We start from the raw sequence: 72,089 nt of genomic DNA on the forward strand, positions 1-72,089 counted from the left end.
CAGAATGTGTGATGGGGTGACATCTAACATTTCCAGTAATAATAATACTTCTACCAAAATACGGAATTAATTTAGAGAATTTACCTGTAACATGACTTGCAACCCCAAAATCAACCTACCAAATACCCTTCTTCTTAAAACTTAACCCAAAAAGCGCAGCCAAAAGTTCCTTGTATGGGCCACTTTGTCCCTTGTTCTATCCTAGGTCACTATACTGAGCTTTACCTTGAGTTTCAGGATTGTACCTTGGGTATCCTTGAACCAACACTTTGCCTTTACATGGCCCTTTTCTTGCAAATATAGCATGTTGGAATATTATTATAATTACCTCTATCTACAAATCAGGTTATATTTAGAGTAGGAAGAATTTCACGTCCTCCTTGATAAATGCCCCTGCCTTTGCCACATCCGCCTCCACGGTTCTGAAATGTTCCTGTAACTAACACTTCATGTGAATTTGCCTCACCTTTCCTTGTATCAGGCATTCCCTTTAATAATATCTCATAACTAAGAAACTTGACCTTCAAATCATCAAAATTGAGAATAGTCTCACTGTACTACAAGGTCATGGACAACACATGAAACTCAGATCCCAAACCAGCTAGAGCTTGTTGAATTTTGTCTTTCTCAGAGACTTCACATCCAACCAATGCTACCTGATCTGTGATAGTTTTAATTTTATTGAAATACTCCAAGCACTACAAGAAAATACGTTGTTAGCGACGGAAAGATTCCGTCGCTACCTAGTGACAGATTAGCGAGCGACAAATATTCGTCGCTATAATTAATGAATCTTATGAAAATAGCGACGGAAGATAGTCCGTCGCCTAGTCCGTCGCTAATTAGCGACAGACTATTTTGTCGTTACGATCGCACCATTTACCGACGACGTTAGCGACGGAATCTAGTCCGTCGCTATTTAGCGACGGATGTGGCGACAGAATATAATCCGCCGCTATTTTCGTAAATTTGATTTTACGTTGGCTTAGCGACAGAATTAATCCATCGCTAACTTTCGAATAACCCTAATCCCAGGCAGTTTTTCCTTTTTTTCTTTCGCTGCTCCTGCCGTTCGCCGCTCCCGCCGTTCGCCGTTCACCGGTCCCGCTCCTGTCGTTCGCCGGTCCCACCATCCGCCGGTCCCACCGTCCGCCGGTCCCAACGTTCGCCGTCCGGAAAAAGGTAAAGGACGCCCGACGCCCCCATGCCGTTTCCGACAGGGGGTTAACGCCCTTCCGGTTCCGGCAGAGGGTTAACCCCCTCCTGATTCACGCAGGGGGTTAACCCCTTGCCGTTTCCGACAGGGGGTTAACCCCCATTTTCACGCAGAGGGTTAACCCCCTGCCGTTTCCGGCAGGGGGGTAACCCTCATTTTCACGTAGGGGGTTAACCCCCTGCCGTTTGGCCGACCCTATTGATACGACATAATTTGGATGTGATGCATGTAGAGAAAAATGTGTTTGATAATGTGTTCAATACAGTAATGAATATTAAAGAAAAAACAAAGGATAATCTGAAGGCCCGTATGGATTTAAAATTAATATGTAAAAGACCAGAATTGGAACTCAAAGAGTATAATGGCAAAGTACTGAAACCAAAGGCGAAGTACGTGCTCGGACCTGATCAAATAAAACATGTATGTCAATGGTTAAGACAACTGAGATTTCCAGATGGATATGTCTCTAACATTGCTCGGGCTGTGAAGATTGACGATGAACAGTTATATGGGTTGAAGAGCCATGATTGTCATATCTTTATGCAACGATTGATACCCCTAGCATTCCATGATATGTTAGACAAACCTATATGGGGGGTATTGTCTGAGTTGAGCGGATTTTTCAGAACATTGTGTGCATCGGAGGTCGTTGTATCAGATGTAAAGAATCTCGAAGACTCTGTCATCACCACTGTTTGTCTGCTAGAAAAGATATTTCCGCCAGCATTTTTCGATGTTATGGAACATTTGATCATACATCTGCCATATGAACTAAGAGTTGGTGGCCCTGTGCAATATCGATGGATGTACCCATTTGAAAGGTATATGTTTTTTTATATTTGTCTCTTTAATGACAGATATTTAAAATTTAAAATGTATATTATTGTCAGATGCATGTTCGACCTAAAAAAAAAGGTTCGTAATAAAGCCAGAGTAGAAGGCTCTATTTGTGAGGCGTACACTTTAGAAGAGATTTCAAATTTCTCATCTATGTACTTCGAACCTCATATTCCAACACGTTACACATGCCCGCCCCGTAATGATGATGGAGAACAAGTAACTGTAGCTGACAAGCTGTCGATATTTCAACCACTTGGGCATGCATTTGGTAGTTGCCGATCAAGGCTATTGACAAATCGAGAGCAAGATGCAGCACACATCTATATTCTTTTTAATTGTTCAGCGATCGACCCATACATCTAGTAAGTATATGTATATGCAACTCAATTATAAATCCTTTTATGTTTTATATGTGGATACATGGCTCGGTAATATAAGTATTTGTGGTTTGCAGACGATTTGATCTGGAGTTGCAAAGCGAAGTTTCACATCTCACTGATGCAGAAGTACAAAAAGAACGTGAAACTAAGTTTGTGGAGTGGTTGAAACAGTTGGTAAAGAAGCTAACATAAATTTTGTACTTATAAACAACACTAAATTACTTAATTGATCGTGATCACAATCATTGTTTATGTCTGTGCATAGGTTCGCCATGGTGATGTTAAAGATCAAGGAATATGTGATTTAGAAAATGGTCCGACCAAAGTTGTGCAATGCTACAACGGGTATATCGTAAATGGTTATCGATTCCATACAAAAGACTACGGTATAAACAAATCAACGATAAATAGTGGTGTGTGTGTCAAGGGCAGCAGCTACGGTGAAAATGAACATGATTACTACAGTGTTATAGAGGAAATAATGGAGTTGACTTACTTAGGCATGAATAACAGGGTTACAATATTCAAGTGTCATTGGTTTGATCCAACTGCAACAAGACTCGACAAAGCTTCAGGCATTGTGGAGGTGAATCATAAATCTAGGTTTGGAACATATGAACTATTCATATTAGCCTCGCAAGCTCAACAAGTTTATTATACTTCATATCCGAGTATAAAAAAGTCAGATAGAAATGAATGGTGGGCAGTTTGCAAGGTGAAATCCAAACTATACCCCGAGTATGATCAGTTACAGGAAGATGAGTTAGCTGAAGATAGTGATTACTATCAATCAGATGATGTCTATGACTTCGCTTATGGTCACGATGTTGCGCATGATATGCATGTCATATCTCCATTGGCCGATGAAACATTCATAGAGGAATGTAATCCAAATGATGTACCAAGTGGATGGGCAAACAATGAAGAAGAAGAAGAAGAAGAAGAAGAAGAAGAAGAAGAAGAAGAAGAAGAAAGTCAAACTAGTGACGAGGAAGAATTCTCAAGCTAGTGAGCAAAATCTTATACTACAAACCTCTATTTAAATGCATTGTAATACTTGATGTGAGTTGTATTGCAATACTTGGTGTGAATGATTAAAAATTTTATTTGAATGTATTGTAATACTTGATACGAATGATTCGAATGCATTGTAATACTTGATGTGAATGATTTCAATTATCTGAATGTATTATAATTTATGCAACGAATGATTTGAATTAGTGCAATACTTGATGTGAATGATTTGAATTATTTGAATGCATTGCAATGCTTGATGTGAATGACTTAAATGCATTGTAATACTTGATGTGAGTTATATTGCAATACTTGGTGTGAATGATTAAAAATTTTATTTGAATGTATTGTAATACTTGATACGAATGATTCAAATGCATTGTAATACTTGATGTGAATGATTTCAATTATTTGAATGTATTATAATTTATGCAATGAATGATTTGAATTAGTGCAATACTTGATGTGAATGATTTGAATTATTTGAATGCATTGCAATGCTTGATGTGAATGACTTGAATGCATTGTAATACTTGATGTGAATTATTTGAATGTATTGTATGACATATGTTATTTGTTAGAATATGGTTCGTGGAGGTTATAGTGGTCGCTCATCCAGTAGTAGCCAGGCTCAGCCTTCATCTTCACGGGCTCCTGTGATAGGTATATCATATAGCTAATTGGATGCTTGATTAGTTCAAATGCGCATTCTGAGAATTTCTAATGTATTTTTTTACAGATGATGTTGCGCCTGTACACGACCCACCTACACTAGTTGATCACACAAGTCAACAGCCAACACAGAAAACATGGTCTTCTTAGACTGGCACAAGAAGACTCATTCGAATAGTGTATATCGATAATCGACCGTAAGTATTTTGTTTTCAATTATTGCATATCTTTTAAATATTTTATATTGATATTTACTATGTAACAATTCATGTGCAGCACGAGGTTTGAGCCACAAGAAGTAGTACGGGAGATTAGGAATTCACTTCTTCAACATCTACCAGGACCAGCTGCTCAATGGAAAGAGTACCCAAAGGAGGTGTTAGACAGATTGTGGTCCTCATTCATGGTATACAGTTGTTCCTCATAGTTAATGTGTTTCATATTTAATTTATTTAAGCAATGTTTACTAACTTTCTGAAAATATTTGTAGGCTTCGAATCGCTTCGCAACTACGGTGGAAGAAAATGATGCAAGGAAGGTGTGGCAGAAGGTGGCTGCCAATCGATTTGCAGACATGCTGCACACTATGAAGACTGCAACAAAAAAAGCATCTGGCGTAGTAGATGATCCATTACTGTGGAAGGGCAATGGTTCTATTACTATCAAGAGAGATTACTGGGATGAAATGTGCGATAAGTGGGTGGGAGATGCATTTAGAAATCACTCTACGAAGGCTGCACAAAATCGATCGAAGATGCCCGAAGCCCATCTACACACAGGTGGATCTAAGACATTTGGGAGCCACTTAAAGAAAATGGAAACTCATTAATATATAATATTAATTTTATAAGTATTGTTGCAAACTTGTGTACTAAATCTTTTGTCATTTAACTTCGCAGAAAGCAGAAAAAGGAGGCAGTGTACCATATAAGGATGTGTTTGTAGAAACACATAAATGGAAGACCACGGGAGTCTTCGTATCAGAGAAGGCGAGAACGACAACGGTATGTATTAATTCTATTAATAATCATTGCAATATATATGCAAGTTATCATAATGTTATCATTAATTATTAATGAATACTTTAAACATTATTTTGTAGGAGGCATATGAGCAACATATGGTAGAGCGATATGGCGATGACGCTACTCATCATCCATCATTTGACCCTACAGCATGGGTGACTGCAGCAGGTGAACCCAAAAAAGGTCGCGTGTTCGGGTTTGGGAGTAATATGAACACTTCACCAGTTATTGGTTCTTCCAGTTACGGCTCACCGACCTCTTGCGCCGACATAAGCTCCAAGCAGCCGACTATTCTTTCCGGTGATGATGTACGCCAGATCGTTAATGAATCACTGAATAACTACTTCCAATACATCGTCGCCCCCTTTCTCCGAAATGAGATCAAAGCCGCTGTTCAGGATAGGGGATCTTCGATTCCAGGTCCCTCTCAGGTATAATCACATATTCAGTTTTTTGTCTGCCTTAGAACACATATGAGCATAATCGAATCACATATATAACTTTTTGCCTGCCTAAGAACACATATGAGCATGTTATAATCACATATTCAGTTTTTTGACTGCCTTAGAGCATATATGAGCATGCTATAATAACATATAGAGTTTTCTTATTGCCTTAGAGCACATATGAGCATGCTATAATCACATATAAAGTTTTTTTGCCTGCCTAAGAACACATATGAGCATGATAGAATCACATATAAAGTTTTTTTGACTGCATTAGAACACATATGAGCATGCTATAATCACATATTCAGTTTTTTGACTGCCTAAGAACACATATGAGCATATTATAATCACATATTCAGTTTTTTGACTGCCTTAGCACACATATGAGCATGCTATAATAACATATAGAGTTTTTTTACTGCCTTAGAACACATATGAACATGCTATATATCATTTATGATAAAATACACAAAATCTTGGCGATGATTAGAGGACTGTGTTGAAGAAGTTCTATTTTTTTATGTTTCCTAATTGTAATTGTTGAATTGTAAATAATTAAACTTCTTAATTTTAAGGTGGAACGATTAATTGTTGTAGATTCTTGTTATATAAATTTTTTTTGTGTGGTTTGTTTTTTATTTACAGGAAATATAAATTGTACAGGAAATAGAAATTGTACAGTTCTCAGTATTTAATTTTCAAATAAATTTTTTTTTTCGTGTTTGCGACGGATTAGCGACGGAACCATCCGTCGCTATTCATATTAATCTAGCGATGGCATAGCGACGGAAATAAATCCGTCGCCAAGCCGTGGTCGCCGTTTAGTACCGGCGGATTGGCGACAGAATATAGCGCTCGTTATTCCGTCGCAAATAGCGACGGACCTGGCGACAGAATAATTCCGTCGCCAGTTAGCGTCGAAATGTTCGCGACGTAAGCATATTGTCGCCTCGTTGTCGCTAATCCGTCGCTACCCATGTTAGCGATGGATTAGCGACGGAATGTAGTCGTCGCTAATCTACTGCTTTGTTGTAGTGAAGACAGACATGGTGGCCTCCTTTTTCAACATCAGAAACTCTCTTTTCAGGTAGATGACTTTAGCCTCTGCAATATGAGAATAAGTCTGCATCAATGTGCTCCATAATACTATGGCACTGTAGTCATCTGGAATTCCCACTAATACTTCCGGGGACAAGGTGGAAGTAATGTAGGCCACTAAAGCTTGATCCTTCTTTATCCAGTTGATATAACCTGGATTACGAATAGTTTTCGTAGCTGAAACAACCCTTGTCATCTGTAACTTCTTGCACAGAAAACTCAGGTGGAGCAGAAACTGATCCATCTAAGTGACCAGCAAGATCCTGGATCCTAATGAAATGAATGATTTGCCTCTTCCGGGTAAGAAAGTTGGAATTGTTCAATTTTTCAGAAATCAATTGGCTAAGAAAATTGGCAAAGATGGATCCTTGGGAGGAGTTTGAATCCATGAAGAATAAATGATATGACACAATGGACTATGGAGTAACAAAAAATAAATTAGGAAAGACACACAATAAATTATGGAGAAACGTAAGCCCAAGAATAATAATCATGCAATAAATTTGAAGAAACGAAACCCAAGGAATGATAACTGCTTATTCCAATAATAAAGCATAGTTCTGGCCTTTTTTTTGCAGATCGAGTTAAAACAGAACCCAACAATAACAATTAATCAGCAGAAAATATTTTCAGGCTCATACATATGTATCAATCTTGGGTTGCTATGGCACCACAACATGATTAAAAAATAATGTGACTAGGACAGATTAAATCAAAACAAATATGAAGTCAATCAAAAGAATAGAGGAAGACACAAGGAACAGGAGAACGAGAGAAGAGTTGAAGGGTCTTAATCAACGAAAAAAGGAGACCCACAACACCCAGAGATTTTAAGGAATCCAAGAAGATTTTTATGGGAATCGAGGTTAATGAAAGGAATCAGGAATAATAAAAAGGCAAAAACGCAGATCTGGAGAGAAAATCAGATTTAGGAAAAACACAGATCTGGAGAGAAAATCAGATTTTGGAAAAACACAGATTTGGGGAAAATCTTTCGAGGAAGAAAGATGAAAATAAGAAGGATGAGAAGAGGAAGATGAATACTTGAAAGAGAAAATCAAATCTCGGGGGTCACAAAGACTTACCAGCTTTGATCCAGATCAATGGCTCTGATAACATGTTAGATTTAGGGTTCTTGAGATTTCTGCAGGGAGAGAAAGAAGACAACAAAGTATTGGGGTTGAATGCACACGATTCCCAAACTGGGAAAATCGGGCCTCTTTCTTTTCTTTTATAACTGAAACTGTAGTAATAAGATACATTCCAAAAATACCTCTGGTTACATATGATACAAAGGTATTTTAATAAAGGGGGTATTTAAGACAACAAAAAGAAATAATAATAAACAACATAAGATAGATCAATCCAGATCCAGATCCATCTATCCACCCGACTCATGGTAATATCTAGAACAGCTAGAAGTCAAGGAATACAATAAATCATATAGTTAAGACAAATAGAGAATATCAAAAAATGGAATCTGGCAGCCATATCCACAATTGATCCTTGTGTAATTGTTCTTATCCAACTGATCCAAGATGAATTATTTCAGTCACAGTAGTCGGTCCTGCAGGGTAAGTGGCCCTGCAATTATATGATTGTGCTGAAATATTAGACGGAACATAGATAAAGATGTACATGAAGAAAAAAGTGGTGTACGGTTTACACAACAACCTTATTCTGCTTTAATCCAAAACGTGGTTGTATGCTTGGATATATAACTGACCTTACAAATATTGTCATTTAGAATAAGCCTTTACTTCATTTACATTAGCATATAAAATCTTTCCTCTCAAAGCATGATATGAAGGCATCTTGTATCCAAGCCCAACATTAGTTATAGCATCCACCATGACCTGAAAATAAAATGAATTTGCCGCATTAAAAAGAATGCAAACATCATGAAATCATTCCACAACCGCGAAATTCGCTTGCTCAACTAAATGATGATGATTCATAGCAGTATAAATGTCGGGTTGTGCCCCAGGGACAGTCCTAGGAGGGAAACAACTCTTAATAGAGCCTCTAGCTCTACCTCTTCTCAAAGAACTCCCTCCTACCCTTTCTCTTTGTCTTCTTTTTGTGTTTGCGACACTACTACTAACACCAACCATACCTTTTTCCTTTGCTGCAGAACTTCCTACTTCTAATGCTACGCTAGGGGCTATAAAATTAAAAGTAAAAAGCTCATCTACGTCCTCCCAAGGTTGCACATACCCCATTTCTGTCTCACTCATCTCATTTTCTTATTTTTTTTCTCTCAAACTAGTAAGTAATTGTTGGCATTGTCATTTTAAGGCAATAAGCAAAGTCATTGATGTGCAGGATGCAACATTTAGATGTGTCTCAACTAAATGATGCTTCAACTGAGAGATACCACTTGAAATATTAGTATGACAATAGTTGCACTTGATTTTCAATTGGTTTTCACTCATTATTTGAGTGCCCCATTGTCATACCAGATCATTTGATGTCATCTTCCTAGGAATGGTAGTATATGGGGGTGGGTGCAGGGGACAAGGTCTCCACCCCCGCCTCGTCTCAAAATTTTGCCCTATATTGCCGCCTTCATCCCTGCATGGGTTTTGATTTTAACCTCCATCCCTAGTCCATTCCTCGTTTCGTGTCCGCTATCCCCGATCCAAACAGGACGAGGCGGAGTGGGGCCCCATTTTCTCGATCCTTCTGCCTAGAAGGAGATGAGAGAAATGGGAGCTCATGTGGCTCATTAGAAAAAGGAGGGGAAGGAGAGAGGAGAGATTCGAGAAAATGTTTTATGTTAGGGTTAGAAATATATATATATATATATATATATATATATATATATATATATATATATATATATATATATAAGGGTATAATAATAATTTTTTTACTGAAAATTGGGGACGGGGCAGGGTGAGGGAGGGCGCAGGCAAGAGTAAGTCCATCCCCATGCGGATTTTGATTTTAACCTCCATCCCCGGTCCAAATGGGGTGAGGCAAGGCAGAGCCCTATTTCCCCTCAGTCCACTGCCATCCCTACATCTTCCTCCTAAAAAGCTCAATAAGAAGCAAAAAATAGGATTTTTTTTACCTTAATCAACTTTTTGAGTGAAAAAATGGTAGAAATGCACTCTTACTCAATGAAATCGTAAAATCCCTCTACCTTGCACATGGATCGGTCCCCAAATCGCTCTCACGGTCCTAGGGTGTGTGAATACCTCTCTAATGGCCTCTACACAAATGAGAAAATCAGCCCTCAATAGGTCTTTAAAACTCAAAACTAAAAAAATTAAGTTTCGAACATTTTTAAGTGTGCCACATCTGTATCGTACGATACATGCGACACATATGATACAGATATGATACGCATTCATATCACAATACAAGTGTATATCACATCAATTTTCTTTATGGTAACAATATGTATCGTACAATACAGACAACCTTGGTCATACTAATTGAAAGGGTATCTACAACGTATAAAGAGGCCTTTAGCTCATCATTCAGGTTTGTGCACTCCTTTAGAAAGTAAAAGCAAGAAAACCAATTTATAATACGACTACAAATAAAGGCCCACAAATAAATACTAAATTGACTGCTAATACCCCCCAAAAAAACTTCTGAAGTACACCCACAGAATCTGAAAATCTCACTAAAAAAGTAATGACATAAGTCTTACAACTATGAGCAACATCACTGATCACAAAGATTTGAGTGAACCAATCCATCAAATCACTATTCAATATTCACCATGGTAGCAGATATCCACAATATTTTCAAAATATTGTGATATTATTCTTGTAAAAACATAAATGATTTTACAGGCAAAATCATGTGATGTTTTGAAAATATCGAGAATTTCAATTTATCGTGATAATCTTAGGACTTTATATTTATGTTTTATGTTCATGTTTTATTGCTTCTTTGCTTAACATATATATTTTCTTATTTATATTTATATTCATGTTTATTATTTCTTTACTTAACATGTATTTTTTCTTATTTTTCAACTTTTTTCTTTTTTTTATTTTTCAAGATTTACCAAATATTTATTGAAAAACAATAATATTCCAAGATCTTTCCTCGCCGAGACATAACTGAGACCAGTGTTGTTAAAAACGTATCCCAAGGCAAGGGCCCTTATGCCTTGAGGCGCATGTAAATAGCATCATGTCCTAAGGCGTACGCCTCAAGGCGAGGCTTGTGCTATTCCAGTATAGGGTCAAATGGTGGTCAAAGCCCCCATTTGACCCAAAATAAGGGAAAAGAGAGGGAGACCCTGACCCAAATTAAGGTTGGAGCGTCTCTCTCTCTCTCATTGTCGCTCTCGTCTTTTGTCTCTCGCTCTCCCTCTCTCTGCCGAAAGGAAGAAGATGAAGAAGATACATGTACTCTCTCTCTCTTGATATTTCTCGGTCTATTACATGTGTGCATGCAAAAAAGTGTGTCGATCCTTTTGATGTAATGTTTGGTGAAGATAAATGGATTTTAGTGCTTTAAGTTAGGGGCTTTTGTGTGTTTGTTAATTCTTGCATTCTTTTGATAGTGTTAATTTTTTGGCATTCTATTGCGTATATACATGCAAAAATGTGTTGGTTGACCCTTTTGATATAGTGTTTGGTGAAGATAAATGGATTTTTGGTATTTTTTTTATTTATTTATATTTTTAGATATTTTTTAAAGTTTTTTTAAGTTCTCAAAAAAAATTTGAGGCTTCCGCTTTATGCCTAGCCTCAGTTTTTGGTGGAGCTCTACGCTATGCCTCAATGCTTTTCATAACATTGACTGAGACCAAATATTTGTGACTATGTTGTTCACTAACTGCATTCCAAAACAAAAGATCCAGAGTCATGGAGGAATGCAGTTCACATTTGCCAACACCAATTACTGTCAAAGGTAGATAAGAGACCAAATCTAACTATTTTTTTTAAAGTATTCAAACCTTGACATGACATCCTATTGCATCGATTTTAAATGCAATATGAATAAAGCCAAGAACCACCTTGTTATTATTGACGATGTCATGCACAAATTTGTTATCATCTGAAAAGTGAGTCAAGTGACTTTCGAACTCAGTGCAGCTATTTTCCAACAAAAGTCTTGGACAACAAAAAACTTCATTCACATGAAAGGGATGTATAACATGTTCATAAAAAGAAATTTAACAATTTGCAGTGCTAATATTCTACATTTATACCCAATAATATCATAATAAATGTTGTTTCTTATGTGGATGCATGATCATCTGTTTGAACCTTCATCAGGTTGAATGAACCATCACTGCAATTTGCAGAGGGGTAAGTCAATCAACCACCTCAATATGTCTCTATATCCGACAATAGGCCCAAAATGAAGCATATTACTACAGGTCTCCTTCCCACTAGTATGCAGACCGTGCAACCAGCCACTGTATATTCTTCAGGGTGCGTGATGCAGTACAAAGTCAGCATTTTTCATCATTATAGATTTATGGTCCTCAACACCTTTTGTGACATGAGACCTATTTTACATCTATTCCTTCGTTTTTACTTTGCTTCATTTCACCAAGATTTGAAAATGATTCAATAAATCAACATCCAGGGACTATCTCAGCATTGAAGTTATGTTCAAACTTGCGCCATGCAAGGCCTGGTACTGGGTGCACACACCGGTGCACCCCACTGTGCCTATATCCCATCGATGAATCCCTTTACCATATCAGTTTGTCTTCTCTGTGCCATGCCTGCCTTGCATAGTGGCTAGTGCAGCAAACATTCCATACCCAACACTTCCATAGCACAATTCACTGCCGAACTGCAGTCCAACAAGTGGCTTATGCTCTAGCCAAGACAGCGAAAAAACATATAATGTTTAATTCTTATTCTATACAATGTTAAGGATCGCAAACATCTACAGGAGTAAATATTCACTAGCCGTATAATGTGTTCGCACATATTAAGAAATGGTTGGCATGTGCTCGTACAATCCACATAGAAACATGATGCCAAACATCTTCTGGATGAAGATACACTGCCATTGGAACCCAGTCAAAGCTCCTTCGATCTGTGTTTCGTGCACCTATTATCGGATTAACTTCGGTCAATGACGCATCATATTAAAAGAAATAATAAGATACCGCTCCTCAGATGCACAGCTCATAAAAAATGTACAATTCATGTAAGATGAGCAGTAGGAAATATCACTCCTTGTTGGATTGGTCCGCTTCTGGCATCGGCTCACTGTGACAGGGCAAAACCAGAGCAGACTGTTATTTAAAACAGTAAAATTACAGGGGGTGGTGCATACCTGATCCCGCCATTGTTAGGCTGTGGTTACCGGAGATGGAGGTCGCCGGAGGTTCTTTGCTCAGTCGGGCTTCAGCCACCACAAGCGCAGGCTTCCTTAGGCAGCCGGTGAGTAGTCCTATCTCCTCCCTGTAGCCTTACCTTTTCACCCACACAGGGTCGCTCATGATACCCTGTATATATAAAGTATAGGGTGGGAATGGTTTGCGTAACCGTTCCCCCTTATCCTATGTTGGTTTATCGGATGGATCATCCCTAATGTGGGGATGTATCCACATCGTGGATAACCACCACGTCAATCGTGGTGGTTAATCCAACATTCTCTCACTTGATCCGACGATAAACCTTTTAACTAGAAAACCTTATGAGAATAACTTGATGAATAGATTGGCCTTTATAGTCTATTTTATAGGTCCTTAGTGGAATCTCTAATCCTTATGAGAATAACAATAACCATAATGAGAATCAAGAACAAAAGTGATCATTTTATTTATATGCATATGTCAAAAAGAGTTTAACAATCTCATCATCATTACATGTTTGGAATATAATCCCGGAGCTAGCCCTTTAGTAAGAGGATCAATGATCATCTCTTTGGTACCAATATTAACAATATGCACTAAATGATTTTTCGTCCTTTCTTTAACAACAAAATACTTCAATTCCATATGCTTACATGACGTAAAACTTTTGTTGTTATTCGAAAAGGACACCGCAACTTCATTATCACAATAGGCCTTCAGTGGCTTCCCAATGGAATCGACCGCCTTTAACTGTGATATGAAGTTCTTTAATCATATAGCCTGCGAAGTAGTCTCGTAAAATACTATGAATTCTGCCTCCATGGTGTGGGCAGCAGTGGTCGTCTGCTTTCCACTCCTCCAAGAGATCGCGCCCCCAGCAAGTAAGAAGACGTACTCAGTAGTAGACTTTCTACTATCAAGGCATCCTCCTAAATCTGCATCTGAGTAGTCAATGATCTCAAGGTGATCAACTTTATGATACGTCAACATATAATCTTTTGTCCCTTGCAGGTACCGCAAGACTTTCTTGGCAGCCTTTCAATGGGGTAAACCTGAGTTAGACTGAAATCTGCCAAGCACCCCTACTGCAAAAGAAATATCTAGTCGAGAACATGTTTGCGCGTATTGCAAGCTGCCAACAACTGATGCATATGGATAAGCACTCATATGTGCTTTATCAATATTGTTCTGTGGACAATCCTTTAGGCTCAGCTTGTCACCCTTTGATATGGGTGTTGAACTAGGAGAACAATTCTCCATCCCATATCGCTTTAACACCTTATCTATGTAAGATCTTTCGGAGAGGCCTAAAAAACATTTTGCTCTGTCTCGACGGATCTTAATGCCAAGAACATAAGTAGTCTCACTCATATCTTTTATATCAAAATGTGATGCAAGAAACTGTTTTGTCTCTTAAAGCAACTTTATATCGTTGGTTGCAAGTAAAATGTCATCCATATACAACATCAATATAATGAACTTACTCTCAATTTCCTTGGTATAAACATTGATCAATAAAGTTTTCTGTAAACCCGAAAGTCACAATGACTTGGAAAAATTTAATATACCATTGTCGAAAGGCCTGTTTAAGTCCATATATTGATTTGTTGAGCTTGCAAACCAGACGATCATTTTCAGAGAAACCAAGAGGTTGTTCCATGTATACCTCTGCATTCATATCCCCATTGAGGAACGTTGTTTTCGCATCCATCTGATGTAGCTCTAAGTCATAATGAGCTATGAGGGCCAAAATTATCCTCATTGACTCCTTAGTTGAGATATGAGAAAATGTCTCATTATAGTCAATGCCCTCCATCTAGGTGAATCTTTTAGCAACCAATCTTGCTTTATGGCTCTCTATGTTACCTTTGGAGTCCTTCTTGGTCTTAAAGACCCATTTACACCCTACGGGCTTTACTCCCTTAGGTAACTCGACAAGATCCCACACGTGATTTTTAGCCATAGAGTCTAACTCTTCTTTCATGACTTCTATCCAGTGTGTAGATTGTTTGCTTTCAACAGCTTCCATAAAAGTCAACGGGTTATCATCCATATCTATGAAATCACCAGGCTCTTGAAGGTACACCACATAATCAGGATGTATAGCAGATCTCCTAATTCTTGTGGATCTCTAAATAGGTCATTCTTCAAGCTCAGATTGAACATGATCATCATGTTCGTGCTCTTCTATATTGTCCATAATAGGTTCACTTTGAATTTGTGCATTAACAATCGAATGATCAACCACATCATCATTAGGAATAATAATGTGGTATCTTTCGATGTTTTCCTTAACAGGTGATGAAACTGGTTCATGTACTTCCTAAAAACCAAGGCTTTGAAGTGCACTTAATCCTACTGAACCATCTTCTAGGAATTTTGCCTTATTCGTTTCAACAATCTGTGGTGAGTGAGATGGGCAATAAAACATGTACCCTTTTGATCTTTCTGGATAACCAATGAAATATCCACTGGTTGTTCTTAAATCAAAGGCTTTAATGTGAGGGTTATACAATTTAGCCTCTGCAGAACATCCCCATAAATGCATATAAGACAGTGATGGTTTTCTACCTGTCTAAAACTCATAAGGAGTTTTAGGCACAGATTTCGTAGGAACCTTATTCAAAATATGCAAAACAGTCCTTAAGGCTTCACCCCACAACTTTATGGGAAGTGTTGAATAATTTAGCATAGCTCTGACCATTTTCTTAAGCATACGATTTCTCCTTTCAGCTACATCATTCTGATAGGCACTACCAGGCATGGTATATTAAGGCACAACTTCTTCCTCTTCGAGAAATTGTGCTAATTAAATATAACTGACAAATAATTGCTAATTAATCATCCCAAAATTAGTTATTTTTATAGATTAAATTAAATGCCAAAATAATTCCCAAAAATTATCCCATTTTATTTATTACAAATTTTTAAAAATTACGCGAGTATTATGGATCTGGTGACCATTGGGTGAATGAATGTCCTAACAAGAAACACAACCAGAAAAATGCAAATAATCCTGAGCCTAGAGTTGAGAACGTCATCCAAGTTGAAGATGAGTGTACCATCGCAGAAGCACCAATTGTTGAAGCAATGGAGATGATGAATGTGGTGAAGGTGACACCTATCGTCGAACCACCCATGAGTAAGAGGTTAATGTACTTGAAAGTCCTTCTGAATGGGAGATTCGCCAAGGCATTGGTAGACACAGGTGCCACACACAAATTTGTTTCTCCTAAAGAGGCAAAGCGATAAGGGTTATAATGGAAAAAGAAAGAGAGTTGGATGAAAGTAACAAACTCTTAAGCCAAATTCATTTATGGGGTTATTCGCGATGCATCGATGTGAATCCTGAGTTGGTCTAAAAGGGCTACATTTTTTTTAGCTTTAATGAATGATTTTAAGGTCATCCATGGAAAGGACTTCATGTGAAACAACGAGGTAGTGTCAAGACCTGATCTGAATATTGTTAGTTTTGAGGATGATAAGTAGCTTTACAAGATTGCCACACTGCCTCTGGATAAGTTTTGCGAGTGCTTGTTGTACACGGTCCAACTAAAGAAGGGTCTCAAGTGAAGTGATGAGACCTTTCTCGTAACGATCTGCAAGATTAAAGAAGAGGAAAACATTGTTGACGTCTAACTGGGCTTAGCGCCAGTATTGAAGGAGTTATGTGATATTATGCTCGTGGAATTGTCGAGAAAGTTACCTCTGCGATGAGAGCTAGATCAATTGCGCACAATGACACCATACCACATGACAACTGCTGAGTTAGCAAAATTGCGGAAGCAGTTGGATGACAACAAGAGGCCTGGAGAATTATTGAAGATCTTACGAGTTTTGAGTCATCTGTGGGAGTGTATTAGGTCAAGGTCGACCTTGTACCCTATAGGGTATGATGTTATCCTTGACTTGTGGACTGAGTCAAGCTTGACCTTGTGCCTTATAGGGTCTTTTTTCTTTTAAATTTGTTCTTCTTGTCCTTTTTTCGGTGCTCTTCTTAGGCTAGGCGTTTGGGTTATCATGGTTGGTTGTTTGGCTAGCCAAGGCCTATTAAGCCTGATGCAACTTTTTCAATAGAGTATTTTTAAAATATATTTTCAATAAAAATGTTTGTGCAAACCGTGCATCAAATCATAAAAACTGGCTCACACTAGTGGTGAAGTCTGAGTCAAACTCAAGGAACAAAAAATACTTTGTATTCAAACACAACTAACTACTCTTTATTGCCAAAAATAAAATCAATTAATTGAGTAAATAAGGGAGAAAGTGCAGCCCTCTGCGGAGGACTTTAAACAAATGAATAAGCGGACTTATTACAAATCCAATTAAATGAATAAAATAAAATAAACCCTAATCTAAAAATAAAAGAAGTTGTCTTCAGTGCTTCAAGTCTCTAGTCCCTTTGATCTTTGCTTAATGTTCATTATCACTATTCATGAAGGGCTCTCTTGAGGAGCTCAAAGGGCCTTTTGAAGGGCCTTTTCAGGACCTTAGAGGGCTCGAAATAGGGCTCATCACACATCCAATCACTTATCTGCAAAAATCAAAAAAAAAAAAAACAAAGCGAACAAAACTAGACAAAAAATGAAGGTTAGTTCACTAAAAATTCAGCAAACAATCTAAATATGAGCTAATGTAACACACTGACTAAAAGACAAAATAGTAAAACTAACTTTTAACAAATTTATGAAACAAAATTCAGAACTAACTAATGATGACTATTAACAACTTATCTAAGAAAACAAGGAAAACACTAACTAGATAACTACTTAACACACATATAAAAATAACTAAATATGGACTATATAAAAAATTTGTGTAAAGCGAGCAATCTCATAATACAAACTAATCAAGTCTAATTAACTATAGACATTAAGCACTTAAAAGAATTTGGTTTATACTAACCACTAAAACATATTAAATCAACTAATACTTAATTACCGAATTAGCTAAAGAAACATGTGAATGAAATAAGATTCAATTGCATTGGCCAATAACAAAGTAAGTGATAATGACATGAAATAAAGAAAATCTAATGCAATACCCTACAAGTTATATGCAACACAAAGAATGTCTAAGGTAAACAATTAATGAGATAAACTAGAAAAGAAATCTAATGTTGCCGGAAACGTAGGGGGGTCGACCCCCTGCTGCCGGAAATGCAGGGGGGTCGACCCCCTGCCGGAAATGCAAAGGGTCGACCCCCATCCGAAAACACAGGGGGGGCGACCCCCTGCTGCCGGAAATGCAAGGGGGGCGACCCCCTGCTGCCGGAAATGCAGGGGGGCAACCCCCTGCTGCCAGAAATGCAAGGGGGCGACCCCCTGTTGCCCGAAACGCAAGGGGGTCGACCCTCTGCTGCCGTAAATGCAGAGGGGTCGACCCCCTGCCGAAAACGCAAAGGGGGCGACCCCCTGCCTGCCGGAAATGTAAGGGGGTCGACCCCCTGTCGACGGAAGCGATTACTTGCGCGTCGTCGGGCGGTGGCGGGAGGCTGACGGGGAGTGGCGGCTGGCGAGCGGTGGGGGCCGGATAGAGGCCGACGGGCGGCGGGAGGGAGAGGGCGGCGGGCGGAAGCAAGACAGCGAAACAGGAAAATAGAAAGAGGGATGGGATTAGGGATTTACGCAACATTTAGCGACGGCTTAGCGACGGAATAATTCCGTCGCTAAGCCATCGTAAATCAAAATACCAAAATAGCGACGGAATATATTCTGTCGCCGAATTCGTCGCTAATTAGCGACAGCAAAATTCCCTCTCTAAATCCTTCGCTAAAATGGTTTTCTTGTATTAAGAATTAGCGACAAAAAATTGTTGTCGTTACGGATTAGTGATGAAAGTTGTTTCCTCGCTAATCCGTCGCGAATTAGCGACAGATTCATGAAGAAAGGTTTCTCTAGCTAAACTGTCGCTAATTAGCAACGGAAAAAATCCGTCGCAAATTTCCGTCGCTAATTAACAATTTACTTGTAGTGCACTAATGAGATAAGAACTAAAAAAACTAAATGAAATCAACGATTGATGTAGTGAAATAACCCAATGAAATAAACTATGTTAATCGAAATAACTTATGGGATACATGACTAATGGGCTTAACTAATAAAGCATAAAAGAAGAATGTCCAATGAACTAGGCTACTAAAGAACAACAACTAGTAAACTGGTATATATATATATATATATATATATATATATATATATATATATATATATATATATATATATATATAAACAAAAATTATAAAAAATGAACACAACAATGTCGTGACTTTAAAAGGCTCACACAGTTTTGATCAGCATGGTTTTGTTCATGCGTGATTTTGCAAAGATGCTAAATCAGATAGTGAACAACTCAAGCTCATAATGTGGCCACACACTCAGTAATTTCTGTCCCAATATGCGTTCATTTCAACCAATTTGTGTCAGATAAAAAACACAGATCTGTTCACCACGCAAGTGTGCGTGACCAGTAGATTACCTCAACCAGATTATTAAGATGTCTTGTTGTATATTTATATAAAAAAAAATAGGAAGACACAAAACAAAAACCGCCTAATTCAAAATCGATGATATGATGCTAAAACTTTAAATTATTCCTAACCTATAGACAGGAAATAAACATGAAATACACTAATCTCGATGAATCAAAGAATTGTTGAAAATAAAATATGATGCTAAAAGAAGCAAAAAATATTTTTATGACTTCAATAAAATACTCTAAATCTATCATATATGCAAAATAATAAAAGGAAAAGGGAGAAAGAATATGGTTTTTACCTTGCTACACCCAAACGGACATCATCTCTCTCTTCGGTGGAGGGGATGCGAGGAACCAACGATGACGGGGTTTAGAAAATAGATTGAGAAGCATAAGAAGCAAGATATGAAGAAGGTAGGCAACCAATCGATCAAAAAGAAGGAAGAAAGGAAGAAGGGGAGGCAGAGAGAGAGAGAGAGAGAGGTGCAGGATGCAGAGCATCTTCTCATGGTTGGAAAATAACTATTTATAATGTTACTCTGGGTCAAAACACAAGTTTTCAAAAAGAGTCTGAAATATTTTTATAATTTCTAAAAAAGTCCTCTTGAAAACGTGCTTTTCAAAAGGGCTTTAAAAGAAAAATTCCTAAACTAATTAAAATGAGTTAATTGCAGCCTAATCTAACTAAATTATAATTACAAAAACTTCTAAAATTAAAAAAAACACAAAAAACGCAGGGTTAAATCAGAAATGCAATATTTTTTTTCCAAAAAATTAAATTAAAATGAAACCTCGAAAACAACGCTAAAGATGAGTTTTTAATACAATTTCATCATGGATCATGAAAAAATAGAGATAAATAAAATACAAATATTATGCATGATCAAAGCCTAGCTGCTGGGTCATCTTAAACGCCCTTTATGGGCCTTAATGGGGCTTCTGGGGGATGGGGCTTGTATAAACCCCAACCCTCTCCCTTTTCTCATCACTCTCCTCCCTCTCTCACGAGCTTCTCTTTCTCTCTCTAGTATCTAGCTCTATATCTATCCTGAGTTGAATCCAGATATAGGTAGAGATCTATACCTAGTTCTTGTTTGAGAGATCCAATTAGCCCATATCAAGTTAATCTAGATTTGATTAGCCCATATTCGGTTAGTACAAATTTGATTAGCTTAGACTCGAATTAAGATTCATATCCAATTTGCTATAGGATTCATATCTATATTTAGGACCCATACCTATATCTATACACAAGACCCATACTCCAGTCAACCCTAGTCAAGAAGCTATTCAAGGTGGTTCGTGTTGAGGTGATTGGGCTCACCCAGTGTAGGGCATGGTCCAATCATTTGTGATATGTGAAAGCTTGGTTGTATCAAGGGAGCATAATTGAACGTATACCCATTGCACTTAAGTGCAACAACTATCACTTGTATATGCGTGCCTTCGAGCATACCTATTTCAAACTTAGTTGTCTAACTCACTAAATCAAAGCATAATTTTTAATAATATTCAAGCAATAGTCCTATAAATGGTGACTGTGAAGGTTGAAAACTAGGAGTTGCCCAAGTTATCCCAGTTTGATGGCATAATTTTTAAATGATGACAACACAAAGTGTTTATCTTCCTCACGATTGCAAACGTGATGTACGTGCTAATGGAGGAATGTCCAGAAGAACAAGAGGACAAGACAATTGTTGAAAATGAAAGAGGCAAAAGTGGATGCAGGATGACTTCGTGTATCACGTACACATACTGAGTGCACTCTCTAACACCTTGTTTGACCTCTACTCGAAAATCATAGTTGCAAAGAAGTTATAACAAGCCCTTGAACGCAAGTACAAAATGAAGGATGCATGAAATCATAAGTTTTTGGTTAATAAATATATGGATTTCAAACACTTCGATGATAAACCATTGCTACCTCAAGTCCATTAGATGTAGATTTTGGCTAATCAGATCAAGTATGAAGGTATGAACCTTAATGAGTCATTCTAGATGGATGCAATCATTTGTAACATTTATGTTGAAAGATCTAGAGATATCAGTTTAAAGCACAATTATGTAAATAATTTACTCAAACAATGATTAATCTCAATTGAATATGTGAAATCTTGACAAAACTTAGCGGAACCATTGACAAAGGGACTTTCTCAATAAATTATCTTTAAGATATCGAGGGGAAGGGGGTTAAAGTCTATAAAAGTAATCATCATTGATGGAAATCCAATCACATGATAAGGGTTCTATTGGTTCAATGAGAATAACAAGTTTATGAAATTGAGCACTTAATATTTTTCGAATCCTGACGTCTATTGCTCGAAATCAGTATACACATATTGAGTCTAAATTAAACTCTTAATAAGATCCATAAGCCTCATGGCTTGGGTGTTTCAAACATGTTTACACCCTTGATGAACTTACATATGTGAGTGTGAAGGTGGGGGTAACCTTATATGGGACTTGGACTTTGTCTCTAGAGCATTCATGAAACTGTGATACAACTTAGGACCCTTAATGTGCAATTTATATATATTGGTAGATACAATATGGCCATATGAAGTGAAAGTGTCTGTTAGCGTATCAAAAATGTCATTTAAGTTTTTTAATTAAAATGCTCTAAGAACTTATTCCTATAAAAATAAGCATATAGATCACATTTGTATAGTCGTAATTTTGAAAAAAAATAAAAAAAATCCAATAAAGGGTCAATTGAAAAGGTTTGAGAGTCTTTTCCATTAGGGAGGTTTTCATATATATATATATATAAGTAATGGGTAGGTGCTAAATGAAACATGCCAAATGATACATGTTAAATGGGGTTTTCAAGTTTTTTTTGTTTTATTTTTAAATTTTGACTGTACAGATGCGAGTGTTTGATTTTGACACATGGGTGAGTTTTTATAAGGTTCAAAAAATCAATGGTCTAAAATCTATATAAAATTTTAAGGCTCTAAATATCATTTTTTACCAAAAACACATGATCCATCTAGTTTTATTTTTAAAATTTGATTTGTACATAAGTGATCTATGTACTTGATTTTATAGGGATCAGCTATTTAAGTGTTTGATTCCAACACATGGGTGGATTTTTATAAGGTTCAAAAAATCAACGATCCAAAATCTTTATAAATTTTCAAGGCTCTAAATATCACTTTTTTCATCGAAAAATACACGATCCAAGTATGGATTCCTCGTAAACCGGCCATGTCAAACACATTTATGTGGTCAAAACATCAAAAGAGCAGAAAAACCCATTTAGCACGTATCATTTAGCACCTACCATTACTCTATATATAGGGGTAGAGAGAAGTGAACATATCAGGCCCCATTTCTCATTTTGCCCCATAGGTTTTAAGTATTCTGTGATAGATCTAAACCGTTAGATGTGTTTAGCATGCTATATTTAGTGGGAATCAACTCTTGGATAATGTTTTTTTGACGAAAAAAAATGTTTTTCTGAGCAAAAAAAAATGGTCCCTTCATAGCCATTGATTTTGGATCATAAAAAAACTTGTATACAGGTCAGATTCTGGAGATCCAAAACCCAGTTTCCACTAAACAAAACCTGTAGATCACATCAAAGGTCTTAAATGTGAAAAAATACTCAAAATTATGATTTTAAATGGCCCCAACGAGACCTAACTGAAAAAAGGGGCTTCCGCCAACCAACACCTTTAGCAACAACAAAAGTCGTTGCTAAAAGCCTTAGCATGAAAACCCTGCTTTTGAGCTTCCATAGCGCGCGCGATGGACACTCAATAGAAGTTCATTTTCGTCATGTTCAAAAGTGATCATGTACCTACCTCTCTCTCTCTCTCTATATATATATATATATATATAAGAAATGATCATCTAAGGTCCCATTTCTCATCTTGCCATGTTTTATGATATATTTGAACCGTTAAATGTGTTTAGCATGCTTGATTTAGTGATAATTGACATCTGGATCATGTTTTTTCAATGAAAAACATGTTTTATGAGTCGAGAACAAATTGTACCTTCATAACCATTGATTTTGGATCACCGAAAAAACCTGTATACAAGTTAGAGTCCGATGATCCAAAAGCCAGTTCCCATTAAACAAAACCTATAGATCACATCTATGATGTAGAAAAAATGTCAAAAACTACAATGTTTGAATGGAGCAGAAGGAGAGCATTACCATATTTATATATATAGGAAAATGGGTATGTGCTAAACCAATTTGGTGCTAAACCGTGTGCTAAATGGGTTTTTCGGGCTTCTTAGATGCTTTTTATGTGGTTCCAGTCCCATAAATGTGTTGGGCATGGTCAATTTACTAAGAATCCACACTTGGATCATGTGTTTTGGATGAAAAAAATGATGTTTGGAGCTTAAAAATTTACAAAGATTTTGGACCGTTGATTTTTCAAACTTTATAAAAACCCACAATGTGTTGGAATCAAACTCTTCAAGAGCTGATCCCTCTAAAATCAAGTATATAGATCACATCTGTACGGTTAGAATTTAAAATTGAAATAAAAAACTCGAAAAACCTATTTAGCATGTGGTTCAACATGTATATATATACACGTGATGGTGGTGGTTTTGTACCGTGATACCCTACGATGGTACACTTTTTGCTTTGAACCGGATTTGAATGGGTTTCAAGTTAAATTTGAAACCCATTGGCGTCCGGCTCAATTAAGGGGAGGGCTAAGGCTTGCCGTTACAGCTGGCCACGCGGGACTCGTAAAATCCACGGTAGAGAGGTAGAATGATTTATAAGCTGGTCTCAATGTGTTCTACCACTCACATGTGACACATAATAATTATGAGCAAAGATCTTCGAAGCAATTACTGCATAACCTTCCTTCTCAATCTTTGTGTATCATCATGTGATTAACCGTAACCGGAAAATCCCGATACGTCAGTATCCTCACTATATCACAGTTCCTTGTTGTGCCTAGATTGAACCTGGACGGAACGCGGCCCGTTCACAGTTCAGCGACAATGGCTTTGACAAGACGAGCGGACTCGGGTCCAACCGATACGTGAGTCACGATACAATTTCCGTACCGACTCATAGGAAATTCCGGCTCATCCGTACACAACGCAATCCAGGACAGATAAAACAAAGAAAAAGGTTTTTTGGCGGTTTCGATCGCTCCCTCTCACACACCGCGAGAGAGAGAGAGAGAGAGATGGCGACGGTGAGTAATTCATTTTTTTCCCCGCTTGTTTAGTTTCGATTCTTCTGAAACTCGTGTTGTTTTTCGAAGAATTTAACGAAAGATGCGAAGCTGAGACGATGGAGTTCATCTTCTTGATTTTTTCCACTGTATAAGTTAAAAACAAAAGCAATCCGACGACTATGAAGAATTGCGAATGTGCTCGTAACGTTCGCTTTGCTTTCCCAGGTTTCCTCCTCCCCAATCGCTCATCCTTCGGTCATGAGTTCGCGACCCTTGGGATCTACTGTTCATAAGAACGGCGAGGTTCGATTTCTCGGCGGAATTCGGAAATATAAGGCAAGTAATAACGACGAGGAGATTCGTGATTTCAATCTTGGGAGATCATTGCGATCGGGGCCACTGTACAAAGAGAACCGTAGACGATGCGCAGGAAAAATCTCCGCAGTTTGGCAGCGAGATATGAACAAAATCATTACTCCTCCTGAAAGGATCAGTGAGTCTATCGATCAAGAAGGGGTGTCCAAGTATTCGTTTCGGACAGAGCTGGGTGGCCAGGTTACTCGATGCTATCGCTTTTCCTGAGTGTTGTGGAAAATTTTCGATTGCTTTCTGGTTTGAATAATGGTGGTATCATCGCTGATCTTAGTGGTATCTGTGGATAGGTTAAAGTATTGGTTAGGCTGAAGGATTTGAAGTACGAAGTGAGCATTGAGGTCTCGTCGCTACCGCCTTGCATTGGCAAGCATGATTTGTTCCTGAATTGGGTGAGGATAGTTGGTTATTTGGTTCCCATTGTTGTTTGCTGTAGTTATGTTGGCACCAGTCTTTTTGTCGGTAGTATCTTTTATTCACTTGATTGATGATGTGTTTATATGTTTGGCTTATCATGTGTATGTTGGTATTTGAACTGGTGAAAAAAAGGGTCTACGATGCCTTCAGGCGAAGAATTTGCTCTTTCAACTGATGGAGCGGATGAAATTGTTGCCTTATGTTTCATGTTGTAGAATGTAGCAACTGAACTGAAACTTTTTGATTGAAATTGAACTGCATATATTGTCTAATAGCTATCGCGTTGGAGCATGACTCATGATACGTTGAAGCTGGGTGCATCTCGTAGCTTTGAGTTTTTTTTGGTTGTTGGTTTGTATGTCTTGAAACTCTAAAAATGTTGATCATGGTCACCTGTCTCGGGCACCGGATTAAGTTGGATTCTTGTGTTTCTTTGCATTCTTTTTTCTTCCTCCTCCTTTTGGCCAAAGGGTGCTGCATTGCAGCAATCTTGGGTCCCCAAAGTCCTGGGTGAAAGGGCTATCCCATCCCTGCTACTCTTCAAGCTCTTAAAGACAGAGAAGTTGCAAATCAATTAAGTATTGTTGTTGAACAAGGTCTGGCCCTTCACCCACCTGTGCGGGGACATTTTGGTATGCTATGTTGTATGCTTATCCATTGCTTTTGATTTAATTATGATATACTAGAGGTTGTGTTAGGAACAATGCCACTTGATCCAAGATGTATTAGAAAACTCCATTTGCTTGCAACACTAAACTTATACCTTGTTTATATCAAACATAGCATGCAGTGTGATTTGGTGAAACTCAGAAATTAGTTCTGATACTTGTCTTCTAAATACGAATTGTTTCTGTTAACAGGGTATGTTCAGATCAGATTCCTCCTGTTGGGTGGTCCCAGAATTTCAAAGCTTACCTCCTGGTGCAAACCATGCTAAATTAGAAAAGTAAGAGATTCTAAGTGGCTAAAGCATGTCTGTTTTTTCATTAGACTTTGGTTGATAAGATAATTATTCTTTGATGACTTTTGTAGCCTTTAATTGCAATAATTTAATTCTCAGTCACGGCTTTTTGTAATGCTTCATTATTGTTTTCAGCTATATATTGTAAAATGCATCTTTTTGTCATTCTTAAGAAGTAATATTCTGTGAATATCTAATTTCACTTCCTGAACTTTTCAAGCTTCAGTTACTCTGGTTGTGTATTGTCTACCTTTTGGTGTTAGTGAGCAGGACTCGGTGCAGATGCCATTGGAGAGGAAAGACTCTTATCTATTCACGTTGGAATTGAAAAAGGCTCCTTTTTATCTACCATTTCTCCTTTATTCACAATCTAATATTGCCACTGGTGAATCTTGGATAAGGTGAGTCAGTGATCTTTCATAAAGCTATATCACATGGATACAGCTACAGGGATATGGTGATATGGTCATTTTTATGAAGTTTCCAATATACTAATAAGGGGATCCAGAATGGGAATCAACATGGAGTATCCATGTGAAATAGCCATAAGGGTTCCAGCTTTTTGGATTTAGTTACTCATTGCAAAATGTATAAGAATTTGGGGAAGGTCAATTTACTGTCATGCTATAATGATTTTCCATTCAATTTCATTGAAATGTAACATATTTGTTCTTTTTTTGTATGTGTTCATTTCATAGATAATCTGTTTGCTAGTTCGTGAATGGAACTGCGTTATAAATTATATGCATGTTATTTCCATCATTAAATTTTATAGCATAAAAACTTTTAGCTCAGTCTTATTTAAATGCTATAATTATATTAAACCATGAGGATTGAGGAAGAAAGAAAGTGCTGAAATTTCTTTTGCGAACATGAATTTCTGAGGTCTTAATTGATGAGTACCAGCAGTGGTAAAGGGGTTGACTGTAAAATGAAAAATGGTAGTAAAGAATGGTTTGAATTTTGAAGAATTTTGGATGTAAAGTCTGTCATATAAATATCATGGTTTGTGTGTAGGTACCTATGCTGTTGCAAAGATGGATATGGGCACAATATCAAAAAAAGATACGTGTGAAAATTTTGTGAAAATTAGGACACAAGGATGTGCATATTTTTTGAATATTTACATGAGTGTATATCATTTTAATGACGTACACACATTTATGTATGTAGGTGTTGTGTGCATATGTATGTGAGCTTGTATTGTTAACTTAATACATTTTATAATAAAAAATAGGTATATATCTGAAGCCAAGTCTAAAGATCATTAGAAGAACAACATCAAACCATAGGAAAAATTTAGCTAATATTCAATGGCCGTGTTGGATACATGTGATATGTCATAGCATACCGGTTGTTACGTGTCTTGTTGTGTTATTTGAAGCATGTGGCTTAAAGCCACACATCCTTGTTGTAACAACCCCAACTCATCCCTGTTGAAAAGTGAAATTTATTTATTTATTTTTAAAACAATTGAGGAAATCAAACCCAGAGATCCGGGACCCTACGGATATAACACAATCCAAACTACAAGGGATCTTACGTTAACCCAACAATCAACTAATTAACTTTATTCATCAATAATTAAAGTTTAAGAACATAATCAAATAAATATCCAAAATTATGGAGCCACACTGTCCCAAACAAAATATCAGAAAGTAGTCACGCAGCCTCGTAAGCCCCATATAGCAGACGTTCTCATCATTGGGCTTTAGGGCCTCTGAAAAACATAAAGAGCACAGGGTCAGAATCAAAGATCCTGCAAACGAATTTCTCTAAAGATCCAAATAGGCAAGAAAAGCATAAATCAAATCCATGCAATATTTTTAGAGGAACATAAACTACAAGTGTCTCATAATCCAAATAACCATTCATGCATTTAAGAATAATTATCATGCAACAACAATATATCACATGTAAAAGAGCAGGTAAAGATGCATGATCTAATTGCAGAACAGTAAATATGCACGATATCAATGCATATGCATGTGTAACTTATTAAATTCTTATCAGATTTTCTTTTATATGCATATCCCTATAAAATGACACAATTTTAGTTTCACTTTTCATTAAAACCCGTAGATACTTAAAAATGAGTACAACAATTCTCGAAGTTCAAGATAGGTTCACAGTTGTAGCTTAACACACAATTTATATTTTATTACTGGGTTTCACACTTGACCCTCGATCGATATTAGAAATCAATACCATCCATCAGAATATTAGAAATCAACATCTAATGTCGAGACACCAGAGAAATCAACATCCACTGATGCCACTTTCTTAGTATACCAATAACAACAACGGTGTTTATATACCACCCCCAGGCAAAGTGGCGGAAACTCCTTAAAATCGTGGTCGAGAGGTGAACCACCATATCGGGTTCAGGAGCACAATCGCACACAGAGTTTTAGTATCCTCACGGTTTCCCAAAATGACCATTCAAGATTTTCACACTATGGAAGGGACATCCAGGAACAACATTAATTACACTATTTTATCTCTTTTATCTTTTTATCAAAAGATAGGTTCTTTACAAAAGATTAATTTTGCAAATCAAGATGCATAACACAACACCGGACGTTGGCCCATTATAAAATGGAACAATGCAATTAATTAAATATATTTCAAATAGATTTTTGCAATGCATACAACCAGACTTAGAGCAATACCTACTCGTGGCCCACATGGCCTACAGCGCACATGTGAACATGTGATCACAAAATTATCCAAACATGTTCACAAATACACATTCATTCACACATAATACAAATGTACATGAAGAACCAATTTACATATGCATATAAACACATGCTTGCAATATACATTTTTATTTTCATGATTCATCTCATGTATTATATGCAAACATGTACGTGATCATGTTAGTGCAACAAAAATGTAATTTCAAAATTCACGTGTTCACCATATGCATATTTATGCATGCCCCCTATGTCACACTTACTCTTCTAACAGTGCACTGCACCCGCGTCACACCCACACCCAGGCGGGTGCGACACTTGGACACAACTTCCTTTGTATTAGGTGAAGTACACTACACTGAGGTCCATTTCTATCCAAAAGTAGATTCAGTTAATTCTAATCAAGTCTATTTTTATCTATATTATATATATAAATACATAAATGCACACATACACATATTGTTAACTTAAAACTGTTAAAAATTATATATATATATATATATATATATATATATATATATATATATATATATATATATATATACACTCCCTACACCCCCACACCCTCACACCCAAATTTTTTTAAAGTTTTGTACCCGTACCTGCATTCGCACCCACACCTATTTGACATAGCATGTCCCTATTAAATGCACACAATTTTAGTTCCACTTTTTATTAAAACCCGTAGATACAAAAAAATGGGCACAACAATTCCTGAAGTTCAAGATAGGTTCCCAGTTGTAGCTTAACACACAATTTGTATTTTATTATTGGGTTCCACACTTGGCCCTCGATCGATATCAAGAATCAACATCATCCATCGGAACATTAGAAATCAACATCTAATATTGGAACACCAGAGAAATCAACATCCACTGATGCCACTTCCTTGGTATACTAATAACAACAACTGTGTTTACATACCACCACAGGCAAAGTGATGAAAACTCCCTAAAATCGTGGTTAAAAGATAAACCACTATATCGGGTTCAGGGGCACAATTGCATACGGAGTTTTAGTATTCTCATGGTTCTCCAAAACTACCATCCAAGATTCTCACACTGTGGAAGGGATATCCAAGAACAACATTAATTATACAGTTTTATAATGTAGACTCGGTACGTACCGATCCATGATCCAAGATCCAAGATCCAAGATTCAAACAGATCTCAATACGCGCGAAAGCTTTTTCCACTAAGATGAGTCCAAACAGGACTCTGGAGATAGGGTTTTGGGATTCGTACGTTCTGTTTCGACAGAGGCGGTCCAAAGGAAAGTTGTGCGTGACTCACACACCTTTCCAACAAATCCGAAATCACTGGATTCGAATCAGGAATGTCTGCTCCACGGACTTGAAACTGGGACTGATAGTCAAATCTGTGACAGGCTCTCCAGGTTCGGTGGACAACCTATTTGAAGAGGGTTTTGACGCCTCAAACGATGGAGTTTGCAAAAACTCCCAACAAATGAACTGAACGTCTGATTCAGACCTTTATAGAAAGCTATGACTCATAATTTTTGAGCAATCAGACACGCCTCTATTGAATTTTAAAATCCGTGACGAACTAATTGCTAACTAGCCTAACTTGCTAATCGGGTCTAATTGGCCGCGTGAAAACACCCCAGATTCGGACATGCAGATGCGGGTTTCAGAAGAAACCCTGAACGTCACTATTTTGTGGATGAATGTTAGCTAACCAGACAAACTTTCGGATTTTGATTTCACTCCATACATATTCAGATATTTAAAAATTAAGAAGTCATACACAGAATGCTATAACAGGAATATTATATTCACAGACCTAAGACAAGTACAGAGAAAATAGTTTTTTTTGGACTACTTGCAAGCTGAATGGTTTAAAATGAAAAACATGAAAAATTTAGATCTTTGTCTTAGCTTTCTACAGAATCAAACAAATTAGGTTTTCATGGAGGGAATCGTGAGAAATCCCCAAAATACATAACACTGTTCACAATGTTCTGGACGGGACAGGGCCTGACAGAGTCTGTCCGACCGATTGCTTGACAGGGATTTCTCGGGACCCTGATGGCCGAATCAGTCTGCGACCTCAACAACAATGTTGAAGGTCTATGTCTTGGCTTTCCAGAAAGCCCAAAAACATCGAAATCAAACCAGTATCGAGGTAGATACCGTCAATTTTTTGGAGTCGTCTCTGACAACTCCAGAACCGAGTAACTCGTTTCTTGACAGAAACCGAGTTAGACAAAACCACAATGTTCATAACTAAACTACGAATGGAAATCACACTCAGTAACATAAAACACTTCAGACATTCATTCAATCAATCAGAAATCAGTTTTTTTAACATGCCACAATTAACATGAACAACAATAGAACAAAACAATAACATGGACATGCAAAAGCGCAAATCAAGTTATCTGTTTTGTAGATCATGAAGAAGGTGACATTGTGACACAACAGCCACCACCACGAGCTCTTGAACAACATGAAGATACAACCTTTCCCTAGTGTCCAACAACCACAGACAAGTTCAAACACAGTCACACGCCAGCCTCAAAGTCGATCTGTACCAAAAACCTCAACTCTCAAAACAGGTTTTCCTTCTTCACAAACTTGTAACAGAAATTTTTTACAGCCAAAAGACCCCCACCATGGTCGACCTCCATGGGGTCTTAAGCCCTCAAGGAGCTGGCCATCATTAGGCCGCCCCTAGCCCCAATCAAACATAAAGAGGAGGGGCCTTCTTCCAAGGCTGCAGCCCACTTGCCCAATGCATGGGCTCATTTTGAAAATGAGTATTATTACCCCTCCAACAACCCCTTTTGACCTCTTACAGTCAAACTGATTAAAAAAGGGGTTATATATGTCCAACCCAAAGTGGCGTCAATTAGGGTTTGAGTAGATTTGGATCTTGGATAAGATTCAAGATTCAAATGACGTTTTTACACCAAAAACCCTTCACGATATTGGGTTTTTAAAATCAGAAAAAAAGAAAACTACCCTGAGTACCCCATACGCCCTCTAGTGCCACAAAATAATCCTACAGGGCACTAGAACTATCCGGATCCATAGAATTCGACACCTAAAAAAAACTAAAACTAAAATAAAAATTACATAAAATAAGGATTGACAACAAAATGTCCAAAATGTGATTCCATGAAGAGTGTAATAGAATCAAGCAAAGGATCAAGGCGAGCATCGACTAAATTACGGATCCACTAAGACAAGGGATGTCTTGCAAGTGGGTGGATTGCCTCGGGTAGCGATGCCCGGATCGGGTCTGGAGAGTTGGATTGGGATGCAACTCCGCTTCTGAATTCTGAACCTCTGGATGCTCTGCATCATTTTATCTCTTTTATCTTTTTATCAAAAGACAGGTTCTTTACAAAAGATTAGTTTTGTAAATCAACATGCAAAACACAACATGCAACCTTGGCCCGTTACAAAAATGAAATATTGCAATTAATTCAATATGTTTCAAATGGATTTTTGTAATGCATATAACAAGACTTAGAGCAACACCTGCTCGTGGCCCACATGGCCTACCGTGGTTCACATTCTGACCACTGATGCATCTCATGCAAAAACTACAACGACACATTCATTCACACACAATACAAATGTACATGAATAAATAATTTACATATGCATATGAACACATGCTTGCAATATACATTTTTATTTTCATGATTCATCTCATGTATAATATGCAAACATGCACGTGATCATGTTGGTGCAACAACAATGTAATTTCAGAATTCACGTGTTCACCATATGCATATTTATGTAAACAAAATATTAAATTTCATGAGCATATGTAAATAACAAATATTTTTGTCAATTCGGGCCAGCTCGGGATACAACACATACCCACGGGACAACACTGAGACTCTATTGGCAATCGAATGGGCTTAGGCAAAGCGTTCACAGCCCCAACCGTTGACCATATGCAGTCTCATGTTATTTTTTGCACATATGTAGTGTCTCTTTACGACATTTAACCATATAAAATTGTGTGACATTTTATGACTCATGAACAATCACATAAAAGCATGCATAATCGATCACATAACATGTTTTTAGTAACCTTCATAATTCATAAGGTATGACAGTGTTGTAAAAGTGTGCATAACAGTCATATAGAAGCATGCATTATGTAACATTTTATAAAGCATGAACAACCTTATCATGACATACATGAACAATCACATGATTATGCATTTAACCAATCCGATAATGTGTCATGTAACAGGCTGAAAATTAACTATATAACGGACTGCTTTTTTTGTTATGAAACATGTTGTAAATTGACTATATGACAGGCTGAAATTTTCGTTATGTAACAGGCCATAAATTGGCTATATGACAAATCTGCCATATATCAGGCCAAAATTTTGGTCATGTACAGGCCAAAAAAATCAGCTATATAATAGGCCAAAAAATCAAACTTACGACAGTTCGTGTGGCAGCAACAAAATGAGTCACATTCAATCTAACCATGGCAACATACCTGATCTTAACTAGAGTTCAAGATGAAACTTTAAAGGTGGTTTTGATGATGGCCTGAATGGCAGCATCAAACAAAGTTGGATAGGGGTCCTAGCCGATGACAATTGGTTGGGTAAAAACCCACTGACATCAGCCCCATTTTATCATATTATTATTATTTGTTTGTGTTTGAGTCTACCCCAGTTGACTGGGGTCGGCTGGGGTGTACCACATGAGATCTGCCTAGCTGATTGCAGTCAGTTGGGCTTGACAGGCTTAGAAACTGCTTAGCCGACCGGAGTCGGCTGGGCACATCAGTGTCCCATATTTTTTTTAACCTTGCCCAGTTGTAAAACCCGACCCAGGCCCACCCTCGTTGGGGTTTTAAAACCTGACGCTGGGGAGGATTTGTTTAAAAACAAACTCTCCCCCCTGTACGCCCCCCCCCCCCCCCCCCCACTCGTGTTGCTCCACCCTCCTCGGCAGGATAAGGAAACCCCTTGAGGGTTTCCCTGAAGATCGCCCTCCCCCGAAGTCTTTAAGAGGAGAGCAGTGGGGGGAGGGGAGGCACACCTCCCTTCTCTCCTCCTCCTCCTCTCCTCCCGACGCTGCTGCCTCCTTTTTCCAATCGCCGCCATCGACGACCTCGCAAGGGAGCCGACATCGACGACGGTGCCCCCTTCCAGGTATGCCCTCTATCTCCTCAGTCTCCTCCTCCTCCGCCTCTCCCATCTCTTGTTTCTTAGGCGGCCACTGACGACCTCCCTATCGCCATCCCTCCCTTTCGTCTCCCATTCTTTTGGTTTTCGCCAGCAACCCTTATCAGAACTTCGGTGAGCTACCCCTGACACCGCCTATTCCTCTCGCTGCCTCTTCGTATCCTGGCCGTCACTTGCAAACACAGTCGCCGTTGGCGACCTTCGCAAGGCCCAATCATCGCAATCATGGTCGTTCGACCATCGTTGCCTCGACATCGGCGACCTCGAGTCCCCTCAACTCCCCCGCTTTGACATCCTCGTCGGCAGCCCCAGGTAAGTCCTCCCACCTCTTCTTCTACCTTCTCCTCTCCCGACAGCCGCAGGTAGGGGCCAAAGGCCCCTGCGTCTCTCTCTCTGCTTACCTTCGTACCCACTTGACCAGTTAATATCGAAACATAATTTAAATCCGATTACACAATCTGTTGAGTTATGCCCATATGAAAGTTATAGTGTGTAACCGTTTCAATACTTATAGAATTGTGTGTGTGGTTGATGTAGCATTGTATTTTGCTAGTTAAGTATCTTATGCAGTTCTTTGCTTGTAATAGTTAGCCTACTTATGCCAGTAAAATGCTTGCAAAAATTCTAGCATCGTGCTCATGATAGTTTGCTCCATGACACTGCTGAAAGCAAATTGCTATTTAATTGCCTGTCTACTTGACATATTAAAGTATTCTGCGTAACTATGTTCTCTATTGTCTTGTATGTGCACCTACCAGTTTTTAGTGAAACTGACCCATTTTATGGGCAGGTAATGGATAGGTAATACAATCTGCGATGACACGATGGCGTGATGAGATCATGATTGAGCTATTTCCCTAACGTTTCGCTCCTGAGGACATGTTGATAAATTTGGTATAAAGTGTATTTCAAAATTTCTCTTTTTATTAAACCTTGCGTTACTAAAACTGTTTTAGTAAACTTCTTGTTGGTTTCAACAAACAAATTCTAAATCATTGAAATTGCATTTTAAAACCATTTGATTTCAATAGTTGTGCGAAATTCGGCAAAGGAAAGTTTATGCTGTAATGTGCTCAAGGTCCATTGACTTGTGGTTTTAAAAATATCATTTTTCCGCTGAAGTACTATTTAAACTCTTATAGTCGTATGATTTCAAAGCTTTCTAAACCATTCTAAAAGTTACAAGTCCTGGATTTTTGGGGCGTTACACCAGTTGACTGCAGTTAGTTGGGCATGTGTACTGGAGAAACTGCTTAGCCGACTGCTATCGGCTGGGCTGTTCACAGTTTGTAAAAAAAACTGTTTTGAAATAAATTCGAAAATGAATCGTAAAACCAGAATTTACGAAATTTGGGTTTTGGTGACATTATGTGCAAGATGAACAGTCTTATATCATGCATTAAACAATTATATTAATATGTTAAATGACCAATCTGAACACTTGTCATGCCACAGGTCGAAAACTAGTCATATACACGCCAAGAACTAACCATATAACATGCCAAAATTTTTAGTTATGTGCAGGCCAGAAATTAGCTACATGACAGGCCGAAAATGTAGTAATGTAACAGGCCAAAAGTCGGTCATGTAACCGGCCAAAAATTTGGCTATGTAACATGCAGAAAATCTGTCGCATAACAGGCCAAAAATTCTGCCATTCATATCCGCAGATCTGGACCAGATCTGCACGTCTGTGAGGCTCATCCGATCTGTCCAGATTTGTCCACCATTGCAGTGGGCAGATCTGTTTGTATACATGGTAGGACAGATCTGTCCTTGTGAACAGTGGGACATATGCACCCAAAATCGAAACAAAGTGCATAGGCTAAAAGAATAAAATTTATGGACTGCTTTAATATTTCATATATATATATATACACATAGACGTGTATATCTATGTATATAGGTATATATATACATAACCAATGTAACGTTATGTATACATATTATGTATACATATATATACCTAGTAAAATCGGATTCTCATTCTTTTCTTTATTTTCCATTCCACCGAAAACATTACATAAACCTCATCTATGCTATTTCTCCCCATTCGAATCAAGAGAGAAGCCTGTACCTTTTTTTGATGCTCGAAAGAGACTGGGAGAAAGATCAGATGATTGGAGAGGAAAAGAGCCTTCTTCTCCTTTTCTTCTTCTTCTCTTTCTTTCTCTCCCACGGTTTTTCCCTCTCTATCTTTTTTTTTTTTGAAGTTTTATATTAGAGGGGGCCTCTAGAGGGTGACGCCCATCTAGGGTTTCCCCATATGGGCTGGAGATAGAATTTCCCATATGGGATTCTATCTCCAACCTCCTTTCCTAATCTTACTAGATTCTTTTTTGTTAACTTTTCTAACTCCTTCCTCTTTCTAATTACTTTTTTTTAAAGCAACCAAAGGGGCTCTTCTAGAGACCCCAATATTTGGTAACTACCATATTAACTGGAATTCAGAATTTAATTAATTTTAATATTAATTTAATTAATTATTAATTAATAAATATCCAAAAAATCTAGAGGGTGCCTTATCCCTTTGAGAGTACTTTTAACCTTAAATTTCCTTAATTTAGACCTTTATACTGAATTTAAAGCTTTAATTTTGTTAGACTTGATTTTGGATCTAGATCCAGATCCACCAAATCCAAATCTAATGTCTATATGGATCATGAACTGGACCAGATCCTAATTAATATGGGTCTTGGACTGAGTCTAGATCTATATTAACTTGCCAACCGTAGTCCGAATTCAGCAAAATAAAATATTGTTGAATTCATAATTTAGAGGCGCATCTAATGATGTATAACTTGAATTTTGCCTCCGAATTTCGCTTGAATTTAACCTGAATTTTGTTCGAATTTTGCTTGTGTTATGAAAATAAAAGTTTTTATCACATCTCAATTGGCTCGTTTAGGTCTTGTTAATAAGACCTGAGCCAGGCCCAGATTCAATTGACGCCATCTAATATCGAGTATTTATCATTTTTTCTATAACACTTGGCCAAAATCTCAAAAATCTCTGAATTTAAGTAATTGTAAAAACACACGATATTACACTTGTAATGTAGCTAACTTCATTCATGGGCTTATTATTGGGGATTAAACTGGCTCAGTTTTAGGCTAGAGCATGTTCGATCCCAATCTGAGTTTAATCTTTAGAACATTGATCAGGATCCAAGAACCTGCATTTAGAACATACTAACCAATTAGGAACTGTGATTCCTGTTGATGGGAGTCGTGCTTACCATGATATGGGAATCCCAATTCCTTTACACAAGAATCCTGATTTCTATATCTTGAAATCGCGGCTCCCTTAGAAATCTTGATTCTTTCAGGAATCCTGATTCATGTGCTCATACAATTTGCATATCGCTTCTTAAATGATCCCCCCTCACTGTTTGCTTCCCGAATCCTCTAAAATTTTGAAATGATCATATATTTGAGGAGATTGAGTTAGATCTAGGTCCAATTTTTATTGGAATTTGGATCTTGCGAAAAATGGTTGTAAGTTGTAACAGGTCCTTTCATGTCAAATTTAGAGAATAGGTTGGATTAGATCTAGATCTATCTAAAAAAGGAGATTATTCCCCAGATCGTTCGATTGCAGCAACTTGAGGTCCTAGCCAAGGACGGTTATAATTACTTTACCCATCTGATGGATTTTTTGCTCTAGTACCAAACATTGATTTGAACCAAAAAATACAAATGAATAATGCTCTTGAAACCAGCTCTGAGAAAATATTTTGGATCATGGTTGGAAGTCTGACTGGTGCCCATCCATTTTCACCCTGATGTACAATGGAACCCATCAATTAATCACTGCCCTTTTCAGGTGGCATCTCCATGTCAAATTCTGTCATCTCAAGCAAGATAGCACAAGCAGGCAAGTATCGCTCTGCCACAACTACGTCCAATTCAGGTATGTAAGTGGTGCAAACTCTGTTCTTCCCAACGGGGTTATACATGTCTAAAGCGTTGTCAAGAGGTTTTACAGTTATGTGCAATTGTTTTATGAATTTTTCTGAAACAAATGAGGGTGTAGCACGGCAATCAAAGAGTGCAAAAGCTGCTTGACCAGCAACAAGAATGGTACCTTGAACGAGATTCCCTTTTGTCAATTGATCGACCGTGGCTGCATAAACTCGACCCGGCTCCCTGACACTGCTTGTTGTGCTCGCTGTTACTGCTGATAAGGTGGTCGAGGAGGCTGAGATGCGTTGCCGGTTCGCTTGAGGTCCTCAGCTGCTTTCTTTCGGCAGTTACGTATGAAATGACCCATCTTGCCACAGTACAGGCATCCGCCAATGTCCCGCGGACAAGATTGTCCTACGTGAAGCCTCTTGCACTTGAGGCAGTTATCTCCAGACAGTTGTCTGGGCAGTGGATGGCTCTGCTGTCGTTGGCGCTTTGCCGGAGAAAATTGTTTCTTCCCTCCCTCGGTCTTCACAGGTAGTGGTGGCCGCTGCCCTGCGCCACCGGAATAGGTCTTCTTCTGATCACCACCTGACGCGGGTGACTTTTTGGCTTGCATACTTTTTGAACGCTCCCAATCCTCGTTCAGTAGGGTGGGTGTTGCTACCGCCGGAGAAAAAGTCACGGGCATGCTGGTGAGAATCTTATGCCTGAGTCCTTCATTCACTCTGCGAATGAACTTCCCAGCCCGCTCATGATCATCCTCGAATAGGTGAGGACAGTAGCGCTCCAACCGTTGAAATTTGGCGATATACTCATTCAAACTTAAGCTGCCTTGGCACAACTCCAGAAATTCCACCTTCTTCTTTTCCCTCGCATGCGGAGGGAAACAGTTTCCGAGAAAAGCTCTCCGAAAGGCCTCCCAAGGAATCACCTCAACACCTGAAAACTACACCTCCCGGGTAGTGTCCCACCACTCGCGAGCGTCGTCCTTCAATCGAAAGGACCCAAACATCGTCTTCTTATCGTCGGGAACGAACAACACTTGGAACACCCGTTCTACCTCTTTGACCCAACTCTCCGCCAAGTCAGGGTCAACCTTGCCAGAGAAGGTAGGAGGGTCAAGCTTCAGAAATTTTTCATATGTTGCGGTTGGTTTGTTCCCCACAAGAGAACCCGGATCCTGCTGGGTGCGACCCTGGTTACGAATTGCCTCTGCCAAGGAGTTGAGGGTATCCATCATGAATCCCCTCTGCTCACGCAACTCATTAGCCATGGTGTTGCTTGAGTTTCCCGTCATCCTTAAAACGCAACCAAGGTTAAGAGTCAAAAATACTGAAGAAGCACAAGACATAGGTATGGGAGCAAAGGCAAAAATATAGATCTTTATTACGAAAGTCATTTATTTTGAATCCAGCCGTGCTGGTACATAAGCAAAAGTTCTATTCTGTAATGATAAATGAGTTCATAGACTCCAACAAAACTTGGTAGGTGCTACCTCCCCTTAGGGACGACTAGGGTACTTCTTAAGATATTCCATTCTATTGCCTGTGCGCCTGAATCTGCGCTTAGGGGTGAAGGGAAGTGGCTCCCCATAGGAGGTCTCCTGTCCGTAGAGGGGCGTTGCCGAAGTATATTCCGGTGAGCCAAGACTATAACTTGACAAATCAGTTGCAGGCGTGTATGTGGGTGATACACCGCCCACTGGGTCTGCTGGAGGTGGTGGTTGCTCGCCTGCAGTCAAAATTGTGATCTTGCCATCATGCTCGGCCTTGTGGATGCAAGCATCCATGGTGTGCCCTGATTCTCCGCAGAATACGCACTACTCTGCTAACTCAGGGGGAACAAAATCTCCCGATGACTCCTATAGTGTATGATGGTGCACCCGAACGTGTGAAGGCGCGAAACCACCTTCTCGAGCATACACCTCAGCCCACGTTGTTGCCAAGGGTATTTGGTAGGCGATCGGTAGTGGGAAGCCTTGCTCATCCGTAAAAATGGGTAGAGGAGGGCGGTTAGCCCAGTAACCAGCCCCGAACATCCCATGTCCGCCTCTCTCGCTTACGGAATGGCCACACACCCTACGCGTGTCCCTACCGTGACTACCACTAAAACCAACAAATGGATCTATCTTTCGGACAGTACTACGAATAGAAGCAATCATATAATTTAGTCTAAACATGCTATAAAATATCAAAGACTTACTTACGCGATGGGATGCTCAATAGTCAAGATTCCCCTCTTTCTGATCTGGCTCTGATACAAAGTTGTAACACCCCAAAATTTCGACTTGTGATTTCGAAAACATTATCGAAAAATCTTCAAAGATTTAAAGTTTTCACTTTTAAAAGCGACAACGGAAGATATTTAGAAAGGATCACCAATCAACAATCCTGAGTACGTTAGCTGAAAAACCATCATTCACATGAACAACAACTTAAAGGAATTTAAGAAATAAGACAATAGATTAAAAATCTGCAGTTTATTAAAAAATAAGCATTTTCCCAAAGTTTAATAATCTAAAGAAAAACTCAAAAAGACTCAGAGCCAAGCCGCCAGCAGAAAGAAGATAAATCTTAATCCATATTGCACCACGCCATCGGCCGCATGTGAAGTCCTACTCCTCACCTGCCTATGAAATAGGTCAGTTTCATAAAAAACCAGTAGGTGCACGAATAAATAAGTAGAATGAAAATACAGCAGGACATTCATGAGATAACCAATTATGATATTAAAACAATCAATACAGTTGTAATCTATTCTAACAAGTGTAATATGTGCAAAGAGCTATTGTTCGAAGCAGTTTAAGCAGTGTAAGTCTCAATCAGCTACAACTATTCAAAAAGATATTCTTTAAGTTCTGATATTAACTGGCCTGTTGGTACGCACAGACGCGAAACTATGACACAACCGAGACCGATCCAGAGGTTTATTATGTCAGGTGTTTTCATTAACCCGAATGGTTGACTGAGTCCGCTCCTAAGGGGACGGTCAGTGACCAAGAGAGTAAATCCCCAAAGGCATTCGTGGCCCATGGATGCATCCAACTTCTGCAGAAGTACCTGGGAGTTACCACCTAGGATAATTTATGGTAATCCCATTTCTCCTAACTCCGATGACTGGGGAAGCTGAGTCTTTTGACCGTGGGGTGGTTGTTAACAACCTGTCCATCGGAGTTTTTGTACCATCCATCCTCTCCCTTGATGAACCATGAAAGTCGAATGGGTACGACGGAGGTTTCTTAACCGCCGCCCCATCCTACTGTGAAAGTATCTCAAACAAGATACTAAGATCAAGACCTTAATATTCTTGATAATAAACCTGACACGAATGCACAATAAGAAGACTTTAGAACACTTGTGCACAAAAGCACAACTCACAAATAACTCACAAATGCACAAAGGCATAAAAATAATGGAATTGATTTATTGAGCACTTGGGCTTTGACTCAAAGCCATGGAGAATACAAAGGGGAGAACCCCTATTTATAACAACACCAAAGGGGGCCTTGGAGGGGCTCCACTCATAGACGTTGGAGCCCCTCCAACGGTCACAAATGTGACCGTTGGAGGGGCCCAACGTCTATGTGAGTGGGCCCCCCAAGGTACCTTTTGGTACATTAAATAAAAAGAAAATAAAAAATGAAAAAGAAAGAAAAGAAAAATAAATTTACAATCACATTCAAAAAGTGAATGTGCGTAAAATAGAGAAAAAGACTAAACTACCCCTACAGTTAAACAAATAGAAATATATATTATATATATATATAATAAGTAGATACATATACATATATATATAAATATATGTATATGTATTACCTTATATATATAAAATATATATATTACATTAAGTGATTAGGTACATAATTTAACACCCCCCTCAAACTTAGGGCAGGATGACCGAGAGTTTGCTAAGAAGAAAGTTGAAACGCGGAGCACACAAGGCTTTAGTGAAGAAATCCGCCAACTGATACACCTCCCGAACATAGTGACAATTCATCTCTATGTGTTTGGTCCGCTCATGAAAAGTGTAATTTTTAGCAATATAAATCGCACTTTTGTTGTCACAGCAAAGCTTGGTAGGCCCTTCAATAGTGATCCCCATGTCTTCCAGCAACTGATGAATCCAAACAATTTCCATGGTAGTAGTCGCCATGACACGATATTCGGCTTCAATTGATGATAGAGACACCCTTTGCTGCTTCTTGCATCTCCATGAGATCAATGAGTCTCCTAAGAATACACAAAAACCAGTGGTGGAGTGACGGTTATTTGGGCCACCTCCCCAATCAGAGTCAGTATAAGCAATTAATTTTAACTCAGAAGAGGAAGACAGAAATACTCCCTTATTAATAGTGTGCTTTAGGTATCTTACGACACGTAAGATAGCACCCATGTGAACAGAAGTTGGTGCATGCTGAAACTGACTTGCCGTATGCACCGCATGTGATATATCTAGTTTGGTGATACTTAGGTACATCAACGATCCTACTAGTTGCCTGTAGGGAGTAGGATCGGAGAGAGGAACACCATCATCAATCTTTATTTTAGCTCCTACTATAGCAGGAGTTTCACAAATTTTATCGTCTTTAATACCTGACCTGTCAATAATCTCAGATGCAAGCTTAGTTTGAGACAAAAAATGTCTTCTATGAGAATATGCCACCTCAATACCCAAAAAATAAGTTAAGAAACCCAAGTCAGACATTTCAAACTTATCCTTTAAAATGGATTTTATGCTTTTAATCCCTTTAGAATCGCTCCCAGTTATAAGATGTCATCCACGTATAGTAGCAGAATAACAATCCCTGTATTAGATTTTCTAACAAACAAAACAGTATCAGTAAAGCAGGATGAAAAACCATTTTCTAACATTACAGAGTTAAACCTATCATACCAAGCCTTGGGAGCTTGTTTTAAATCATAAAGTGCTTTTCGAAGGCGAAGCACTTTTCCTTTAGGAGACTCCATTCCAGGAGGAGCATCCATATATACTTCTTCGTTTAAAAAGGCATTCTTAACATCCATCTGATAGATGTTCCATTTATTGATTGAGGCAACGATTATAAGACATCGGACGATGACCATCCGAGCTACCGGGGCAAAGGTCTCCTCATAATCAATCTCATATTTTTGACCATATCCTTTTGCAACTAAACGGGCCTTATATCTCTCAAGGGACCCACTCTTAGTCTTGACCTTAAACACCCATCTACACCTTATTGCTTTCTTGTCTTTAGGAAGGTCTTGAAACTCCCATGTTTTTGCTTTCTTTAGAGTTTCTAGTTCATTATTCATAGCGACTATTCATTCTGGACATTTTCGTGCTTCCTTGAAGTTCCTAGGTTCTATGTAAGAGTGAATGGCGCTTAGACAGACTCTATATTTAGGTGAAAAGGACTCATATGAGATGAACCTAGAAGGGGGTCTTCTTGATCTTTCGGTCTTGCGAAGGTTTTCTTCACTCGAAGGAGTAGACTCACTATCATATCTTTCGAGGGCACTTCTGAAAGTATTTCTATCTCTATGAGAGTAGGTTATGGGATCTCTATGTGGTTCTTCATTGATGTGTTGATGAAGTGTTGAGGATTCAGAATGAGTTTCATTATTACTTAAGTCATTTTGATTTGATTCATCATCACTAGTATCATCATCTTCAGTCAATAAATCAAACAGAAAGGAATAGTCTATATTCTCGTCATTAGTTTCAAGTTTTTCGAAACCACTAATATTTTCCAAGAAGCTCACATTTCTGGAAACATATAGTTTATCACTTTTAATATCATAACAACGAAAACCTTTTTGAGTTTCAGAATAACCAAGAAAGGCACAAGGAATGGCCTTAGGCGAGAGTTTGTCATTTTTATCAGTAAGGACAAAACATTTACATCCAAAAACCCTCAACCTGCTGTGATCAGGTTCTTTTTCGTATAATTTTTCAAATAGGGAAATCTTGTTCAAGTTTTTAGATGGAAGTCTATTTATGTGATAGACAGATGTAAGGGCTGCCTCAGCCAAAAGTTTTTTTCGGAATATTTTGTGAAATGAGCAAAGTTTGTGTTGTTTCAATAATATGCCTATGTTTTCGTTCAGCCAACCCATTTTGTTGGGGGTTTTACGACAAGACTTTTGATGGAGAATTCCATAATTTTCAAGATAACTTTTGAATTCATTGGAAAGATATTCACCACCCGAATCGGTTCTAAAATTTTTTAAATTTCCATTAAATTGATTTAAAACCATCATATGAAATGTTTTAAAAGTTGAGAAAACTTCATGTTTATGTTTAAGAAAATATATCCAACTAAACCTAGTGAAATCGTCAACAAAGATAACATAGTATGAGAAACCTCCCTTAGATATCACTGGAGCCAGACCCCATACATCGGAGTGAACAATTTCAAAATGTTTTGTCGTAAACATGGATCTTTGAGGAAAAGGAAGACTTCTCATTTTTCCAAGAATACATTCATTACAAACAAAATTTTCATTACAAAGATGCTTAATAAAAGGCAAATAAGAGATTTTAACAATGTTGGGATGACCCAATCTCTTATGCCATACATGAATATCTTTGTTTTGAGCAACATTACAAAATTGATTCTTGGGAATTTTAAGAAAATCAACATAGTAGAGGTCTCCTCTCCTAGAGCCTTCCCCAATCAACTTCTCGGACTGGCGATCCTGTATCCAACATTTATCAGAAGAAAATTTTATATCGCAACCATAGTCCGAGAGTTGAGAAACGGAAAGTAAATTTAAGTTTAGTTTTGGTATAAGACGAATTTTTGGGATAAAGAAGTCTTGTTTTTCAAAATTTGCCCATTCCTTTAATTTCAAGAGGTGTTTCATCCGCCGTTGAGACAAAAAATGGGAGAAAATTTTTAGAATAATCAGAAAGAAAACAAGGACTTTGAGTCATATGAAATGAAGCACCGGAATCAAGGAGCCAAGATGTCTTACCGAGAGAGGAAGAGGATGACATAGCGGCTCCATAAATGCCTCCTTTGAGAAGAGGTTGAAGAACATCCATTATTTGTTGAAGCGAAAGAGACTCATTTGATGACGAAGGTCGTTCCTCTGATTGGGATGTTAAAGCCCCGACAAGCAATTTCTTCCATTTGGGACAAATGGGTCTGATATGCCCCGGTTCTTTACAAAAATGGCAAGTTAATTTGCTATAGTCTCTCTTGCCATATCGATCATTTTCTCCTTGCCCTTGATTTTTGAAATGAGGTGGTTTGTAGGTCTTCAAATTATTTCTGGGTCTTGACACAACATTAACCATTTCATAATCACTTTGAGAAGGTGTAGCAAGGATACTCGGGTTATTTTTACTAATCCCCATACGTGTTTCCTCACCACTTAGCTTGGTGATGACATCTTCAATAGAGGGAGATGTGAACGCGGATAGAAGAGAGGACCGAATTTACTCAAATTCGGGTCTAAGACCATTTAGAAAGTTGAAGAATCAATCTTCCTCTAGTTGTTTGTGTCTTAATTCAATAGCTTCTCCGCTCCATTTTGGTTCGAGCATAGCAAGCTCGTCCCAAATAGATGATAGTTCGGCAAAATATTCCCGAATAGACAAATCGTTTTGTTGAAGAGTCAAAGTTTTTTTTTTTGAGATAATATTTGGAGATAAGTCCCTTGAAGTATACATTTTTTCAAGGTACAACCAAGCTTCAGAGGCCCATTTTAAACTTAATGATGTTGGCATTGATCTTGGTTTCAACGGATGAAAAAATCCAAGACAATATTTTGAAGTTCTTTATTTCCCACTCATCATGCTTTTTGAAATATTGTTTTAGGGCCTTTTGTCTATCTTCACCTTCAAGAATCTTAATATCCCCTTTCTCTATGATAGAAAGTTTGGGTTCGGGTTCCGATATGGAACCTTGAACGTATCCCCAAAGGCCTTTCCCTTTGATATGGGCTTCCATATTGCCGGCCCAAACATGGTAGTTCGAACCACTAAGTTTGAACCCAAGGGAGAAGTGAGAGTCTTTTTCACCCGTTAGAGAGGAGAGACGATAGAAAATAATGCGTACCTTAAAGGATTTTCAAGCTTTTCTTGACAAAAGTTGCTTCTAAAGTATTGCCCGAAGTAGATGATTTACTCCAAAACTTCACTAACTTGAGGGCATATTTTTCGATGTACTTCACAAGTGACGAGATGCACGATCCTCCTCCTTCAACGAGGCTCTGATACCATGTGAAAGTATCTCAAACAAGATACTAAGATCAAGACCTTAATATTCTTGATAATAAACCCGGCACGAATGCACAATAAGAATACTTGTGCACAAAAGCACAACTCACAAATAACTTACAAATGCACAAAGGCATAAAAATAATGGAATCAATTTATTGAGCACTTGGGCTTTGACTCAAAGCCATGAGAGAATACAAAGGGGAGAACCCCTATTTATAACAACACCAAAGGGGGCCTTGGAGGGGCTCCACTCATAGACGTTGGAGCCCCTCCAACGGTCACACATGTGACCGTTGGAGGGGCCCAACGTCTATGTGAGTGGACCCCCCAAGGTACCTTTTGGTACATTAAATAAAAAGAAAATAAAAAATGAAAAAGAAATAAAAGAAAAATAAATTTACAATCACATTCAAAAAGTGAATGTGCATAAAATAGAGGAAAAAACTAAACTACCCCTACGGTTAAACAAATAGAAATATATATTTTATATATATAATAAGTAGATACATATATATAAATATATGTATATGTATTACCTTATATATATAAAATATATATATTACATTAAGTGATTAGGTACATAATTTAACACCTACATGCTCTGGTCTATTAGACCCACTCGAGCATCTTGCCTGTGAAGGCGAGTTGTCACCATTTATGTGATCTCAGCATTGTGCTAAATGCACGCATCGAGGTTGCTACAATCTCATCATTCAACCATCGTAACCCACATGGGACGTACTTGTCCAAAAAGTACGATCGTACCTTTCTAGATGTACGACTACGATGAAAGGGCAACATATAATGTTTTATGATTCTTTTGGTTCATACATGACATGTATTGCTCTTTTAGCAATTGGCCTGTGGAGGCCGGCATTATCTTATTGATATCAATAAAGTGTTGATGGTTCACTTCGAGGTACTCAATGACCTCCCGTACTATTTGTATCATACCTGCCTTAAGGTCTGATTACGATAGTAAGTTCATTGGTTTCTCGATAGATAACCCATCACATTATTTCATAAAATCAGTATTTTACTTGGCATGCTCGAATACTAAAAAGCAAGAAGTCTCAAGCAATAACCAGTAAGGCATCTACAATAACTTACAACAGTGAGCAAGGCGGAAATACAGTAATAAGATCTTTCTATCAACGAGTCTACTCGTAGAGCTCACAATAAACATGTAATTTCAAAGAATACGGATGCGAAAACACAACACAGACAATCACTAGTTAAGTAATCCTATAGGTAAGCATGTATGCAAAATAAACCATTCGATCATGAAATCCTTATATCTTATTTCATTCATACAAACTCTTCGTGCGACTTTCCCCTACCTCGGGATGTCGTGCAACTGTGTGCGTCTACGAGTGTAGATGATACGAGGGTCGGGCCGTGAAGCCAGAGCGGAGTTCGATGCGAAGTCTGGGAGGAAAACGACGTCGGTGGCCGGCGTCGGCGTGGGGCGCAGCGACGGCAACGCTGGTGGCGTGCACAGGGAAGGGGGAGGTCAGCATGAATGGGGGCGAAGGGCGACGAGAGAGAGGCGTGCCTCCCCTCACCCTCCTACGCAGTTCTTAAAGGGTACAGGGGGGCGATGAATGGGGAAACCCTCGGTGGGTTTCCCTAATCCGCCCGATATCGCGGGTGGGGGGTTGCGGCGCTCGAGAAGAAGCTGAGTCGGGTTATTAAAAACCCTACCGATGACCGGCCCGGGTCGGGGCCGATACAATTATTATTATTATTTTTTTAAACTGTGGGTTTTACATCTTACCCCTCTTAAAAGAATTTCGTCCGCGAAATATTTATTGCCTTGAAGAATCAAAATACAGGTCATGATATTTTTTCCTGATATCGCTCTCAGGTTCCCAAGTACATTCGTCAATTCCATGGTGTTGCCACCGAACCTTTACAAACGAAATGGTCTTTGATCTTAGCACTTGGTCACGACGATCGACGATTTTCACAGGTCTTTCTTCGAATGTCAAGTCCCCTCTAATGTCCACATCATCATAATGAATGATGTGCGATGGATCGTGAACGTACTTTCTCAACATGGATACGTGAAAAACGTTATGGATCTGAGCATACTGAGGAAGTAACGTCACGCGATAAGCTGCTTCTCTAATCCGCTTCTGGATTTCAAACGGTCCGACATATCTAGGGCTTAGCTTTCCCTTCTTCCCGAACCGAAATACGCTATTCGGCGGAGATACCTTAACAAAAACCATATCGCCAATTTCGAAGGTAAGCTCTCGTCGGCGTCTATTTGCATAGCTTTTCTGCCGACTCTAAGCGGTACAGAGTCGTTCTTGAATCATTTGCACTTATTGAGTATAGTGTTGTAAAACTATAGGTGCCTCTAATCTTCGTTCGCCAACCTCGTCCCAATAAACAGGTGATCGACACGAACTTCCATACAAAGCTTCGTATGGGGCCATCCCGATGCTCGCATGATAGCTATTGTTATACGCGAATTCCGCCAGACTGATGTGAGAATCCCACTCTCCCTTCCAGTCCATTATACAAGCTCGAAGCATATCTTCCAAGGTCTGAATCGTACGTTCTGACTGCCCGTCAGTCTGAGGGTGAAACGCAGTACTAAACTTCAACTTTGTCCCCAAAGCCAGCTGAAGTTGCCTCCAAAACCTTGAAGTGAATCTAGGATCACGATCGAAGATAATCGAGACTGGAACACTGTGCAATCTCACAATCTCTCTAACATAGAGATCAACGAGACTATCCAACGATTGGTTGAGACAGATAGGTAGGAAGTGAGCAGACTTGGTGAGTCTATCGACGGTCACCCAAATCGCGTCATGCTTCCTCCGCGTCCTCGGTAGGCCGACTATGAAGTCCATGGTAACATCTTCCCACTTCCATAGAGGGATCTCTATCTGCTGCATGACCCCACTGGGTCTCTGGTGCTCGATCTTAATCTGCTGACACGTCAAACACTTCGAGACATACTTAGCCACGTCTCGTTTCATACCGTTCCACCAATAACTCCGTTGTAAGTCCTTGAACATCTTCGTGCCACCAAGGTGAATTGTGTATCTAGACTTATGGGCTTCTGCAAGAATTTCATCTCGTAAGACCGGGTCATCAGGAACCCAAAGACGCTCCTTCAACCATATACTTTCATCCTCCTTCAGACGAAAATGTGTATCTGCCAGTATCGTTTGAGCCTACAACTTCTCGTAGCGTGCATCCGTTTTCTGCCCATTGATGATCCTCGTTAGTAGCTCAGGTTGAGCAACAAGGCGGGATAAATCGAATGAACCTTGAGTGATTGCGGAAGGTTCCCAAGAGGCTAGGTCTTCGACCAACCTCCATCAAGCAAATAAGGCATTAATCAACACTTCTGGTGCTTTGCGGCTGAGGGCGTCAGCCACGACGTTCGCCTTTCCTGGGTGGTAGGAGAGGGTGAATTCGTAATCCTTGAGGAATTCTAGCCAACGCCGCTGCCTCATGTTCAATTCTTTCTACGAAAATAGATATTTAAGGCTCTTATGATCGGTGAATGCTTCAAATTGCTCTCCATACAAGTAGTGTCGCCATATCTTCAGTGCGAACACCACCGCAGCTAACTCTAAATCGTGAGTTGGGTAGTTCTTCTCGTGAATCTTAAGTTGCCGAGAAGCGTAAGCCATCACTTTCTCATTCTGTATCAGCACGGCCCCTAGGCCTGACCCAGAGGCATCAGTATAAATCACAAATCCGCCTTTACCAGAAGGTAAGGTCAAAATAGGAGCACTGGTAAGTCGCTCCTTCAATAACTGAAAACTCGCCTCGCACTTCTCGTCCCATAAGAATCTAGCCTCTTTCTTCAGCAACTTTGTCAAGGGTAACACAATTTTTGAAAAATCCTGAATGAATCGTCTTTAGTAACCCGCTAGTCCAAGAAAACTCCTGATATCACGTGCGTTCTTCTGTTGCTGCCAACTGAGTACAGCCTCAACCTTTACAGGGTCCACAGACACTCCTTCCTTAGAAATAACGTGTCTCAGAAACATGACTTCCTCGAGCCAGAATTCACATTTAGAGAACTTAGCATACAAACGTTCCTTTCGCAGGGTCTCCAGCATGATGGTTAGGTGTTCTTGATGTTGCTCTCGACTTTCTGAGTACACCAAGATGTCGTCGATGAACACGATCACGAAGGTGTCAAAAAATGACTTGAACACCCTATTCATCAAGTCCATAAAAGCTGTTAGGGCATTGGTCAATCCGAACGCAATGATTGTGAACTCGTAATGTCTGTATCTTGTCCGAAAAGCAGTCTTAGGAATATCATCATTCCTAATTCTGAGTTGATGGTATCAAGACCTAAGGTCGATTTTCGAGAAAACTTTAGCCTTTTGTAACTGATCGAACAAGTCTTCGATACGCGGCAATGGGTACTTGTTTTTTATCGTGACCTGATTGAGCATTCGATAGTCAATGCATAGACGCAAGTTTTCGTCCTTCTTCTTCACAAAAAGCATGAGAGCTCCCCAAGGAGATACGCTTGGGCGAATGAATCCCTGATCCAACAACTCCTGCAACTGCTTCTTGAGCTCCTCAAGCTCAGCTGACGTTATCCTGTAAGGTGCTTTAGAAATTGGTGTCGTACCTGGTAGCAATTCAATATTGAATTCTACCTCACGAGATGGTGGAAGTCCCGACAACTTTTTAGGAAAAACGTCGGGATAATCGCGAACAACATCCAGCTCACTAATGGGAATATGCATTGGATTTGATTGAATAACACTAACAAAAAAAGCAGTGCATCCCTTCTGCAAGAAGTTCTGCGCCTTAAGCGCTGAGATCATCCGGCTTGCTCGAACAGGTCTGGGAATTCTGAATTCTACTCTCGGAGAGCCTGGAGGTGATAAAACGATCTTACCATCACGACAAAATATCTTGGTATGATACTTGTGCAACCAATCCATGCTTAGGATGACATCAAATTTTGTCATCTCAAGCAAGATAGCATAAGCAGGCAAGTGCCGCTATGCCACAACTACGTCCAATTCAGGTATGTAAGTGGTGCAAACTCTGTTTTTCCCAACGGGGTTATACACGTCTAAAGTGTTGTGAAAAGATTTTACAGTTATGTGCAATTGTTTTATGAATTTTTCTGAAACAAACGAGTGTGTAGCACGACAATCAAAGAGTGCAAAAGCTGCTTGACTAGCAACAAGAATGGTACCTTGAACGAGATCCTCTTTTGTCAATTGATCGACCGTGGTTGCATAAACTCGACCCGGCTCTCTGGCACTGCTTGGTTGTGCTCGTTGTTGCTACTGATAAGGTGGTCGAGGAGGCTGAGATGCGTTGCCGGTTCGCTTGAGGTCCTCAGTTGCTTTCTTTCGGCAGTTACGTATGAAATGACCCATCTTGCCACAGTACAGGCATCCGCCAATGTCCCGCGGAAAAGATTGTCCTACGTGAGGCTTCTTGCACTTGGGGCAGTTATCTCCAGACGACATATGTGTGATGGGTTTTTTTTCTTTTGACAATTTGACCAATGCTTATTATGTTGGGTTTGGGTTGCAGTTCTGATACCACTTGTTGGAATTAGGTCATATTGTGATACCTGAATTTGGGTGGATCTCAGGTATCGTGAAAATCCAACAGAGCATTTGTGCACTCTCGCTTATGTGGATCAAATCCGACAAGGATCTGATACCTGCAATAGAATAAAATAAATAATTGAATTAAACAACAAAACCACACACCTAAAAATCACAGCACAATGGCCACCACGCTAAACTTGAAAATATTCATTTACTTGAGTCAATCATGATAAGGTATATGCATATTTATAGGCAAACAAAAGGGATCATGTGGTCCCCACACACATATCATCAAACAAATAAAACTTTGGCATAGTCACCATAAGTAGATGTAGTTGTTTTATAGCCACAACCAGTGCTATTTATAGAAGATTTATTCACTAAATACCAACTTGGTGGTCATGCATGACATGGTTATGTATATGACATGCTGCCAACTTCATAACAAGACAACATATGGCATTCCAACAAAACATAAAATCACTGACTAATGATAGTCGGTCTTGCACAACAAATTTCCACTCCTCTCTGTTTTCCAAAAGCTACTTCATTGTTGACAAATCTCAACATGCAAAATTACCCTGTCAATGTACTTTAAAATGTTGTGTTAATCTTGTTACTCAGTAGAATAAAAGGTGTTTGGTTGGGACCTTGAACACAAAAAATTTACCAAGCACGGTTTGCAAGTTTTTTTTGTTTGTAGGTAAAACATGTAATATCCTGCATTTTTTGGTGTTTTTCTTAATTTTTGTTTTAGTGTACCCGATTTTGTAAATGGACTATATATGGATGAACTTTCTTTTTAATGAAAAAAAAATGATTAGTTGGTTTTGAATCTTAAGTTCACTTCTGAGTTGAGAAAGCTTTCTCTTGAAATCAGCTCAATAGACCAAGTTTTCCTTCCGTTGTTTTTCATACTACTTTTAAATATAAAAAAAATAATCAAATTTCAAACATGAGTAAAATAAATTGTTGTTTTATATTGTTCTATCTAAATACACTTTGTCCAAAAGTCATTTAACAGTAGGAAGCAAGCCTTGATTTTGATTGCTTTTAAGGGCATGTTTGCTTTAGTCATAGGTGAAGATGAACGATCACAACTAAGAAAGTAAAAATTGTGATTGTTAGTAACAAGGTTAATCTTGTGACCAACTTTGACAAGATTTAAGGAAAAATAATCGCTTATGCTTTTTTCATGTTTTCCTAACCTTGAGTAAATGTTGTGATTGTGATTTATAATCAGAGTATCTTGATAAAATTCAAGAAATCACATGGCATCGCACACATGACCTAAGTGTTCATAAAAAAACTTTATATATATATATATATGATATTTAAGTTGAGAGATTAAGGCCCCTCTCCTATGATCTTTACTAATGGGGGCTACTGAAGATCAGATAATACATTCTAATCTAGTGGTTTGTCTTGCCATCACATATGTTCCCCATCATTAGAAATACAAAAAAGCAGGAAGCATACAAATAAATCAAGACTATGAAATTGAAAATAACAAGAGGGAAGAAAGGCTAGTATGTTTCTCAAACCAACCTAAACCATAGAACATCCTTACAAGAGCATTCATCTGATTAATCCATGCTTAATTATTGGCTGAAGAACTTGTATATTTGCTTTTATATTGATGAAAAAAATTCAGTAAAAGTTATAATCAAGTTACATTATAAGGACACACTAATGCATCTGCCCCAATCAAAATAATATTCACAATAACAACAAACTTGATGGAGGCTTCACAACCATGCTTTGTCACTTGACATGAGATGATCACGGTTTAGAATTTCTGAGGGCATTACTTGTTGCAACTTTAAAGCTGACTACTTGGTGGGTAGGGAAAACCTAAAGGGCGTTTTTACCAACAAGAAGCCTCTCAAAGTATGTCAGCTGGTGATAGAGGGGTTTTCCCTTAGCTATAGGCATAGCCAACAAAAAAGGAAAAAAAAAACTTCCCTTCACCTCACATGTCGACAAACATTTTTTTGACATTCCAAGGGGAAAACCCCACATTACCGACTGTACATTGGCTAACCCCGCATTATTGAAACCCTTGAGGTCTCCTCTGCCCACCTGGGAATATACCTAACTTCAGCGACAAGGGATGCCACCCATATCTTTCGAACTTGTGACGTCTCATCAACTTGGTGACATTTACAAGTCACCTTACCAGATGAGAGTGGGCAAAGATTTTCTCACGTCACCAAACATTTTAAAATGTCAAACTATCCTCATGAACTCAAATGTACTGAAAATAGATTTCAGCCTAGCGAGAAAATCTATCTGTCGTTTCCTATCACCATATTAATGAGGTTGGATGATGATTATTTACAAGTCATTTTATTGTCTTTTAAATACATCTTTTTTTAAAGAAAAACTGGGGTTAGGCAGACCCCTATCAATTTTATTGATTTCATAAATTTCCAGTGCAGTATTTCGTATCTCTCTCTTTGAGGGGAACCAATTTGGGGGTGATCCTTCCATGATTTTTGGATTCCCCTTTCGCTAGTTTATCTAACAATCTAGACATGCAGTTTGAGTTATATTGTGGTTTTATTACAACTATCCTGCAATAATTGTAAAAAAAGATCTTGAGGGATGATGTTTCCTTGACTGCAACCATTCAATTTTTTTTTATCGAGCTGAAGTGTTCATTGTCCACATGGTCGAACATTACATATCTTGTTGTGTTTCATGTTGGATATCTCAGATGGGATCCAACCCTATGTGAGACCCTGTTTGACACTAATGAAGGTATTAGTGGGGGCATTAGTGAGAATCAGTGAAGAAGGGTTCCCTCGATGCTAAAGGTTCCCATTCAATATGACATGTGAAGGGTTCATATGAATGCCATGTATGTAACCCCCCCCCCCCACTTTGCTCTTATAAATTGAGGCATGGTTGTTTGATGAGTGCAACCAAAGTGTTTTCACTTCTCATTGGTTTCAGGGTCCAGCTCACCATCGAGCTGATGGCCTGGGCTCCTCGTGAGCATCCATAGGCCGAGAAGAATGCCATGCACCTGCGCCAATGCTCGTCTCATCCATGGCATCATCTAGCATGTAATGGTTTTACATGAATGCCAACATTGGATTATGGGCCCACACCTCGCAGTCCCGTGTGCGTGTTGGGGTGTGTCGGCATTCTTGTGGCACTCACCGGAATCCCCCCATCGCCCAAGTATGCCGGTCTATCATGGATTAAATTTCAGATGCCCGTGTGGCAGCCGTCGGGCGGTTGCCGCAATTTTGGTTTTAGGTGGGAGGGGGTCAACCCCATCTGGACCCACCTTACACTGGAAATGGCAATGTGTTGCGGTTGTTCACAGCCCATGATGTCGCATCGTCGTGGACCGGCCATAAACGCTTTGGCGTGGATGGCCCAGCATGCTCGGTGGCTGACTGTCGGTGGATGGTCATCGCAAACGACATTCGAGATTGGCTGCCGGAGGCCACCGACTGTTGTGTCTGCAGGCAAGAAAAAAGGGAAAATAGGGGTTTTGGGGTTTTACATGTTTCCAGACATTGCAACCGTCGACAGACAGTGGTGGAAGACAGCGACTGGTCACCATCCACCGACCGTCACTGAAGGCTGCTTTGGCCGGCTGTCGGTGGAGATTTAGCCCGGGCAATGCCTGCATAAACATATATAAAAAAAAACCTTTTCTCTTACCTTTCATCGGTGTCTACCGGGAAGACTCGCCGATGGCAGAGTGCTGCCATGGAGTGGCCTTCACTGAAGGAACCTTGCGTTGCCTGTGCATCTTCTCGGTGGCAGCGAACGAGAGTCATATCCCATCGACCGCCGGTGAAGACGACAACAGACGACAGGGATTTCTTCCCCTCTCTTCCGCCGAGAGGTTGGTGGTGGATGACGGCGGTCACCGTCGCCATTGACTGACTGTCGGAGCCAGTAGCCTTGGCCGGCCAACGATGGAGAGGGCAACCCCGACGGCTATAAAAAGAAAATATACACCCTTACCTATGCCGACTATCCGGCTACTATCGTCGGCAAAGGGAAGGGAGCCGGTCGTCGGTGATGGCGGCCTCAGCGGTGCTGTCCTCTGAAACAGGAGGGCGAGGGGTTTTGCCCTTTCAGTTTCTAAGAAACCAAATGTTTCAGTTTCTCATAAACTGAAACTCTCTTTCATTTTAAAATGCATACCTGGTTGCGGGTCGAGTCTAGATCCGGACCCGGCGGCTAGACCTAATTTAAGAGACCAGACCGAATTCGTACCATGGGATCGGACCTGACCCGAATCTATTTGGGGTTTCGGGTCTGGGTCAGACCCGACCCTGGATCTGACCCGGACCCATTTGGGTTCCAGGTCTGATCTGGACAGGACGGTTCAGTCCCGATCTACGTACCAGATCCATTAAGGAATCGGGTCAGGACCCGATCCATTGGACGAGACTGAACCCAAACCCATTTATGTTATCGGGTCTAGGTCTAACCTGATCCACGGATCTGGATCTGGATCCAACCCAGATCTTTTATGGATCGAGTCCGGGTTTGGATCGGGTCCAGGTTTGGATCAAGTCAAGTTCTTGGATCCAACTCGGGCCCTTATTGGACCGAGTCTAGGTCTGGTGCGGGTCAGGTTCCTTGACCTGATCCAGATTGGGTTGAGGTCTGGATCTGACACAGATCCTGTTTGGATTGGGTCGGGATCTGAACAGGTTTCAGGATCTAGATCTGGCCCAAATTTGTTACGGATCTGAATCTGGGCCATGAGATCTAACCTGAGACCCGATTATTATGGATATGGATCTAGACTAGATCCGACCCAGGATCCATTAGAACTGGATTTGAAGTCAATCGGATCAAGTTCAAAATAAGGTTCATGTACTATTTAAACTCATTTAAAACTGAATTGGTTTTGTGACCGATACAGGGCATTTCAGAATCAATTCAGAGCTATTTTTTACTGGTTCCTATCGATTTTTCATAGGTTCCTAAATGTAGAAACCCTATTTTCATGTATCTATGAAGGAATAGGGATTTTCTCATTCAGTTTTAGGGGTTTATGAGCTTTTGTACATGTTTTAAACTGGTTTGATTGTTCCAAAATTGCTTCAAGCCCTTAGTTGACTGGTTCATGGTCGTTTCAGACCGATTCAGAGTATTACAAGACCAGTTCTAGCTTGACGACCCTGGGTTTACCCATAAGAGCATGTTTTTATCATTTTTCATGCTTTATACGTGTTTATTGTTAAGGAAGCATGGCGTATGCATGTCTAATACATGTGTTTTATGTTATTTAAGTTATGCATAATGTTTTAAGCATGAATTATGACTAAATTCATGACATTTGTAATGTATTTTCATCAAAATTTATTTATGCATATAAGTTGAAGCATGAATTTATATTTTTGATGATATAATGCATGTTTCATCATAAATATACATGCATTATTATGTGTGCATGGACTTGATCCATAATACAAATATGTTTGCAGTAAAAGATCTTGATTAATTGACTCATGCAATCACCAAAGTGATCTGAGTCGTGTTGATTGAAGATTTTTTTGACCGTATTAAGATTCAATATTATGATTGTGTGTAACTTTATGAAATAACGATTCTACCCAAAGGTAGGTCATTGTATTCCAAATTCATACAGAGTGTAATAATAGATGTGTAAATCAGTCCATGAAGCATGTTCGTACCCAAAGGTATAGTACTGAATTGCCTCTGGTTATATGATCTGCTAGTTTTATCAATTAAAGTCAATTTATTGTGAATTGAAGAGATAAACAACCATGAGTATTATCGTTTTCACCAAAGTGGAACGATAATAGCCCAATTATGCTTGTCCTAAAAAAGGTAAATAATAAAGAGTCTCAGTTTTTACATTTTCAATATGAGTCTCGTTTGAGCAATAATAAGGTTTTTTCTTTTCGTTCCTTGTTGTATCAGGTTCTTTTATCATTGATGGTTCTAGTAACGTGCCCTTGTTAGATGGATCTAATTTTTAAGATTGAAAAGAAATAATATTATTCACTTTTAGTTACATGGACCTAGATTTGGTTCTTAGAATTGACGAACCTCTCACTCTTATAGAGCAGAGTATAGTCGAAGAGAAGACTACCGCTGAGAAGTGGGAGCGCTCGAATAGACTTAGTTTGTTGCTTTTGCAATCTCGAGTGGCTAAGAATATTCAAAGCGTCATTCCTCACTGCAGGACAGTGAAAGAATTTCTAGGAGCCATTAAGGCTCAATTTGTCAGTTCTAATAAGGCTAGGGCTAGTACACTGATGTCCAAATTGGTGTCTATGAAATATTCTAGCGAGACTCACATTCAACAGCATATCTTGGAAATGAGAAATATTGTATCTCAGCTGAATGACATCAAGTTCGCTATTTTTAACTTCTTTTTGGTCTATCTGATTTTGACCTCATTGTCTAGTGAATATAAACCCTTCAAGATCTCATACAACATACATTGAGTGGTCTTTTAATGACTTCTTGATCAAGTGTGTTGAAGATGAAGAAAGACTCAAGGGTAAGAGGATGTCGAGTGTACATATAGCCTCTCATAAGAAAAAATATAGGCCGGAAGCAAAGAAAAGTTCCTTCAAGAAGAAGAAAAAGAAAAAAAACCTCTGAAAAAAGTTTAAACTCTGAGGAAAAAGCCAAATCCTATGCAGGAGGTTCTTCTATAAAGTGTTTCTTCTGCAAGAAGGGACATAAGAAGGTGAACTATTTAAAGCATAAAAATAGCTCAAGAATAAAAGTAATAAGTCATTCATTTCTCATGAGTGCAATTTTATCCATGTTCCATTGCATAGTTGGTAGATTAATTTTGATGCCACGGTGCACATTGTCAACTCTTTGCAAGCATTTTTAAACAAAAGGAAACCAACATAGCATGAAGAAGCATCTTCTCAAAAAATAAGATGCATTCGTATGTCAAGAACATTGAGACCTGCAGAGTTGTGTTGGAGTCAGGATTCATTTTGGATTTGGTCAATACATTTTATGTGATAATGCATGATAATGTATTCATTCTTAATACATAAATCATGCATTTAAGTGTCTTTTATTGGTTTACATTCCATGTTTATTGGTGGGTTTTTTAGCAATGGTTATTTTAAAACATATTTTTATATCGTTAAAAAGTGTTCAGAAAATCGCCACCCAAGTAATAATATCGATTTTCCACGTAAGTGGTGAGTCGGATCGATCCACAGGGAACAAGATATACTCAATTTAAAATTAAAAATTTCATTTCATTGATATTGCACATGTTCAATTACAGAAAATATTTCAATGAAAAATAAATTAAACAAGAACAAAAAGAAGCCACGCAGTGACTTAAACCCGCAAATACAAGGGCATTTTCATCATTTCACTTAATGGGACACTCGATCACTGGGACGAGATGCTCTTAACCTGTAACTTAATATCACCTGCATGGCAAAAACGAAGTTAGTAAAACTATTTATAAAAATTGAAATAACTATCTCTAAATTAATTCTAAAAGTAATCGTTAATCTAATTCTACATAAAACGAGAAACTATCAGAGCTAATTCTCTAAACTAATTATCCTAACGCTACAATTAACTCTGGACTAATGTTAGAAACCTAATAAAACACTAAAAATCAGAATTAGAAAAACTACGTAAAATCACAAATGACTATTTTGCCCCTACGCTACGTGAAACCCTAATTTCTGATAGGCGATTGGAAAAATGAATCGTAGATGGCCTAAACGAAGTCTGATTGGAGTTATTTCTATTGCGTTGAATTCCTGACAAAATCAAGGATTCAACAAAGCTTTCAGATCCTGAAAATCACTCCCGAAGCTCCGAATATAGGCGTCACAAAATCAGTCCAAATTATGCTATAAGCCTATTAAGGAAACCAAATGATGCGAAGGCCAAAACTATGCGAAAATAAATCATAAAATATTACTTATCAAACTAAAACATGTGCTTACTAATTTTAAACCTAAGTAAACTATTATCCTATAGAATTACTGATTTTCACAATGAATTCTATGCTCGCGAGCCGACAAACCCGACTAGACACGCGGTTCTAGCCAGTTTTGACGTAAGAGTCAGAAAACATTGCGACGAAAGCCTATACTACAATGGAAAGCTATTTTAACCTAACTATAGTCTATGTAAGACTAATTATTACCTAATTGGAATTAAAATCAAGATGAAAACACACATTAAACAACTGAGCTTGAGTTTAGGAACTACTCTCAATCGACTAGAGTAATTCTAGTCGATGTGAGGGATTTAAACCAAACAAATGCTAAAGAATTGCTAACACTCACTAACCTAAGTTATCTAGGTTACTTAATATGCTGCATACTAACTAATTACAACTTAAACACATGCTATAAACATGGAACTTAATCAGGACATTAATGAACTAAATACACAAGGGTAAAATCAACTATAACAAGAATAGAGCAATTAATACTAATGCAAAAATTAAACTACTTACACAAGTAAGCTAAATCAAATGGTACTATCCTAATCTAACTTAACCTACTAAGAGCCAATAAGCAGCTAAAGAGGATCGCCTGCAGCAAGAAATACAATAATCTATACGCTACTTGAGAGTGAGATTCATCCAGATTGAGTAGACAAAGTGTACTCGGTTCTTGATCTTTGGGTGCATCACACACAAAAAGCACTACATCGGCAAGGGGTAGTTCTTATAAAGCAGCAATATTATGCAGCACACAGGGGAGCAGCTACTTAACATCGAAGACCGACTCAACACAGTAAAAATAAAAGTACTAATCTACTACAAAATATTAACAGTCACTAACATAGAGATCATCCTAATTAAGGTCAACACCTAAACTAAGTAATTCATAAACCAAATTTATCAGGTTAGCCTATTCTAATACTAACATAATTCACAAATTAGCAGTCAAACGACACTAGGCTACTGCTAACCAAGAAAGAAAGTATGCTGCAAATCTGAAAATCGGTGGCATAGTTATTGTATGAAAAACACCTAAAATACGTAGATTATTAAATGTACCTAAATGCAACTCGAATCACTAAAACAACAGTTACAAAAAGAAATAGTTAAGCTGAACAATAACTAATAGACTATCGGCTAATCTTGCAGCAATTATCAAACTGCCAAGGCACACATTCACTTGACAACTATCTAAATTGGGTAGAAGACTCTACCCGATTGTTTTAGCTTCTGAGTGCAATTAAAAACAGAATAGGCATTGAGTAACCATTAGCACTTCTGCAAAATTACAACAGTATATAACCGTTCATAAATATATTAATCAACCTAACTACAGTCCTAAAACCAAGCAATCCTAACAGGCTAAAAGAGGAATTCAAGATGTAAATTGGCAAAAATAGAAACACGATCAAACATTGCAAGCTGGACTCAATCTATGGTGTTGTTTGACACACCAACTACACATTAAAGCTGAAAAACAGAGAAAAATGCATACAACCAAAAACAAAATCCACATGCCATGGGTTCTATACTAGAGATGGAGGTGCAAAGAAAACTTACCGGTGGTCGGCCGGTAGTCCGAGGAGTGAAGGGGTGCGAAGAGAGTGGTTCAAGTTGAGGAGAAGATGCCTCCCCCACTGCTGGAAGTGCTGCTAACACAGGCTTGTGGCAGCTGCAACTGGCTGGAAGCCTTTCATGAGGGAAATGCCGATTAAGAGATGAGGTAGGGAGACGCCGGCTAGAAAGGGTCGGCCACCCAAATGCTGCAGACATCACAACACCTAGGTGAAGCACTCCACATGGCTGGTTCCCTGCACAACACAACAAGCAAATGTTAATGTTAGCAACAAGGAGAATGGGGGATGAAAAGGAAGGGGAAGAGAGGACAGTGAGGAGGAAGTGGTGAAGATTCGCGGTTGGTCTCAGAGAAGAAGAAGGAGAAGGGCTGGAGGAGAAGAAGAAGGAGACGATGGGGAAGGAGAGGAAGGAGAGGAGCGAGCTGGGGCAGCATAACTCCCAAGGCAAGAACACAGTTAGGGCTTTTGAAACTTGATTTTATAGAAGAAACCCATATTTTGGAAATTTCCAAAACAAGGATTAAAAACAAAGTAATGGCTAGGCGCCATATTTTTGAAGGGTTTTCTGCAAATCTTTTCCAATTTAGGGTTTGGGTCTAGTGGGGAGTGTATTCTGGAGTTTTTGTCTAGATCCAGAGCCCAAATGGCCGTTTGGATCCACTTTTGACCCGTTTCGCTTCGTGGTCCGACCCACTACACTAAAAATGTGATATCTCTCTCGTTTTAAGTTCGATTGTAACGAAATTCGAACCGTAGCTCTATGACCTTTAAATACATCTAAGTGAGGGTGCTAAACTTATAAATGATGCATTTTTGCAATAAAAATATATTATAATTATGAGTAATTTATGCATCATCACTTATACTGTTTCAAGGTTAAAGAAGCTATGGTTTGAATTTCGTGCAATTTAGGGTTAAAACGAGGAAGTTATGACCATTTTACAGTTTTGGAGTGAATCTCAAGACAATTCGGACTTTGATCCAGTCCAAATCATGTTAATTGGATCATAGATCCAATTCAAACATGATTAGCAAACATCCAAATCCCATTTCAATTCTTAACTTTTTAAGAAACACTTTTTCAAAAGGGTGCCACCCTCTTTTTGCATATTTCAAATTAGTAGGTTGTGTTTTGGAAATTAAAAAAACTTAAGAACTTAATTAGTAATTATTCTAACCTAATCTAGAGTATAAATAATGAGCATAGAGGGGTGTGAAAGGGTGTTGAACCCATTTCACGCCAGAGCAACCCTAAGACTTTGGAAGATGCATATGTGATGGTCGAGCGCCTATTGGATACTCAGTATAAGACCTTCACTTGATCGACAAAGGCCAGGAAGAAGCCAAACCATGGAGGCAAGAAGGAGGATTGTCGTGACAACAATGGTGAGACGTCGACCCAACACCACTTCGATAAGAAGCAGAATTATAAGAAATACAATAATGACAACAAAGGGCGGGTTGTGACTTGTTGGTTTTGTAGCGATAGGCATATTGCAAGACAATGTTCTAAGCGCCTCGTGAAGGACAACAGACAGGCTAATGCAGTATAGGCAGAGAGTAGAGACACCGAGGTCATGTAACCAAGGATGGGAGCTATGCGGTCGATTAATGCGGTTAGCAAAAAACTCATATATTTAGAAGTCATTGCGAATGAAAAGTTTACTACAACAATGGTAGACTCCAGGGTCACGCATAACTTTATCTCGAGAAAAAAGGCAGAGCGGTTGAGCTTGAAGCCTAGACCAAAGCAAAGGACCATCAAGACAGTGAACTCTGAGGCTAGACCCATCCTTGGTGAAGCAAGGGATGTGGCTATCCAAATTGGGAGTTAGGCCGGCAACACCAACTTCTCAGTGGTGACCCTTGATGATTTTTTAATGATTTTGGGCATGGAGTTTCTTCACAGCCAAAATGTGATGATGCTACCAAAGTTTAACTCATTGACGATCATGGGGCAAAACTCTTCATACACGGTGCAATGCCTTACTATTGAAGGCAAGTCTTAAATGCTATCTGCTATGCAATTGAAGAAGGGTGTCAAGCGAGGAGAGAAGACATTTCTAGTTGTTGTGCACACCGAAGAAGGAAAGGTAGAAGCAGCAGTGTCGCTGCCCTTTGCCCCACTATTGGTGGAGTTTCGAGAAATGATGCTCCCAGAACTGTCAAAGCGTCTATCATCGAGATGTGAGGTCGACCACAGGATTGAGTTGACCCCAAAAGCAAAGCCCCCAGTCATGGTCCCTTATCGCATGTGACTGGTTGAATTGAAGGAGTTGCATAGGTAGTTGAACGAAATGTTAGAAGCAGGCATCATTCATCCTTCGAAAGCACCCTTTGGCGCACCTATACTCTTTCAGGTGAAAGATGATGGTTCTAAAAGGTTATGTATGGATAAACGTGCATTGAACAAGGTAACGGTGAAAAATAAGTATTCGTTGCCACTGATAGCAGACTTGTTCGACCAACTAGGTAGTACATGTGTCTTTTCGAAGCTAGACTTGCGATCGGGTTACTGACAAGTGAGGATTGCTGACGATAATGAGCCAAAAACAACTTGTGTCACTCTCTATGGTGCCTATGAATTTCTGGTGATGTCATTCGGGCTGACTAATTCTTTGGCCACGTTCATGACATTGATGAACAAAATTTTTTACCCTTACTTAGACAAGTTCGTGATGGTCTATCTTGATGACATCGTGATCTATAGCAGCAGAATGGAGGAACATGTTAGGCACTTGCAAACAGTGTTTCAGGTGCTGAAGAAGAATGACCTTTGTGTCAAGCGAGAGAAGTGTCTCTTCGGTCTGGAGGAGATCAGTTTCCTTAGCCATGTTGTGGAGCGTGGTTTGCTGTGCATGGACAAGCAGAAGATAACAGACATCCAGGAATTGAGTCTACCAACCAAAGTGCCAAAGTTATGGTTATTCCTTGGCTTGGCAAACTATTATCAACAGTTCATTGAGGATTACTCCATCATTGTTGCGCCCTTCTCGGATTTGTTGAAGAAGAATCGGGTATGGCTCTAGACAGGAGCCTGCCAAGATGCTTTTGATGGCTTGAAAAAGGTAATGGTGAGGGAGCCAGTGCAATGGTTGCTGAACCACACAAGACCCTTTGAAGTCTACACAGATGCTTCAAGCATCGCTATCAGTGGAGTTATCATGCAAGAGGGACATCTGATTGCTTACGAGAGTCAAAAGTCAAAGGATGCAAAGAGGCACTACATTGTGCACAAGCATGAGATGATGGCCATCGTGCACTGCCTTGGGACATGGCGGCACTACCTTCTGGGTGCCCAGTTCATCGTCAAGACAGACAATGTCGTCATGTGCTATTTTCAAACACAAAAGAAGTTTACACCCAAGCAAGCTCGATGGCAAATGTTTTTGGCTGAGTTCGATTTTGCTTTAGAGTATAAGGTGGAGAAGATCAATGTTGTTGTTGATGCCCTGAGTCGCAAGGCTGAACTAGCAGTTGCGCTAGCAGAGCCTTTTGAAGTTCACTTGGAGGGTGCATTGCTGGACCGCATCCGCGAAGGAATGCAACATGATACAACGATGCAACACCTTGTCTCTCTGGAGTAAGCGACAAAGACTCGATGATTTTGGCTACGGGATGACCTCCTCGTGACTAAAGGGAGATGCATCTTCATGCTACAGTGAGAAAGCATTCACCACAAATTGCTTAAGGAGTCCCATGGTAGATTATGGGTCAGTCATCTAGGTCAAGAGCATACCTTAGCACTCCTTGAGCGCGACTACTATTGGCCGCAGATGATATACAATGTAGAGACGTATGTGCAAACGTGCCTCGTCTGCTAGCAAGACGAGGGGACCAACCAAAAGACTCTCAGCCTCCTTGAGCCTCTACCTATTCCAGAACTACCTTGAAAGAGCATTTTCATGGACTTTATTGTTAGTCTGCCGAAGGTAGATGGCTTCAGCTCCATCCTGGTGGTGGTGGATCGTTTCTCTAAGTATGTCACCTTCATTCTAACTTCGAAGGAGTACCCCGCAGATAAGACTGCGGAGCTATTCATCAAGCATATTGTGAAGTACTGGGGTGTACCAAGAAACATTGTGAGCGATCATGTTGCTCGCTTCATGGGCAAATTCTAGCGTGAAGTGTTTCGACTACTCGACTCTGATATGCTATTTTCAACAAGTTTTCACCCATAGACGGATGGGCAGACAGAGTGCATCAACGGACTGTTGGAGCAATACCTCAGGCAGTTTGTTAGTGCCAATCAGAAAGACTGGGTGAAGCTCTTGGACGTGGCCCAATTCTTCTACAATCTTCAAAAGCGTGAGTCTTCAAGTCACAGCTCGTTCAAGATAGCTACGGGCAGCAACCGCTAACTCTGCATACTCTAGCTGCATATGAGAAGGGAAGGTCATCCTTCGCCTATCAGTTTGTTCGAGACTGGCACGAGCAGACCGAGCTAGCAAAGGCATTTCTGCACAAGGCGGCTAAGAGGATAAAGAAGTGGGCAGACAAGCATCGTCGGCCTACTAAGTTCCGTGTTGGGGACCAGGTGTCGGTGAAGCTTTAGCCGGATTGCACAGGCATCTTTTGTGGGCGGTACCGCAGACTGATCAGAAAATATGAGAGACCATTCACCATCACCAAGAAAGTGGGCAATCTGGCGTATAAGCTGGACCTGCCTCTAGACTTTAAGGTGCACCCAGTGTTTCACGTGTGCAACCTGAAACCGATCTATGCGAGCGAGGGAGATTCAGAACGTAGTGTGCCACAATGCGCTCTTATCTTGCAGAGGGCCCCGACAACATAACGGGCTGAGAAGCGTCTCAGTAAGATCCTTTGCCACAAGATCAACTACTTGGGCGAAGCGAAGAAGTATTTTATACAATGGGAGGAGACAACGGAACCAATGTGGGAGCCAACATTTTGGATGAAGAGCTGCTATACAGATGAAGTCAGAGACTACCATAAAACAGATAGCGATGAGGGTGATGCGTGATTTGAAGGGAGAAATCGGTTTTCCTATGACCTACTTTGTACAATTGTGTCTAAAGTTTGTTTTGCTTTGGTTGAGTCATGATGTAAGTGTTGAGTCACGTGTAACTTTCTCCGGGTCACTCTTGCACTTTGGTTCAGGTTGATCTATACCCTGAAAGGTTAATCCATAGATCTGAACTGTAATGAGCCTGTGGGCAAAATTGTGAATCAATGAAAATGCGTTGAGCTTTCTTTGTTCACCCTCATTGTGATTACCTTCAAGTGATTGCAATTTTTCTCTTTCTCATCTCTTTGGCATTTTTGTACTCTCTATACTCAAAGTTTTTGCAATGGCAAGCGAGTGACCAGAAAGGCTTGTGACGGTAAAGAAGGATCGTCGTGCCGCATTGGCCTATTGAAGAAATAGGCCCGTGACATTGAATCACATGGGTTTCAACTAAACATAAAAAGGTAACGTGTGAGAAAATGAATATCATTTGTTTGCCAATGAAAGTCGTTTTCTAATTTGTTTGAGATTCATAATCACATTTTTACCCATGTGATTTAAAATGGGTCTCAATCAAACATAAAAAGGTAACGTGTGAGAAACTGAATCTCATTTGCCTTTATAAATGAGAGTTACTTTCTAATTTGGGTGAAGAATCAAATTTTCACTCATGCTATTGAGCAACCAAACATGCTTCAAGTCATTCACTACTGGCCCAACGTTATAGTCCCTTCTGCAAGTGGTGGGGCCCACCATGAAGGCACTGATGACATCATCATCAGCGGCCATGTTGGTAACCCCCTTCATCACCACGATGGACGACGAAGATTCCAAAGCACCAATGGTCATTGATCAGATTAATTTTTCAATTTTAGAGGCAGCCGGCTTCCACCTAGGGGTGGCAAAACCTGACACGACCCGCCAACCCAACCTGCCTCTTAGGCGGGTTCGGGTTGGGCTTAAGCCAACCCGTTTAATAAACGGGTCGACCCGCGTAACCCGTTTATTAAACGAGTCGGGTTCGGGTTGGGGGTATGCCAACCCGGCTGACCCGTTTAATAAACGGATTAGGAGGGTGGGCCAACCCGTCTGCCAACCCGTCAACCTGCCAACCCGACCCGCCAACCTGAGAACCCGTTTACCCGACCCAACCTACTTATTAAATGGGTTGGCGGGTCGTGTCGGGTTACCCGTTATTAAACGGATTGGGTTCGGGTTGAGGTATGCTGACCCGCCAACCCGTCAGGTCGACCCGCCAACCCGACACGATTGCCACCCCTACTTCCACCCAAGAGCGTTAATTACCATCCATTACTATAACATTATGGGCGCGCGCACACACACACACCGGACAGAACAAGTGATGACTGATGAGAGACAATAAAATTATCAAATGTGAATTAGTAGTAATCCAAAATAGGCTACGCTAACCACATGAACAATGCTGTAGCGGTGCAGAAGCTTGCAACTTCTTCTCTATTTTCACTTTGTTCACAACGCTAGCGGTCCAATTTGCAAAGAAGCTTTTGTTGAAACCTAACTGTCCATCCTTGTACGACCCAAAACAGAAGGAAGAACCTCGATCCGGGTGAGGGCAGTCGTGTCCTTGAGTGTCCCTCCACGTGCCCTCATGCCTCATCCCCGACCAGGCCGCAAGCCAGTGGTAGACATACTGTCCTGGTCCTGCCCATTCTAGCCAACCCTTTGGGAAGAATTCCATGACGCTGCTCCCTCTATCCATTAACATCATGTTGGTCATCTGCGCGCCGTGGGATGATGCAAGAATGCTGGTTGAGCTCAACAGTCTTACCTGAATCATCACCACCACCAAACCCAAACATAATGTATTCAGTTACAAGTTCAGCCAAGCACCTACGGCAAAGGGCCATGGTTATATTATACAACCAGAGCCAGCCAAAGGATGGGGAGGTCATCCTTTGTACCACCCATAGTGGCAAAAGTTTAAAATGGCAAGTTATCGTTAAGAATTTTCTAAATTTTTATTTATCTCGAGTTTTTTTGGAAAAATATTGGCTAAAAATAAATTATTAATATTTAATAAATATAGGACAAAATAAAAATTTTAGAAAATAATATGTCTTTAAGGTCTTCTGCAAAATAGAAACTTATAAATAAAATCATTTTAAAACTTTAACGTATGGGGTTTAATTTACATGTTGGACTTTAGGCGAACTTTCCTATTCTCAACACATTTAAAGCTTTTAATTTCCAAGATAGATTTTAGGAAACTATTTTCTATTGTCAACAGTTTCCAAAGCTGCCTTGTTTCTTTCTTTTTTAAAGCTGAAACTCCTTTTGTGTTTTTGGTGGATGAGAGAAAGTTTTATTACTATCAAGTAAGAGAGAGAGAGAGAGAGATTAAAAGAAAAGATAGCTTAATGAGAATTTATTCACTTAAAAATAATGTTGTTCAATGCATTTTAAATGAATTTAAATTAAGGGTCTCTTTTTTTAATTTAAATCTAACAATAAAAATGAAAATATCGTAATAAAAATGCAATAATTAGGTTTTGTAAAAAAATATCATGATATTTTGAAAATATTGCGGGATTTTAAAGTTTAAAACAGTAAGATAATATATGGCATTTTATCATGATAAATTTAAGATATTGCCGATATTTGTCACTATGGTACCACCAAGCATAGTTGGCCCACTGGGTGACTCGGGTAAAAACCATTTGGGGCCTAGCTCGTGACTCGGTCTGACTCAGCGAATCAACTCAGATGACTTGCATTTTTTATTTTTTATATATTTAAAAGTTATTTAAAAAAAGAAAAAAGGTTAAATATTTCTATATAAAAATTCTATATAACAACTAATTAGACAGAAAATATTTTTATATAAGAAAGTTAAGTTTTCATTTTTTATATTTGAAGAGGTATTAATTTTTAAAATGAAAGGGGTGAATGTTCATTCCTAGACCTTGACCTTCAGTAATACAATCAACTTCCTACACCAATTTATGGTTCTCTTCAAGCAACCAAGAAAAAGGAACATTAACAAGGAATGAAGGGCGATTGTCTATACAATATACACCAATTCTAAAAGAAAAAGAAAAAACATAGTGAACAGAGAGAGCCCTGAACGACCATATTAATTAACAAAGCTCATCGCAAAGGACCGGTTTTAAGATGGCGAATGCCAACAAGCTAGAACACGGCGGTAGTCGATCGGCCATACCTCTAGAACTACTTTTTAGAATGAGGAGGGACAACACATATCGGTCACCAAGCTTTTGGGCTTAAACTAAGTTTTGACAGAATGATTCTGTTCAGTTACCTGATCGCAGAAACCCAGTTCGTCGGATTTTGCTGCCGCGAACCTGCAACCTTTGACCTTCTTACACTCACCTTCGAAGATGCTCACTACCTCCTCTTCGTTCTTGAATGCTCTTGCTCCCGTCCTCAACAGCAGCGTCAAACCGAAAACCGGTTCTCCATCCTCGGTCAACACCTCACTCACAGTTACATTACAGAATTTCCTGGCCCTGCATCTCATAAAATCAAATACTTGAAGGCGCCTCTCCGAACCCATTCTCCCCAAGTTTTGCCTGAAGACCACCGATTCTTCGAAACAGACGGGGCCTCCTCCTCCGTAGTCAAGACCCTCGATGGTGGGTTTGTGGCCGAAGGACGACTCGACGAGGTTGGAGGCCCACGAGCCCATCGCGGTGCGAAGCTCGCCCCAGTGGAACAGGACCCACCTCTTAGGTAGGGCCCTGCAGCCCATCTTCACGTACCAGCCCACAAACGGGATCATGGCAGTCGTGCTGTGCCATGGGTTGGCGTAGTCGTAGTAGGTGTCCGAGACGAAGGCGAGACCCGGAAGAAGGGTGGAGTTTTCTGGCAGGTGGTCCGCGTATGCAAGAGCGTACTCGTTATTGGAGCCATCCGATACGTGGCGCCCCTTGATGCATAGTATCCTGAATTTCGACTCCTTGGAAGGGAAACGAAGGTGCTCCGACTCGTTCGCTTGGAAGGTGTCGTTCAGGGAACTCATGAACCAGGTGTGCCCTTCCATGGCAGTCTTGGCAAATCGGAGGTCTTTAAGAGGAAGGAAAGTCACAGAGTCGACAAGCTTTGCGTGCAACTTGCGGCCTCTCTCATCATCCGAACATGGTTTTCCATTCTGCTTCTGCAGCAACAAAACAGAGGCATAGTTCTGCCACTGCGAAGCTCGAGATTGCGAAATTACGAAGAGAAGGGCGATGACGAGAGAACAAAAGAGCACGAAGAGTGAGAATTTGGAGGAATGTCTAACAGTAACAGAGGTCGGTTTCCCGAAGGCAGTTGCTTTGCAGCTTCTCCCCATTACGTTTCGTAACGGCTTGAGTTCAGCATGCTACCATCATTAATTTATGCTCTTCCTCTCAAGGCTCGTTCATGCTTGGCTTCTTCATTTTTTCTGTTTTTTTATTGTTCTCTTTCTTTCTGGATACACCAGACGCCGGGACGCGAGCGTGAAAACAAGAGATCAAAGACTTGAATGGAAGAGAAAGGTTACTTTGCGTCTCTTTTTTCTTTTACTACTTGTCCCATCATTTGACATAGGACGAGTTTCATCCCGCGAGCAGTGCTAACCGTCCAATCAACAGTGAGGTGTTACGGGCATAGAATTTTTTGCAAACCCGCGATACGCTACATTGCCCACTCTGACTAGCGAAAACCGATCAAGCGCATCTTCAAATACAAATTCTATCTAGTCTATACTACTTAGTGTATAATTGTCTCATATCAGCTATCACTTCTGAAAATAGCACAAATTTGCCTTAGCCTTGCGTGTCATAGAGCGTATTATGACTCCATGCACACGCTACAACAAAACCTCGTCACTAAAGGAACAAGACCTTGTAGCCCTCAGTCCTAAGACCAATTGATGATTAAACATCATAGCAAAAAGCATCACCCAAACTCATTCACTAGCGCCTAGGCATTCACTCACCTAGCCCCGAGTCACCATACTCGGTTGGAATCACCTAAGATAATCCCTAGGAGAATTATCCCTAACTCACACGCAACTTCGTGCGGCCAAATGCTACGCATGAGAAACTTCTCCAAGTCGAGAGGTTCTTAACCAAATCTCTAATGGCAACATCTTCTGATCCGTTGGTAATACTTAACCAAACAACGCTTCATGTTTGTGCCGCCATACAGCGATGCACTAACGATAATATTGTTGCCTATCACATATTGTGCTATCACCGCATGTCACCGATCAAGCCAATGCATACTGCACGTTCCTATACTCGATGCATTTTCCATTCAGTAAAGCTCCGCACTGCACTTGCCCCATTCCGAAGGCTCAGTTCGGGACATTCTCCCTCACCCAAACCATTATTGTCCTCAACAATGCCAATGCAGGTAAAAATGCATTCTTAACTGATATGTCAATTTCCCTTTGCACTTATCTTTGGTCTACTTTTTTTCTTCACCCTACTCAACTTGTTTTGATTTCCATCTACCATCCCTGCAACCTTTAATACTCCAAATCTCATTTCTTAATGCACCTCCGATCACTTAGACAATGGTCTTTTGCTCCATCAACATCGAGCATTCTTTGCTTGTGGGACCCAGTGCAGTTCCATACACAAGCAGGTCATCCTCACCTGCACGAGAAA

The 72,089-nt window shown here is 39.4% G+C and overlaps 2 protein-coding genes across 2 annotated transcripts; one reads left to right on the plus strand and one right to left on the minus strand.

Annotated features, from left to right (window-relative positions):
* The first annotated feature begins 12,999 nt into the window (after positions 1–12,999).
* Positions 13,000–54,954, plus strand: LOC149812226 (uncharacterized). Its single transcript, XM_089993007.1, has 6 exons — positions 13,000–13,071; positions 24,848–25,177; positions 25,285–25,386; positions 26,272–26,357; positions 26,636–26,773; positions 54,903–54,954. Exons 1-6 carry the CDS (start codon positions 13,000–13,002, stop codon positions 54,952–54,954), a joined length of 780 nt encoding a protein of 259 aa, XP_089849133.1.
* Positions 54,955–67,876: 12,922 nt separating this feature from the next.
* On the minus strand, positions 67,877–70,783 carry LOC149812227 (uncharacterized). The gene is made up of 2 exons (XM_089993008.1): positions 69,752–70,783; positions 67,877–68,260 (listed from the first exon to the last, which is right to left on the minus strand). Exons 1-2 carry the CDS (start codon positions 70,781–70,783, stop codon positions 67,877–67,879), a joined length of 1,416 nt encoding a protein of 471 aa, XP_089849134.1.
* Between the last annotated feature and the right edge of the window lie 1,306 nt (positions 70,784–72,089).

The sequence above is a fragment of the Nuphar pumila genome, chromosome 17, assembly GCF_984573655.1.
Source record: "Nuphar pumila chromosome 17, dmNupPumi1.hap1.1, whole genome shotgun sequence".
Classification (NCBI taxonomy): domain Eukaryota; kingdom Viridiplantae; phylum Streptophyta; class Magnoliopsida; order Nymphaeales; family Nymphaeaceae; genus Nuphar; species Nuphar pumila.

What these genes read in the sequence shown, in the direction of transcription:
- LOC149812226 (XM_089993007.1), top strand. Translation starts at nt 13,000, where the DNA reads ATGGAGGTCGCCGGAGGTTCTTTGCTCAGTCGGGCTTCAGCCACCACA. An exon ending in CAGGCTTCCTTAGGCAGCCG is followed by an intron (nt 13,072 to 24,847) that starts GTGAGTAGTCCT and finishes TTGCTTTCCCAG; the next exon opens with GTTTCCTCCTCCCCAATCGC. An exon ending in ACTGGTGAATCTTGGATAAG is followed by an intron (nt 26,774 to 54,902) that starts GTGAGTCAGTGA and finishes CATTGGTTTCAG; the next exon opens with GGTCCAGCTCACCATCGAGC.
- LOC149812227 (XM_089993008.1), bottom strand. Translation starts at nt 70,783, where the DNA reads ATGGGGAGAAGCTGCAAAGCAACTGCCTTCGGGAAACCGACCTCTGTT. An exon ending in AACTGGGTTTCTGCGATCAG is followed by an intron (nt 68,261 to 69,751) that starts GTAACTGAACAG and finishes GTGATGATTCAG; the next exon opens with GTAAGACTGTTGAGCTCAAC.